The sequence below is a fragment of the Orcinus orca genome, chromosome 18 (assembly GCF_937001465.1).
Source record: "Orcinus orca chromosome 18, mOrcOrc1.1, whole genome shotgun sequence".
NCBI lineage: Eukaryota > Metazoa > Chordata > Mammalia > Artiodactyla > Delphinidae > Orcinus > Orcinus orca.
In genome coordinates this window covers 50,818,441-50,890,529 of record NC_064576.1, presented here as the reverse complement: position 1 = coordinate 50,890,529, position 72,089 = coordinate 50,818,441, and positions in this window count along the sequence as shown.

The window sequence follows — 72,089 nt, the reverse complement described above, 5'->3', positions numbered from 1 at the left end:
CTTTGGCTAATTGGGGTCTTTTGTGTCTCCATATAAATTTTAAGATTTTTTTTCTAGTTATGTAAAAAATGAAATTGGTAATTTGATAGGCATTGCACTGATACTGTACATTGCTTTAGGTAGTATTGTCATTTTCACAATGTTGATTCTTCCAATCCAAGAACGTGGTATATCTTCTTTAATTTCTTTCATCAGTGTCTTATAGTTTTTTGCATACAAGATTTTTGTCTCTTTAGGTAGGTTTATTCCTAGGTATTTTATTCTTTTTGATGCAATGGTAAGTGGAAGTGTTTCCTTAATTTCTCTTTCAGATTTTCACCATTAGTGTATAGGAACGCAAGAGATTTCTGTGCATTAATTTTGTATCCTGCTACTTTGCAAAATCATTGATTAGCTCTAGTAGTTTTCTGGTAGCATCTTTAGGATTCTCTATGTATAGTATCAGGTCATCTGCAAACAGTGACAGCTTTACTTCTTTTCCAATTTAGATTACTTTTATTTCTTTTTCTTCTCTGATTGCTGTGGCTAAAACTTCCAAAAGTATTTTGAATAATAGTGTGAGAGTGGACTCCCTTGTCTTGTTCCTGATCTTAGAAGAAATGGTTTCAGTTTTTCACCATTGAGGATGTTGTTTGCTGTGCATTTGTCATATATGTCCTTTATTAAGTTATGGTAAGTTCCCTCTATGCTTACTTTCTGGAGGGTTTTTGTCATAAATGGGTGTTGAATTTTGTCAAAAGCTTTTATGCATCTACTGAGATGCTCATATGTTTTTTCTCCTTCAGTTTGTTAATATGGTGTATCATGTTGATTGATTTGCATTTATTAAAGAATCCTTGCATTCCTGGTATAAACCCCACTTGATCCTTTTAATGTACTTTTGGATTCTGTTTGCTAGTATTTTGTTGAGGATTATTGCATCTATGTTCATCAGTAATATTGGCCTGTAGTTTTCTTTCTTTGTGACATCTTTCTCTGGTTTTGGTATCAGGGTGATGTTGGCTTCATAGAATGAGTTTGGGAGTGTTCCTCCTTCTGTTATATTTTGGAAGAGTTTGAGGAGGATAGGTGTTAGCTTTTCTCTCTATGTTTGATAGAATTAGCCTGTGAAACCATCTGGTCCTGGGTTTTGTTTGTTGGAAGATTTTTAATCACAGTCTGAATTTCAGTGCTTGTGGTTGTTTTCTTTATATATTCTATTTAATCCTGGTTCAGTCTTGGAAAGTTTTGCTTTTCTAAAAATTTGTCCATTTCTTCCTGGTTGCTCATTTTATTGGCATATAGTAGCTTGTAGTAATCTCTCATGATCCTTTGTATTTCTGCAGTGTCATTTGTTACTTCCCCTTTTTCATTTCTAGTTCTACTGCTGTGAGTCTTCCATCTTTTTTTTCTTGATGAGTCTGGCTAATGGTTTATCAATTTTGTTTATCTTCTCAAAGAACCAGCTTTGATTTTATTGATCTTTGCTATCCTTACTTTCATTTCTTTTTCATTTATTTCTGATTTGATATTTGTGATTTCTTTCCTTCTGCTAACTTTGGGGGGGGGGTTCTTCTTTTTTATCTAATTGCTTTAGGTGTAAGGTTAGGTTGTTTATTTGAGATGTTTCTTTTTTCTTGAGGTAGGATTGTATTGCTGTAAACTTCCCTCTTAGACCTGCTTTTGATGCATCCCATAGGATTTGGGTCATTGTGTATGCATTCTCATTTGTTTCTAGGTATCTTTTGATTTCCTCTTTGATTTCTTCAGTTAGCTCTTGGTTATTAAGCAGTGTATTGTTTAGCCTCCATGTTTTTGTATTTTTTACAGATTTTTCCTGTAATTGATATCTACTCTCATAACACTGTGGTCATAAAAGATACTTGATATAATTTCAATTTTCTTAAATTTACCAAGGCTTGATTAGTGACCCAAGATATGATCTACCCTGGAGAATGTTCCATGAGCACTTGAGAAGAAAGTGTATTCTGTTGCTTTTGGATGGAATGTCCTATTAATATCATTTAAGTCCATCTTGTTTAATGCATCATTTAATGCTTGTGTTTCCTTAATTTTTTTCATTTTGGATGATCTGTCTATTGCTGAAAGTGGGGTGTTAAAGTGCCCTACTATGTTTGTGATACTGTGGATTTTCCCTTTTATGGCTATTAGTATTTGCCTTATGTATTGAGGTCCTGCTATGTTGGGTGCATAAATATTTACATGTTATATCTTCTTCTTGGATAGATCCCTTGATCATTATGTAGTGTCCTTCTTTGTCTCTTGTAATAGTCTTTATTTTAAAGTCTATTTTGTCTGATATGAGTATTGCTACTCCAGCTTTCTTTTGATTTTCATTTGCATGGAATATATTTTTCCATCCTCTCACTTTCAGTCTCTATGTGTCCCTAGGTCTGAAGTGGAACTCTTGTAGACAGCATATATATGGGTCTTGTTTTGTATACATTCAGCCAGTCTACGTCTCTTGGTGGGAGCATTTAATGCATTTATATTTAAGGTAATTTTCGATATGTATGTTCCTATTACCATTTTCTTAATTGTTTTGGGTTTGTTATTGTAGGTCTTTTCTTCTCTTGTGTTTCCTGCCTAAAGAATTTCATTTAGCATTAGTTGTAAAGCTGGTTTGGAGGTGCTGAATTCTCTTAGCTTTTGCTTGTCAGTAAAGGTTTAATTTCTCTGTCGAATCTGAATGATATCCTTGGTAGGTAGAGTAGTCTGGGTTTTAGTTTATTCCCTTTCATCACGTTAAATATGTCTTGCCACTCCCTTCTGCCTTGCAGAGTTTCTGCTGAAAGATCAGCTGTTAACCTTATGGGGATTCCCTTGTGTGTTATTTGTTGTTTTTCCCTTGCTGCTTTTAATATGTTTTCTTTGTATTTAATTTTTGACAGTTTGATTAATATGTGTCTTGGGGTGTTTATGCTTTATGGGACTCTCTGTGCTTCCTGGACTTGATTGACTACTTCCTTTCCCATGTTAAGAAATTTTTCAACTATAATCTCTTCAAATATTTTCTCAGTTCCTTTCTTTTACTCTTCTTCTTCTGGGACCCCTATAATTCAAATGCTGCTGTGTTTAATGTTGTCCCAGACGTCTCTAAGACTGTCCTCAATTCTTTTTTTCTTTATTCTGCTCTGCAGCAGTTATTTCCACTATTTTATCTTCCCAGTCATTTATCTGCTCTTCTGCCTCAGTTATTCTGCTATTGATGCCTTCTAGAGAATTTTTAATTTAATTTATTTTGTTGTTCATTATTGTTTCTTTACTCTTTAGTTCTTCTAGGTCTTTGTTAAACATTTCTTGTATTTTCTCCATTCTATTTCCAAGATTTTGTATCATCTTTTGTATTGTTATTCTGAATTCTTTCTCAGGTACATTGCCTATTTCCTTTTCATTTGTTTATTCTGGTGGGTTTTTTACCTTGCTCCTTCATCTGCTGCATATTTCTCTGCCTTCTCATTTTGTTTAACTTAGTGGGCTTGGGTCTCCTTTTCACAGGCTGTAGGTCCCTTTGTTTTTGGTGTCTGCCCCCAATGGTTGATGTTGGTTCACTGGGTTTTTCAGGCTTCCTGGTGGAGGGGACTATTGCCTGTGTTCTAGTGGATGAAGCTGGATCTTGTATTTCTGGTGGGCAGGACCACGTCTGGTGGTGTATTTTGGGGTGTCTGTGACCTTATTATGATTTTAGGCAGCCTCTCTACCAATGGGTGGGGTTGTGTTCCTGTCTTGTTAGTTGTTTGTCATAGTGTATCAAGCACTCTAGCTTGCTGGTTGTTCAGCGGAACTGGGTCTTAGCATTAAGATGGAGATCTCTGGGAGAGCTTCATCATTTGATATTATGTGGAGCTGGGTGGTCTCTTGTGGACCAATATCTTGAACTAGGCTCTCCCACTTCCAAGGCACAGGCCTGACAGCTGTGCCTCAGAGTTCAGCCACATGGCTCAGAAGAAAAGGGAGAAAAAAAAGAAAGAAAGAAGAAAAAAATAAAATAAATAAAGTTATTAAAATAAAAAATGTTTAAATATTAAATATTAGGAAGTAATACAAACAAAAAGAAAAAAGGAAGAAAGAAGAGAACAACCAGACCAAAAAAGAAATCCACCAATGATAAATAAATAAATACAAACAGAACCCTAGGACAGATGGTAAAAGTAAAGCTATATAGACAAAATCACACAAAGGAGCATACACATACACACTCTCAAAGAGAGAAAAAGGAAAAAAAAAAAAAAAATATATATATATATATATATATATATATATATAAAGGAAAAGGAAGAGAGCAACCAAATCAATAAACAAATCTACCAATGATAATAAATTCTAAATACTAAACTAGGATAAACATAAAACCAGGAACCAGTCAGTCACATACAGCAAACCCCAAGTTTACATTTGCTCCCCAAGTCCACCGCCTCAATTTTGGGATGATTCGTTGTCTATTCAGGTATTCCACATATGCAGGGTACATCAAGTTGATTGTGGAGATTTAATCTGCTGCTCCTGAGGCTGCTGGGAGATATTTCCCTTTTTCTTCTTTGTTTCACACAGCTCCTGGGTTTCAAATTTGGATCTGGCCCTGCCCCTGCGTGTAGGTGGCCTGAGGGCGTCTGCTCCCACCCAGACAGGATGGGGTTAAAGGAGCAGCTGACTAGGGCCTCTGCCTCCCTCAGGCCAGGAAGAGGGAGGGGTATGGATATGGGGCGAGCCTGCAGCAGCAGAGGCCAGCGTAATGTTGCAACAGTTTGAGGAGTGCTGTGTGTTCTCCTAGGGACGTTGTCCCTACCTCACGGGACCCTGGCAGTGGCAGGCTGCACAGGCTCCCTGGAGGGGAGTTGTGGATTGTGACCCATGCATGCACAACAGGCTTCTTGGTGGCTGTAGCAACAGCCTTAACGTTTCATGCCCTTGTCTGTTGTCAGGATGATAGCCATGGCTCACGCCCATCTCTGGATCTCATTTAGGCAGTGCTCTGAATCCCCTCTCCTTGCACACCCTGAAACAGTGGTCTCTTGACTCTTCGGCAGTTCCAGACTTTTCCCCGGACTCCCTCCCGGCTAGCGGTGGCACACTAGCCCCCTTCAGGCTGTGTTCATGCAGCCAACCCCAGTCCTCTCCCTGGGATCTGACCTCCGAAGCCAGAGCCTCCGGCCCCAACCCCCACCTGTCCCAGAAGGTGAGCAGACAAACCTCTCAGGGTGGTGAGTGCTGGTCAGCACCAATCCTCTTAGTGGGAATCTCTCTGCTTTGCCCTCTGCACCCCTGTTTCTGCATTCTCCTCCGTGGCTCTGAAGCTTCCCCACCCACCGCCACCCCCTGTCTCCAGCGGTGAAGGGGCTTCCTAGTGTGTGGAAACTTTTCCTCCTTCACAGCTCCCTCACCGAGGTACAGGTTCCATACCTCTTCTTTTGTCTCTTTTTTCTCTTTTATTTTGCCCTACCCAGGTACGTGGGGAGTTTCTTACATTTTGGGAAGTCTGAGGTCTTCTGCCAGTGTTCAGTAGATGTTCTGTAGGAGTTGTTCCACATGTAGATGTATTTCTGATGTATTTGTGGGGAGGAAGGTGATCACATCTTACTACTCCGCCATCTTGAAGGTCTCCCCTATTTCCCATTTTTAAAAAAGATTCTTCACTTCAAGGACATAGTGTGCTCCTAGTTTGTTTCCTACCTCACTGGTCTCATTCTTAGTTTTCTCATATATTCCTACAGCTCTCTCCTGCCAAGGCTTTGTGCTTAGATATTCTCAGTTCACTAGGAGAAGGAACAAAAATAGTCATCTATCACCACAGAAAAGAATTTCTTGCTGCATCACTGTTAAATGCTTAAATTGTTTGGTACACATGTAGTTTGTGTCTTACTGAATCTTTTGAGGGACACAATATTCTAAAGATAGTTTTGTTAATGGACTACTACAGAGATCATGCATTTATACTGCAATAAATCTACTAAGTTATTGTAATCAATATGTATTTTGTATCAACAGCAAAAATACTTAACAGAACCTTTGGAAAACTTCAACAGGATTGTCTGATTTCAATATCATCAGCATCAGGATATGGTTAACAGAAAGCTGGAATAGCAAAAGAGGCAAATAGAGAAGCAAGTGGCATCTATAGCAAGCACTGATGGTGAATAAGCAAGACACTTTCTGGTGTTTCAGAGAGCCCATAGTGACACATTTGATCTGAAGACAAGAATTCTTCCCAACACCACATATATTATTTATTTATATATAACATTTTATGAAGATGCCCAGAATGTATCCACTGGAATCCTGTGGATTAGATTCAAAATGTCTGACATTTAGAATAGCAAATCAAAATAGAATTCTGATAATGCAAATTCTTGATCAGCACTCTTGATTTTTACACTGAAGATTGCTACATGTGAAGTTCTGCAATGTTGATTTCTTGATCTAAAATCTTCCAAAGGCTAATAAAAATAGAGTATGAATGGAGAATGCTTGAAGATAAACTAGGACTGTCTGTGGATACCTATCACATGCTGCTACAAAACATGGGTGGATTAGTTATAATAGCAGAGAGAACGAAATACTTTACACAATCAGATGGTAAAATGGCAATAATGATCAGTGCACATAATCAAAGTAGAGTGTGGGGTAGACAGAATTCTGGCAGTCAAAAACCAAAGAAAGAGCTAGAGTAATTCTGTCATTGGAAGCTTCCCAATTAATATGGTTGGGACATTACAATGTTCAACTGGGAACAGCATGCTCTATATTCCATTGGAAAGTTAGAGTTTAGAGATGTGGTTGTTCCTTTTATTTTCAACTAACTCTGGTATTTGTTGGCAAGTCAAATATTATGCTAGAATTTGTAAAAATAAAATAATAATAAATTCACGTGTAGGCTTTTCTATGCCTGCATAGAAGAGTATAACTTAAGAAATGAGAAATGCAAAAAGAGACATATAAACTGAAGAACAATGAATGGATTTAAGATACTTGACAACTTTGGGAAAAATTAACGTTTTAATGGCATAATCAAAAGAAATAAATATAGTTATTAGTGAGGGGGGAAATGCAAGATGCTTTATATTTCTAAGAGAAGTATACACAGACATATTTAAATCAATCAACAAGGATTACAGAGATTTCTAAGAACATGAAGATAATATATACATTAACACATATACATACACATAGAGAAAAGACCATTTTAAAAACTAAGGTACATATAGGAATTAAATTTCTTTTAGCTTCTAAAATCACTTGTAAATAAATTATCCATAGATTTATACTTTATGTCAGGCATATCCATAAACACACAGATATATATTTATATTTATATATATAACCAAAAGAACATGAGGTTATTAAAGATGTTTGCCAGACACAAAAATGCCCATGAGGATATTTGAATAAATTAGATATAACCCTAGGAATCAGAAACAATGAATAATTGGTTATGAAAAGTACTTGTGATCACAGGGATAGAAAAAAATTAGCTTTTCTTTCTGATAGCAGCTTCAAATAACCAAGTCACTTCAAATAACATGATTTCTAATAAATAAAGAAAAAAGAGAAAAAATGACTTCATGTTTCACTATTAAAAGAATATAAGAATTAGCTAAAACAGCAATTTGTTAAACATCATCTTAAGGGAATTATCTTAAGGGAAATATATGATTAAAAATAAATTCAAGTGGTTGAAATAGTTGAACTTGTGTCCGAAGCTTTGCAGGTTCTCCTAACAAATGGAAAAATGTTCATTTTTAAAATGGATTTTTATTTAACTTTTAAAGAACTAAGATGTTTAAAGTGTGAGGAGACAGGTTTAGACAGTTGGTCCTGAAGGACCTGAACAAAGAGCCCTTGAAGAATTTCATATCTACAATTCATTAAAGGGAGTAGAGCATAGATGCTCAAATCATAGTGGAATAATTATTCAAAATAATTCATTACAAATAGAGGTGGCATAGGTAAATTTGGGAGGTGAATGTAGAGGCAAGTGTGTTTTCAGAGCCAGGCACATAAGATATAGGATTAGAGGGAAACAAAAGAGATGAAACTGATGGCAGTCTGGAAGACCTCCAGTTACTATGGTCAATACTCATCATGGGATTTTCACAACCATACCAGATTTGCAAAGGATATGAGTTTATTTATCGGGACCATGATCACACAGACTTGCCACACATGCCTTCTCCGAGGTGGGCAGATCCACGACTCACCTTCAATATTCTCCCTTTAGTACAGTGGTTTTCTGAATATTTTTAGTCATGGGAACCCCTGCATCATCACGTAGACACAAAGTTTCTTACTTGAATCCTGGGAGCGGAATTACCCTCGTTGAAGAGAGGGAAGTAATCTCATTTACTAATAGTAAATGTGATTCACATGTACAAAATACCTTCATAGCAGCAATTAGACTGGTGTTTGACTAAATAACTGGGCATCATAATCTAGCCAAGTGTGACCTCTTATCACAGGGTGATTTCTTCTATCTTTTGTCTTAGGACCCTATTGAAGTATTGATACACTTTGTTGAAAAGATCCAGCAAATTGCAACACTGTAGTTAAAAGACTTAAGTGTAGAACATCTAAGACAAACACAGAAACACATAACACATGCCAGGGAAGGTATGGTACCTATAGTTGGGAATTTGCTCTTATCCATTTGCTATGTGCTGAATGATTAAAACCTCATACAAATGCTCTGTACCAAGAAAATTGCATTTGAAGGGGGCAACAGAGACTGAAGTCCACCTTCCTGAGAAATTATCTGAGCAAGATATTTTCAGGTAGATATGATAGGCTAAATACTGTAAGCTACATGGAGATATCTAAACACATGAGCACTGGATAAAACTCAGACTTGTCTATAGAAGAGTGATCATGAATGGAGGACTGAACAGAAGGACCTTCTCTCCTAGAGCCAAAAGCTTCAGGTCTTAGAGAAGCACATACCCAAATGGTATAATGTCAGCATAGTGTCCTGTATCAATACCTCTGTTAAATCTATCTGCCCTGTCATGATAATTTTCTAAAAGTAAAGAATCTGTCATAAAAACTGCATTTCTTTTGTTACCTTGACACTGCAACCATTAATGCCTTGTTCATCAAAAATACCTTCTTACTCCGGTTCTAAGGAGTTTGTTATGCAGATTTGTCAAGATGGTATTACATCCTCTGATACTTTGAAATGTCTATCTTTTGACTTTGTAAAGAGAAGAGCTTAACCTAATTCACATTTTTTTCTTCAGAATGTTCTAGATATGGTTCCACACTTTAGGGACATTAAATGACATCCCGTGAAACCAGCTCGATTTTTCCCTTTGTGTGTAGATTTTTGTCTTGAATCTACATTAAGCTATCCCAGTCTCTCGAGTTTTGATGTGCATAGGTACTATGGAAGTCTGTTTCTAATTGTTAGAGCCATTGCATAATTATGGCTAGGTGATTAAAAAAAAAATCCCAAGGTAAAGGACAGGCGGCCTATAGCTTTGATTCAAATTTGTGATTTTAAACATTTTTTGCAAATCTGTGAGATTGCCCTGGAATATTTTCCACTCAGTTTTTTTAGCACTTTTGACATTGTAGTAGCATACTCTAATTCCATTATATAAAAGGTTGTTAGTAGTATTATGTGCTGTTTGCTGCTTTCTATTCTTCACTCTATTTTATTATTTGTCACTTTTCTCTGTCAGAAGCATGCACTATAGATACTGAAAATAAGTTATCTTCTTCAATTTCACTATCTTTTCCATTTAATGGGATCAAACAATGTATCTACAAGGACACTCTCTCTATTATCACAGATCTTCCATGCTGCTAGATTTACTTTAATGACAAGACCCATCCAGCACTGTGTAGCTTACTTTCAAGGAAATAGAGAGTCTTCTTGATGTCTTAGAGGGTATGTATTAGCTCTCAAGATTAGTTCTGTCTTTAGTCCCAAATTCAAAACATTTGCCAAACAAGCTTCTTAGGATCTCCTTTATTTGTTTGTTTGTTTATGCATAATCTATCTCTTTATATAGACTATAAATTCCAGGAGAATGGAATATTATTTTATTCCTTGCTCTGCACCTGGCAACCACCATTACATTTTCTATATTTGAGGCATCCAATGAATATTATTGCAAGGTTAAAATAGATGTTGGCTTTATATTATATCTCTGAAACTACTTTATTATATATTTCCTCAGTAGATATAAGAACACAATCGAACAATTTACCTTATGGATTATAGTAAAAATATCTATGTTTAAAATATCTTGAGATTTCTAAATCATAATTATGTATAAAATTAATCAAGTAGAATTTAACTACAATAAAAATATGGACAAGCAATGGGAACTTGAAAATAGAGAAAAAACTTTATGAAACAGTGGATACCTTATTTTTTTTACTATGTTGTATAGATCTAACATTCTGCCTAAATGTCTTTTCCCTAAGAATGCACATATTGAAGAGGGTAAGAAGGACAGTTTTACTTTACTTGCATTATCCTTCCCCTAAAGCAGCACAGCTCAGTGCCAAGGGAGACCTCCTCAGCCCCTGATTTCTCCCATAGAAAAGTAAAAGTGTAGTGAGCTCTCAGCTTTGCCATTTGTTTGGGATGCAATAACACACTCATGAACAACGAATGGGTCAAAAGGAAATTTAAACATATATTGAGACAAACAAAAATGGAAATGCAGCACACCTTATCTTACAGTGTGGAACAAAAGTAATTCTAAGAGGAGAGTTTATAAGGATAACTGCCTACATTAAGAAAAAAAGAAGGACTTTAAATAAGCAACTTAAACTTACATATCAAGAAACTAGAGAAAAAATGAAAAATCAAAGTCCAATGTTAGCAGAAGAGAGAAAATAATAAAGATTACTGCATAAATAAGTGAAATAGAGAATGGAAAAACAATAGAAAAGATCAGTTGATCTAAGAGCTGATCTAAGTTTTTAACAAAACTTGAGCTAGAATAAGTATTAAAAGGAGACAAATAAAATTATTAAGATTATATAAAGTATAATTATAAAAATTATGAAAGAAGAGACATTAATACAAAGGATTATAATAGATTACTATGAACAATTGTATACCAAAAAAATTAATAACCTAGTAGAAGTGTACAAATTCCTGGAAACATACAACCTACCAATTTAAATCATGAAGAAAAGAAAATCTGAATGGGCCAATGATAAGAAAGAAGATTTAATCAATAATGAAAACCATCCAACAAGGTAAAATCAAGGACCAGATAGCATTATAGGTGAATTATACCAAACGTCAAAAAATATGAACACCAATCCTCATAGTCTTCTAAAAAATAGAAGAGGAGGACACAATTCTAAACTTATTTTATAAGACCAGCATTACTCTGATATCAAGGCCAGACAAGGACACTACTAGAAATCACAGGCCATTATCCCTGAGGAATATAGATGCAAAATTTCTTAACAACATATTAGCAAATAGAATTTAACAACACATTAAAAGGATCATACTGTATGATCAAGTAAGATTTATCCCTGGGATGTAAGGATGGTATAAAAAAATGCAAATAAGTAAATGTGATACACTACCGAATGAAGGATGCAGCTCATGTGATCATCTCAGTAGATGCAGATAAAACATTTGACAAAATTCAGTGTCGCTTCATGACAAAGACTCTCAACAAATTAGGTATAGACAGAATGTACCTCAACATAATGAAGGCCATATAGGAAAAACCTACAGCTAAAATCATACTTAATGTTGATAAGCTGAAAGCTTGTCTTATAAGAGCAGAACAAGACAGTAATGCCTCTTCTTACCACTTCTGTTCAACATAGTATTAGAAGTCCTTGCCAGAGCAATCAGGCAAGAAAAATAAATAAAAGACATCTAAATCAAAAAGGAAGATGTAAAATTATCTTTGTTTTCAGATGATATAATGTCATATGTGGGGAACCCTAAATACTCCACCAAAAAAACTTTTAGAACTAGTAAACAAATTCATCAAATTTTTAGGATTTAAAATGAATATACAAAACTCAGTGGTGTTTCTATATGCTAAAAACAAAACTATATGAAAAAGAAATTAAGAAAACAATTTCATTTACAATAGCATCAGAACAGTTAAATGCTTAGGAATAAATTTAACCAAGCTAGTGACTGTTCTGTACACTGGAAACTATAAATAAAACAAAACAAAACAAAACAAAAACTGATGAAAGAAACTTAAAAAGACACAAATAAAGGGAAAGGTATCCTGTGTTCATGGATTGGAAGAATTAATATTGTTAAAATGTCCATACTATTCAAAGCGATGTACAGATTCAATGCAATCTCTATCAAAATTCAAATGAAATTGTCCACAGAAATAGGAAAAAAATCCTAAAGTTCATATGGAAGTGCAAAAGACCCCAAATAGTCTAAGTATTCTTGAGCAAGACACAGAGATGGAGGCATCACACTGCCTGATTTTGAAATATACCACAAAGCTATAGTAACCAAAACAGTATAGTAGTGATGTAAGAACAGCCACACAGACCAATGGAAGAGAAGAGAGAGCCCTAACATACGTTGACACAGTTACAATCAAGTGATTTCTACAAGGGTGCCAGGAGTACACAATGGGAATGGGATGGTCTCTTCAATAAATGATATTGGGGAAATTGGATATCCATATGAAGAATTAACTTGAACTCTTATCTCACACCATGTACAAAAATCAACTCAAAACAGATTAAAGACTTAAGCATAAGACCTAAAACTCTAAAACTACTAGAGGAACACAGGAAAAAATCTTGACATTGGTCTGCATAAAGATTTTTGAGTATGACCCTCAAAATACAGACAACAAAAGCATATATAGACAAATGGAATTTCTTCAAACTAAAAGCTTCTGCATAGCAGAAGAAAATTCAACAGAGTGAAGAGACAATTTATGGAATGAGAGAAAATATTTGCACCATATATCTGATAATGGGTTGGTAAATATCCAAAATATATAAGGGATTTAACTAAATAGGAAAAACAAACAAACCCCCCAAATGAATAATATGATTAAAAATGGACAAAGGACATGAATTGACATTTCTCATAAGAAGATATACAAATGGCTAACAAATATATAATAAACTGCTTAACATCACTAATTCTCAGGAAAATGCAAATCAAAACCACAGTGAGATATTACTTCACACCTATTAGAATGGACATTATCACAAAACAAAAGATAATATATATTGGTGCAGATGTGGAGAAAAGTCTGCTCTTGTACACTGTAAGTGGGAATGTAAATTGGTATTGTCATTATAGGAAGTAATATGGAGTTTCCTCAAAAAATTAATTGTACTTGTGTTTTTATACTTTGAGTGTTCCAGTAGTGTCTGCTCTGATTTCTTACATCCTCTGACTGTCAGGAGTGTCTTGAGGAAGAAAGAATTGAAATAGTAAAAGTTTAGTTCTCTCTCTTTTACCATCTAGCTGTGTGACCTTTTGCAATTCACTTAACTTCTCTGGTACTTTAAAGTCTAGTCAAATGAGAAAAATAATGCTGGGTTTGTCTCTTACAACTACTGCTGTATTTTTATGTCATTTGACTATAGTTGTTAAAGTTCTTGATAAAGCTCTTGGCAAAAGCACAAATATAAAACTCAAATGTGTGTTTCTTCTCTGCCATGAATTCTCATCTCTCCAATGAAGTACTATTTTTAAAACCCATTTTAAAATCCCACCTCATGTTTTATAGCTTTCCCAAAGGCCTAAAAGTGAACTGGCTGTTTGATTTATTTTCTTCTCCTTTGAAAGCATTTTGTCCTTTACTCTCCTTTAACACATACCCTGTTGCATTGTAATTTATCTGTTCATAAGGCATTTCCCGCCTGAAAATGTTAGCTGCATCATATCAGGGATAGGGTCACATGATACAATTACCATGAATTTCTGAAATTCTAACACTGTGTCGAATGGATTAGATGTTCAATTAAAAGATGAATAGGGGGGCTTCCCTGGTGGTGCAGTGGTTGAGAGTCCTCCTGCCGATGCAGGGGACACGGGTTCGTGCCCCGGTCCGGGAAGATCCCACATGCCGCAGAGTGGCTGGGCCTGTGAGCCATGGCCACTGAGCCTGCGTGTCCAGAGCGTGTGCTCCGCAATGGGAGAGGCCACAACAGTGAGAGGCCCGTGTACCGCAAAAAAAAAAAAAAAAAAATGATGAATAGGTGAATAAATGAAAGTAAATTAAATATACATAATTCTATGATTTAAAATTGGGATTTATAAGGAAACTATCCAAAAAGATAATAGGTATTCATAAGTATGTGATATTAAAAGTCATATTGTTCAAAGATTTGTTTAAGAAGTTAATATTATGACTCTTATGCAGATATAAAAAATAAACACTTTAATAATTTTAACTCTTTAATCAATGAGGAAATCATGCAGATTTTAGAACCATTTCAAAAGCAAATCCAAAGAACAGATTATATTTATAGACCATGGATATTAGAATGAATGTACAAGTGCCAGAAATATCAGTTTTTTCCACAGGGAAGGATGGTTATTCCTCCACAAGACAGAATCCATTTGCATATCTATATAGAATAATTTTTACATCTTTATCAGTATGTATATTTTACAGAATTGTAAAACAGCTCCCATATAATCAATACATTGTTTTCCATTGAGCCACTTATTCTTCCCTACAAAATCAAAGCCATAAAACTTTCAGAGAGTAGCTGAACTTTTTTCTCCCTGCAGCAAAAGATTGGTGAATTTTAGCTGAAGGAAGATTAAACATCCCTAGATTTGTTGATAGACAGCTTTTTGTGTATAATGCATTGGAATAATTATTTGAGAAAAATTTGTGTGAGATGATTTTGCAGGAAATGCCAGCAAGGTCAATGTCAGCTTAGATTAACTATGGTTTGCTATCTGTCTGCCAAATTAGTACTGCCTAGGAGGAAAGTTTAACCTGAGCATTCAACTCTTCAGGAAGGTTTTCCTTCATGAATCAGCAATTCTCTCCACCCCTCTTTCTTCTTGGCAAGGTCAAAAGGGTTTTACTATCTCTATGGTCCTACTTTCTTGCCAATTGATTTATACCCTTTGCAGCTGACAAGTAACTTGTTGCCTACTGAATCTGATAGACTACTAATGAATTAGAATTCAATGGAATATATAAGGAAGCATCATTTTTTGCATATTCTGTGTGTGGGCACCTCCAAAATAAAATTTCAACATATGTAGGACATAGGTCCTTTTGGAATACACCATTTTTATCATACTGAAATATGTGTAATGTTTTATTAAAAGGTAACTTAGAATGGATCTCTGTTGAATAGTGACCTGATCACAGAATCCATAGTTTAAGGATATCATGCAGGTGAAGGAGAAAACTAAGCAGATGTGTGTTCACAGAGTTCTGACAGCCTTTCCTTAGATGTTGAGAAAAGATGGACATTTAAGAACACTTAAAAAATCTGCCATGCTTCCAAAGTATTCTATAAAACAGAAAGGTTTTTGTCTGTCAGTGATCATATTGGGGGGGCTATTAAATAATAATAACATGAATTCTACTTGTAATTGCTGGTTTCTTTCTATATGTAAGTGGCAACCATGTAAGGTGCATCCCATTTCTCAAGGTAGAACTTTCTGCAAGCAGTGTAGTTACCTGGAATGCTCTAGCTGAAGTACCCTCAGGATCCACTGCAGCCTTTTAGCTGAGGTCTTTCAGGGCAGCCTCAGCCCTACTGTGGTCTGTCTATTTCTTTCCAAGGTAGGAATCTCTGCACAGCAGCACCCCTTTCTATTGTCCGGGATGTTCTCAGAGCTAAACTACAATCTAAGGCCCTTCGTATCCAAACCACCTTCCTCTGCCTCTCCTTTTATGTTTGTCAGCCTTGAAGAGTAGTGCTTAGACGTTCCATGCCTAATTCCTGCTCTCTCTCTTTTCACTGTATGTTTTCCACTTCCAATTCAGTCAAACATATACAGTAGACTATCTACAAATATAAGGTAGTGTTCATATAATTACCACACATACAGAGACAAATACACACATATATGTGTGTGTATATATATATATATTTTTTTTACATATTTTTATTTAAACTTTTGTAAAGTCACATGATGTAGATATAAAGTCACATGATGTAGATGTAGATGTGGCTATCTCCATTTTACAGATGAAAATATTTTACACTAAAGAATGTATGGACAATTGTCTGTGTTTGCAAGGTAAAGGATAAGTGACTATATATTTCATACTCAATCACTGCATGTTATTAATGTTTTGCAATATATTTTTTGAATTTTATTTTATTTTTTTAATACAGCAGGTTCTTATTAGTTATCTACTTTATATATATTAGTGTATGTATGTCAATCCCAATCTCCTAACTCACCCCACCACCAGTACACCTCCTCACTTTCCCCCCTTAGTGTCCATAAGTTTGTTCTCTACATCTGTGTCCCTATTTCTGCCTTGAAAACCGGTTCATCTGTAACATTTTTCTAGATTCCACATACATGCATTATTGTATGAGATTTGTTTTCTTCTTTCTGACATACTTCACTCTGTATGACAGTCTCTAGGTTCTTCCACGTCTCTACAAATGACCCACTTTCATTCCTTTTTATGGCCGAATAACATTCCATTGTATATACGTACCACATCTTCTTTATCCATTCGTTTGTTGATGGGCATTTACGTTGCTTCCATGACCTGGCTATTGTAAATAGTGCTGCAATGAAAATGGGTTGCATGTGTCTTTTTGAATTATGGTTTACTCTGGGTATATGACAAGTAGTGGGATTGCTGGGTCATATGGTAATTCTATTTTTAGTTTTTTAAGGACCCTCCATACTGTTCTCCACAGTGGCTGTATCAATTTACATTCCCACCAAGAGTGCAAGAGGGTTCCCTTTTCTCCACATCCTCACCAGCATTTATTGTTTGTAGATTTTTGATGATGGCCATTCTGAATGGTGTGAGGTGATACCTCATTGCAGTTTGATTTGCATTTCTCTGATGATTAGTGATATTGAGCATCCTTTCTTGTGTTTGTTAGCAATATGTATATCTTCTTTGGAGAAATGTAGATTTAGGTTTTCTGCCCATTTTTGGATTGTGTTGTTTGTTTTTTTAATATTGAGCTGCATGAGCTATTTATATATTTTGGAGATTAATCTTTTGTCCGTTGATTGGTTTGCAAATATTTCCTCCCACTCTGAGGGTTGTCTTTTCATCTTGTTTACAGTTTATTTTGCTGTGCAAAAGCTTTTGTTTCATTAGGTCCCATTTGTTTATTTTTGTTTTTATTTCCATTACTCCAGGAGGTGGGTCAAAAAAGATCTTGCTGCAATTTATGTCAAAGAGTGTTCTTCCAAAGTTTTCCTCAAAGGGTTTTATAGTGTCTACTCTTACATTTAGGTCTTTAATCCATATTGAGTTTATTTTTGTGCATGGTGTTTGGAAGTGTTCTAATTTCATTATTTTACCTCTAGCTGTCCAGTTTTCCCAACACCACTTATTGAAGAGACCGTCTTTCCTCCATTGTATATCCTTGCTTCCTTTGTCATAGGTTAGTGGACCATAGGTGTGTGGGTTTATCTCTGGGCTTTCTATCCAGTTCCATTGATCTATATTTCTGTTTTTGTGCCAGTACCATATTGTCTTGATTACTGTAGCTTTGTAGTATAGTGTGAAGTCAGGGAGCCTGATTCCTCCAGCTCCGTTTCTCTCCCTCAAGATTGCTTTGGTTATTCAGGATCTTTTGTGTCTCCATACAAAATCTAAGATTTTTTGTTCCAGTTCTGTAGAAAATGACATTGGTAATTTATTTGGGATTACATTGAATCTGTAGATTGCTTTGGGTAGAATAGTCTTGGTGTATCTCTCAATCTGTTTGTGTCATCTTTGATTTCTTTCATCAGTGTCTTATAGTTTTCTGAGTACAGGTCTTTTACCTCCTTAGGTAGGTTTATTCCTAGGTATTTTATTCTTTTCATTGCAATGGTGAATGGGATTGTTTCCTTAATTTCTATTTCTGATCTTTTGTTGTTAGTGTATAAGAACACAAGATATTTCTGTGTATTAATTTTGTATCCTGCAACTTCACAAAATTCATTGATTAGCTTTAGTAGTTTTCTGGTTGCATCTTTAGGATTATCTATGTATAGTGTTATATCATCTTCAAACAATGACACTTTTATATCTTCTTTTCCAATTTGTATTCCTTTTATTTCTTTTTTCTTTGCTGATTGCCATGTCTAGGACTTCCAGAACTATGTTGAATAATAGTGGCAAGTGTAGACCTCCTTGTCTTGTTCATGATCTTAGAGGAAATGCTTTCAGGTTTTCACCATTGAGAATGATGTTGGCTGTGGGTTTGTCATATATGGCCTTTATAATGTTGAGGTAGTTTCCCTCTATGCCCACTGCCTGGAGAGTTTTTATCATAAATGGGTGTTAAATTTTGTCAAATCTTTTTCTGCATCTATTGAGATGATCATATGGTTTTTATTCTTCCATTTGTTAATATGGTGTATCACATTGATTGATTTGCATATATTGAAGAATCCTGGCATCCCTGGGATAAATCCCATTTGATCATGGTGTTTGTTCCTTTTAATGTATTGTTAGATTACCTTTGCTAGTATTTTATTGAGGATTTTTGCATCTATATTCGTCAGTAATATTGGTCTCTAATTTTCTTTGTTTGTAGTATCTTTGTCTGGTTTTGGTATCAGGGTGATGGTGGCCTCACAGAATGAGTTTGGGAGTGTTCCTTCCTCTGTAGTTTTCTGGAAGAGTTTGAGAAAGATGGGTGTTAGCTCTTCTCTAAATGTTTGATAGAATTCACCTGTGAAGCCAACTGGTCCTGGACTTTTGTTTTTTTGGAAGATTTTTTTTTTTTTTTTTTTTTTTGTGGTATGCAGACCTCTCACTGTTGTGGCCTCTCCTGTTGCGGAGCACAGGCTCCGGAGGCGCAGGCTCAGTGACCATGGCTTACAGGCCCAGCCACTCCACGGCATGTGGGATCTTCCCAGACCGGGTCACGAACCCATGTCCCCTGATCGGCAGGCGGACTCTCAACCACTGCGCCACCAGAGAAGCCCTTTTTGGAAGATTTTTAATCACAGTTTCAATTTTATTACTTGTGATTGATCTGTTCATATTTTCTATTACTTCCTGGTTCAATCTTGGAAGGTTATATCTTTTTAAGAATTTGTCCATTTCTTTCAGGTTGTTGATTTTTTTGGTATAGAGTTGCTTGTAGTAGTCTCTTATGATGCTTTGCATTTCTGTTGTGTCTGTTGTAACTTCTCCTGCTTCATTTCTAATTTTTTTTTTCAACTAAAATCCTGATGTAATTATTTCCATACATGCTTGAGATTATAGGATATTTTATCAGAAATTTTTTGTTTAACATCTTTATTGGAGTATAATTGTTTTACAATGGTGTGTTAGTTTCTGCTTTATAACAAAGTAAATTAGCTATACATATACATATATCCCCATATCTCCTCCTTCCTGTGTCTCCCTCCCACACTACCTATCCCATCCCTCTAGGTAGTCACAAAGAACCAAGCTGATCTCCCTGTGTTATGCGGCTGCTTCCCACTAGCTATCTATTTTACTTTCGTAGTATATGTAAGTCCATGACACTCTCTCACTTCGTCCCAGCTTACCCTTCCCCCTCCCTGTGTCCTCAAGTCCATTCTCTACCTTTGAATCTGTATTCCTGTCCTGGCCGTAGGTTCTTCGTAACCATTGATTTGAGTTCTCTCCCTTTTTTTTTCTTGAGGAGTCTTACTAATGGTTTATCAATTTTGTTTATCTTCTTAAAGAACCAGCTTTTATTTTTATTGATCTTTGCTATATTTTTTTCTATTTCATTTATTTCTGCTCTGATCTTTGTGATTTCTTTCCTTCTACTAACTTTGGGTATTGTTTGTTCTTCTTTCTCTAGTTCATTTAGGTGTAAGGTTAGATTGTGTATTTGTGATGTTTCTTGTTTCTTGAGGTAGGATTGTATTGCTATAAACTTCCCTCTTAGAACTGCTTTTGCTGCATCCCATAGGTGTTGGATCATCGTGTTTTCTTTGTCATTTGTCTCTAGGTATCTTTTGATTCCCTCCTTGATTTCTTCAGTGGTCTCTTGGTTATGTAGTAACATATTATTTAGCCTCCTTGTGTTTTTGTTTTTTACATTATTTATTCCTATAATTGATTTCTAATCACATAGCATTGTGGTCGGAAAAGATGCTTGATATGATTTGAATTTTCTTAAATTTACTGAGGGTTGATTTGTGACCCAAGATATTATCTGTCCTGGAGAATGTTCCATGTGCACTTGAGAAGAAAGTGTAATCTGCTGTTTTCAGATGGAATGTCCTATAGATATCAATTAAATCAATCTGCTCTATTGTGTCATTTAAAGCTTGTGTTTCCTTATTAATTTTCCATCTGGATGATCTGTCCATTGGTGTAAGTGAGGGTTAAAATCCCCTTCAATTATTGTGTTACTGTTGATTTCCTCTTTTATAGCTGTTAGCACTTGCCTTATGTATTGAGGTGCTCCTGTGTTGGGTGCATATATATTTATGATTGTTATATCTTCTTCTGGGATTGATCCCTTGATTGTTATGTAGTGTCCTTCCTTGTCTCTTGTAATATTCTTTATTTATGTTTTACATCTTTATTGGAGTATAATTGCTTTATGATGGTGTGATAGTTTCTGCTTTATAACAAAGTGAATCAGCTATACATATACATATATCCCCATATCCCCTTCCTCTTGTGTCTCCCTTCCATCTTCCCTATCCCACCCCTCTATGTGGTCACAAAGCACAAAGCTGATCTCTCTGTGCTACATTCTTTATTTTAAATCTATTTTATCTGATATGAGTATTGCTTCTCCAGCTTTCTTTTGATTTCCATTTGCATGGATTACCTTTTTCCATCTCCTCCCTTTCAGTCTATATGTGTCTCTAGGACAGAAGTGGGTCTTTTGTAGACAGCATATATATGGGTCTTCTTTTTGTATCTCTCTTTTGATTGGAGTACTTAATCCATTCACATTTAAGGTAATTATCGATATATATGTTCCTATTATCATTTTCTTAATTGTTTTGGATTTGTTTTTGTAGGTCCTTTTCTTCTCTTGTGTTTCCCATTTAGAGAAGTTCCTTTAGCATTTGTTGTAGAGCTGGTTTGGTGGTGCTGAACTCTCTTAGCTTTTGCTTATCTGTAAATCTTTTGATTTCTCCATCGAATCTGAATGAGATCTTTGCCAGGTAGAGTAATCTTGTTTTTAGGTTCTTCCCTTTCATCACTTTAAATATATCATGCTACGTCCTTCTGGCTTGTAGAGTTTCTTTTGAGAAATCAGCTATTAACCTTATGGTAGTTCCCTTGTATGTTATTTGTCATTTTTCCCTGGTTGCTTTTAATAATTTTTCTTTGTCTTTAATTTTTGTCAATTTAATACTTTGTGTCTCAGCATGTTTTCCCTTGGGTTGTCCTGTATGGGATTCTCTGTACTTTTTGACTTGTGTGCCTATTTCCTTTCCTATGTTTGGGAAGTTTTCAGCTATAATCTCTTCAAATATTTTCTTGGGTCCTTTGTCTCTCTCTTCTTCTGAGACCCCTATAAGATGAATGTTGGTGTGTTTAATGTTGTCCCAGAGGTCTCTTAGGCTGTCTTCATTTCTTTTCATTCTTTCTCCTTTATTCGTTCCACAGCAGTGAATTCCACCATTCTGTCTTCCAGGTTACTTATCCGTTCTTCTGTCTCAGTTATTCCACTATTGATTCCTTCTAGTGTAGTTTTCATTTCAGTTATTGTATTGTTCATCTCTGTTTGTTCTTTAATTTGTCTAGGTGTTTGCTCTTCAATTCTTCTAGGTCTTTGTTAAACATTTCTTGTATCTTCTCGATCTTTGCCTCCATTCTTTTTCTGAGATCCTGGATCATCTTCACTATCATGATTCTGAATTCTTTTTCTGGAAGTTTGCCTATCTCCACTTCATTTAGTTGTTTTTCTGGTGTTTTATCTTGTTCCTTCATCTGGTACATAGTCCTTTGTCTTTTCATTTTGTCTATCTTTCTGTGAATGTGGTTTTCATTCCACAGGCTGCAGGATTGTTGTTCTTCTTGCTTCTGCTGTCTGTCCTCTGGTGGATGAGGCTATCTAAGAGGCTTGTGAAAGCTTCATGATGGGAGCGACTGGTGGTGGATAGAGCTGGATGTTGCTCTGGTGGGAAAAGGTCAGTATAACTTTAATCTGCTTATCTGCTGATGGGTGGAGCTGAGCTCCCTCCCTGTTGGTTTTTGGCCTGAGGTGACCCAGCACTGGAGGCTACACGTCTTTGGTGAGGCTAATGGTGGACTATGGGAGGGCTCATGCCAAGGCATACTTCCCATAACTTCTGCTGCCAGTTTCCTTGTCCCTATGGTGAGCTACAGTCACCCCCCACCTCTTCAGTAAACCCTCCAACACTAGCAGGTAAGTCTGGTTCATTTTCCTATGGGGTCCCTGCTCATTCCCCCTGGGTCCTGATGCACATGTTACTTTGTGTGTGCCCTCCAAGAGTGGAGTCCCTGCTTCCCCCAGTCCTGTTACTGAGTCCATCTTATTGCTGCTTCTCCTTTGTCTCTGGATGTGGGGTATCTTTTTTGGTGAGTTCCAGTGTCTTCCTGTCGATGACTGTTCAGCAGTTAGTTGTGATTCTGGTGTCCTCACAAGTGGGAGTGAGTGCACATCCTTCTACTCCACCATCTTGAACCATTCTGTTTTGGAGAATTTTAATAGGTTCTAACCAACACAAAGTTTCTTTGCTTTTTAAATGAAAAGGAAAATAGATGACATTATAATATTCAATCAGTCTCCCAATAAAAAACACATACATGATTAATGAATTAAGAGTGGATGAAGACAATGGCGAACAGAGAGGAGCCAGAGATGACAGTGGTTTTCTGTAAGAAAGAGCACAGTCACAGAGAATGAGGGGAAGCAGAGTACAGCCCTGCACAGTCTGGAGGTTGTGGATAGATAAAGACTTGAATTGTCCTTTCAATTACTCTTTGTAATCAGGTTTATTTTATTTGACTGCCAATTAGAGCAGAGACTAGAAAACAAAGATTATCTTGAGAGAATACCACTTCAGCCCTGTTCCATTTGTGCCTTCTTATCCTGTTGTGGAAATACAGAAAGAGTAGAAAATAGCTGAAACATTTACACCTTAAGTGTTTACAAAGATCCTATAGTGAAACAATTACTTTGTACTTTTCCTACTTTTGGAATGTTCTATAGCTTGGAAGTTGTATAAACAGGTTGTCATACCATATTTTTGGCCTTGAGTTGCACAGCTTCAATTTTCTTTGTATACGATGTGTTCAAGAGCCCATGCAAGAGTGAAGACCATTGTTCCCTAATTAAGGTGGGAGAGGATTGCAAAATGAATTTTTTAAATCTTCTGGAATAATTGGATAACATGAAATGTTAATAAAAATTATGGAGGAGAAAATTCCTTTCCACCAGTTCTCATTCTGCTTTTCTACATGAATCTTCTTCAGGGTTTTGCTCATACTTCCCCACTTAATTTGTCTGCTGCTATTCTTACTATCCACACAGAAGATCTCCTTACCTGAATGTCCTTCCATGCTTCATCTACCTAGTGAATTTCATCGTTATGGTCTAATCCTCATGCCCCTTCCTAATACCCTCTTTCTCCTACAAGAGTTTACTCTTATTTTTCCATATGATCTTCTCTTTCATTAGACTAAAAATATTCAAAGACATGTTTTTTTCATCTTGTTTCTCCAATATGTGACATGTAACAGTCAGCAAATTCTCACATTAGCATTTAATTACTTTATAGACTGTCACCATTCCACATTTCCAACCTAAACATTCAGTTATCTGTCATGCAGACTCTGATTCATTCAGACTAGTCCATTTACCATGCAAAATGTATCTGAATATAATTATTTAAAAGCACAGCCTAGTTCAAAATAATCAAGCGATCAAAATGCTTACACTCTTTTCTCCAAGACTACCCTTTTTATTCCTTCCTCACCTCTTCATATGATTTTTTTCAGTGGTAAAGGTAACTTTCATCTGCCTTATGAACTGCTGCTTTCTAGTCCAGATCATATTGATTACCTTTTTTCTCTTGACCTCACAGTCCTCATTGTTTATATAAGGTCTTATTTTTGTCATGCTTGGTATTACTTTTGTTGTGGTCTTTGTCTCGATAGTAGCATGTTTTTGATTTGTGTGTGTGACAACTAAATCATATACTGTAAACCAGAATGATATGTAAGACATTTTGTTCAAGGATGCTGACTTAATTTAAGGGTAGTGGTTAGTGGGGATCAGGAGGGGAAGGACACTTGTTCCTTGTGAAGAGACTCCATAGGCAGGCCAACAACAGAGGGCAAAGGATGAAGAGAGCATTTGAGCTTTGGCTGGGGAAACCAAGAGTGTGTGGAGAAAAGCTTGGCAGTGGAAGAATCATCAAAGCTTCTTGTGTAGTTTAACTCCATGTGAGCAATTTACAATAAAGTATGAGAAGGGGAGAGGAGAAATGGCTAGCCGAGGGTCCATGAGAGAGCACATACAAGCCAGCAGCATGAATTCTTTTGCCAAAGAAAATGCTTCTCTTTTGTAGAAAGTCAGTACTGACAGCAACAATAACACTGACGGTAAAAGTGAAATGCTCCACCTTGTCACTTGGAATCTTTAGGCAGCAAGTCAGAAGGAGACTGCAATGAATACTTTCTTTAACATGCACAGTGGAAAGCACACATAAAATTTAGAGCAACTCAGGCCACTTCACAATGATGGATTTCTAAGTGGTATATGAGAACATTGGGGATATGGCATTGTGGGCCAATCCCAAGAAGTTATTTTTGTTTAATTATGTAGTTTGTATATGCTCAGGTTAGTGTCACCCAAAGAAATGCTTGAAAAGTTTTGGAAATGTTTGAAAAAAATTATTAAACTTAAACTAATTTTCTGTAAGGGTATTAGCTCTCCAACTGTATTGTAAGTTATATTGTCATTTGTTGTTGTTCTTGGTTTTGTTCTTATTTTAGTGAATATGTAGTAGAAAAGTAAAGACCAGAGTTTTTGTTTGTTTGTTTGTTTTTTGTGGGGGGAGGGTGGTGTTGTTTTTGTTGTAGTTTTGTTTCTTGCCCCAGCTCTATTACTACCTAAAGATGTGATTTTGGATAATTTACAATGAAAACGTGATTAAAAATATTCTCTGCATCCATTAGGTTATTTTTTAGTAAAATGAGACAATTTATATAGAAATACTTTGAAACAAATTACAAGAATCTCAGAATTTTCTGTTTCTCACAAAAACTAGTATAGTCTCATTTATATCGTAGGTGATGAGGCAAAGATTATTGAATAAAGGACAAGAAATAGAGAGGTAAATGTGCTAGCCAAAAGATGCATAACAGTTGGAGACAAACATTTTTATTTTGTTGTGCCGGGTCTTAGTTGTGGCATGCAGGCTCCATAATTGTGGCATGCTAACTCTTAGTTGCAGCATACATGTAGGATCTAGTTCCCTGACCAGGGATCAAACCCGGGACCCCTGCATTGGGAGCGCAGAGTCTTATCCACTGAGCCACCAGGGAAGTCCCAGATAGCCTGTAATTTTTGTTTGTTGTTTTGCATCATCACAAGGCCTATCAAATCTAATGGCAGCATATCTCAATTTGATTTCAAGTAGCTGCTGGCCTCTTCAGCAGAATGTGTGATGCCATCCAACCTGCTAGAAAAGGCCATGATATCCATGGTCAATCAATCACATATTACGCTAAAGTATATCAGTTTTATTCACAGATGATTGGCATTTCCTCATCCATTCTGAAATTCTGAAGGGCTTTGTAGTTATAGGGCCTATATCTTCCTGAGGTTGTGAGAATTGCATGAGCTTGGAGCATACAACTTCCTATATTTTCAAAAAGTGTATAATTTGTTGACTGACAATACATGTTATCAGCATTTCTGGATTGCTATTTGTCACACAGATATTTGACTTTCTGAAGTGATCTGTTTTAACAAAATTTATAATTGCGTATTTTCTTCTGTTGCTGCCAAGTATAGAAACTCTGGGATGCAACATTATCAAAATCCTACATCTTATTTTACCAGCAATTTTCATCCTAAGTTACTGACAAGTCTTGATAATGGATAAACATATGCAGTCATTCACTGAGCACATAACAGGGCATGAGCTAGATCAGATATGGAAGGTTACTTTCCACTTTTAAAATTTATAAATTTACTAATAGTATTTACCATAGTCTAGACAAATTAGAATTCCCAAGGAAGGGGAAAAAGGGAGAAAGAAAGAAATCTCTCTGACATTGCAAGATAAGGTTACTTGGGGTGACAGAGTTAGACATATCTTGCAGAAGAAACCTAATTTTCCCTCCCTGAATCTTTATCTCAAAGACATGACCACAATCCACTTAGATGATCAATTAAGGATTTTCAGCCAGGAGTCCCAACACATCACTGAAATAGAATTCATTTGTGTGAAGTTTTCTCTTACATATTATTTTTTCCTTTTGCCACCATTTGTTTAAAATGCAAGCAGTTCATTGGGGTTTTAGGTAAGAGATGGTCAAATATTTAACTTTCTATTCAGTTCTGCCTATTAGTAAAAAGTTGCTTAACTGCTTAGAACTTTCATTAACAGTGTCAAAAATAGCAGTCTGAATAGATACATATTATATTTCATATGCATAATAGAAATTCCAATGGATGGAGATGACAATTCTTTCATGAAATAAAAGATAAAATAGGCAAAATAAAGAATATATGCTTAAATAAATAAACCATTTAGTTAGTGAGGGTGGTTACCAAATTAGAAACGATTCAAGTCATTAAATTGAACTATTTCATGATGCTATTGAAAATTATACTTGCTTGGATATTAAAAGATGATTAGACATGGATTAAATGTTTTATGATGTTCCCTGCCATTCATCCAGAATTTGCATCAGGTGCAAGTTCATGAAAAATATGCAAACTTGTTAAAGTTCTAGTATATGCAAAGATTTGTCTCTGTTTTGATTATGTAAGTACTTTAAGACTTAAACACATCATCTCAGTTCTGAAAAATAAAATTAAGTGTTGATTGTTCATTAAATTCAGAGAAACCTAAGTATGTATTTTAATTAATAGTCACCAAATTAAGGTTAGTACACTTACACTTTTTCAACATATGACAATGATAATGGCAGTTAAAAAAATCTTCAGACTTAAAAAAGAGTACGCACTTTGTTCAAAGTCATACAACTTATGATTGATAGTCATATATTTCTACTACATATGCAAATGTATATATTTCTATATGTCCATTAATTCCAATTTTATTTTAAATAATGTTTTTCAATGTATACATTGGCCACCTTACATAACCTTTTTCTATCTTATCTCTGTCTCTCTTCCTCTTTTCTTCCCTGCCTGCTTTGACTATTGTTCTTTCTCTGACCAAGTCTGATTTATTCCTGATTCACATCTTTGGATGTCATGCTTTTGACACTTCAGTGCTAACTGTGGACATTCCCAATCTCCAGGAGCAATGTTTAAAAACCTTGCTTCTGAATCCCAGCTGTTTTACCTGTGGCTATTTTGTAGGTGTAGTTCTACCCAGAACAAAACTTTGGGTAAGGGTGTTATATTGTAAGTATTTAATGCCCTGTACATATAGAATATACTGATAAAATTATAATCTTTGCCATCATCCATCTCCCAATATTCTTTACCAAGGCTGTGTGTGTATATATATATATAGTACTCTTGCTTCTGTGCCATTAGAGAGGCTGCTGTACCAAGGAGGCCAGCCTCTCCTCCTCTTGGCTATATTCATGTTGTTCAGATTATATTTTAAATGAAAAAATCGTCTTACCACACACACAAAAAAGACAATGTGCCCTGGTAAAGATTCAATTTGTCAGGTTCCTTTATAATTAGGGGTGGGTTCCCTGACTCTCTGTTCCATACAATGAAATTTATAAAACTTTACTAGATGGAGATTAGAGAAAAAACTATTGTTCCTCTAGTTAAAAGTTAAAGTTCTTAATTGGCAAAAACTTTTTGACCTTCATTATTTTTCCCTCCTGCCTAAGACATGCATGTGAGGTCTGTGGTACAGCAGCCAAAATGTAAGCATGAGGGTAAAAGCCATAGCTTGAAGAAGGCAGAGTGAAAAGAAAGCAGGAAGGCTTCCCTGGTGGCGCAGTGGTTGGGAGTCTACCTGCCAATGCAGGAGCCAGGGGTTCGTGCCCCGGTCCGGGAAGATCCCACATGCCACGGAGCAGCTGGGCCTGTGAGCCAGGGCCGCTGAGCCTGCGCGTCCGGAACCTGTGCTCCGCAGCGTGAGAGGCCACAGTGGTGAGAGGCCCGTGTACAGAAAAACAACAACAACAAACAACAACAACAAAAAAAACCCGCAGGAAACTGCTATCATGGAACAACTATATAAGTCTAACCCACACCATTATGAAGTCTAATTCCATTGTTGAGTAAATCATTGACTCTGCTAATATCTAAAAAAAGTGACTAATCTCTTCCCAATTGTACCTTGGACAACAATTTAACTGAGTATCCACTTTGTTGAATAGTGTGCTGAGACTAGCAGAAGGAAGAGCAATGAGGTTATGAATTAAGTACTATGAGGTTATGAATTAAGTACTAATGGTGGGTCCTGACGTTAAGATTCTAAGGCATTTTTAGAATTTTAAAATTCTAAGGCATTTTCCTTGTGAAAGCAAGGAAGTATTCTTTTTCCACCTGAAAGACATCAAACACAGCACATCAAAGCCCTCTTGAAAAAATGGAGTTGTAACAGCTTTGTATTTATTTCCTTTCAGATTTTTTTGGAATTTAATAGATAAATCTAACCACAGACCCTAAGAGTTTTCTAATATGTAAGTCCTCTCACTCTCATACAATATAGCTTTCCTTATGTGGAAAACTTTCATTCATACCACAAATGTCCATTAAATGGACAGTAACTTTCCTGTGTCCTGGGAATATAAGGAAGGTCAAGAACAATTTTTTTCATTCAGAAAGTTTACAGAGTAATAGAGGCAGAAAGTAGAGGAAAATGTTTTTATTACCTCCTGCACCAACCTCATCTTATTATAAAGCAAGCAAACTGTTACCACATTTGTAAAGATTCATAATGATTCTCAGCATTAGAACATCAACATCAATAGAGGTATGCACTGATGCTTGTTTTTATAAGTAGCAGAATTTAAAATTTGTTCAATTAAATCAGCCTCAGACAATAAAGGTTAAAATGTTCCTGGGTATACATAGAACTATGTGACAGACCACGTAAAATAAACTGGTCATCAAAACATAACCCCAGCATTCACATAAGAAATCATCACTATAAAAAAATGTAAATAGAAGTATTTTGGATATTTTGAAAGAAAAAATATACCTGGGAATGTTAACTATTCACAGGGATGACTCCTTTATAGTATAAAGCCCTCTTGAAAAGTGCTTAAAGTATAATGAAATATACAGTTTATAATTTTAATAGTAATACTTATTACCCAGACCTAATTCTTCATGATATGGAAACACAGTTAATATCCTCAGTGCATCCAAGAACCAGAGTTAGGTCTTCACTCAAAGCACATGGACTGAAAACCGGGAGAGAGTGTTCCCCAGAAGAAATTACAGGGTAACTTCACTCAAATTTGGTTATTACAAATAACAGAATACACACAAATGCATCTTTAAAAAAAAACTATTTTTCACATTTGTGCATATTAACCATTATTAACCCTAAAGAATCCTGCAGATTTTTTTTAAAAAAACCTACAGAGACAGTATATTCCTGGACAATAGGTACATCTTTTCATAATCTTTACAAAATGTTCCAATAACCTATGCTCTCTATAGCTCCATGTTTCTATTCCTTTCAGATGTAATTCTGGGCTGGTCAAATCCAAGAGGAAATCAAACATCAGCAACTAGTCACTAATGGATAGAAGCACTGGTGGAAATCCTAATTAGAGCTAAGCACTTAATTTTCTTTTTGTTCCTCTCATTCCTAGTATTATCACATTTCTCAAATGACTTGCATTTTTTTGAAATAACTAAAACTAGCTACCCATAAAAAATGAGTTTAGCCCCAAATCTGGATTCTGGACTAAATATATTATAATGGTTTGTTTTATAGGAGAGAGACCCATCTTTATAAATAAGTGATACTCTGTGCTCTGCACTGTAATTTCAATGAAAATGTTACTAATCTTAAAGGATCTCACTAGCTTGAAAACCAGTTTACACTGATTTTTTCAGATGTACTGAATTCAGTGAAAATGCCTCCAGAAACTACTATAAACGTCCCACATTCTAGCCTTAGAAAATATCATACAGCAATAATAAACTTTAAAAATATCTTCTTTAGACTTCTATGGTATTTACATTTTAGCATATTGTACTGTTTCCTAACCCAGTGTTTTTTTTGTTTGTCTGTTTTTTCCCAAACTCCAACATTATTGTATTTTTTTTAAAACATCAGTATGTATGCCTTTTTCTGTCACTGTACTGGTCAGCCTGGACTAGCTACCTATTTTATTTAGTACAGACTGCTTTCCTCAAACAGCTTTTGAGGTGAATGTATGTTTTTTGGCTTTAAGTTTGAAAGAAATAGAGAGACAATCAGATTTCTTCAGGTGACAGGTTATTATTGTAAAGATACCCAGAAAAGCAAGAAAGCATAGGAAATTGGCTCAGTCAGTTGCAAAATCAGGATATAGTAAGATTACTTTTATTCAGGCTACAGTAAAAATCTCAAATATCCAACAACAGTTCTGCTTCTCTGTTATTCTGTTACTGATTCACATTCCCTTTTCTCTGCCCCTCTGCTATTTCTTCTGTTGCTTCAGACTGAAGCTGGGGTTTCTGCTGGTTGCAGATTCTATGGTATTTATCTTGGTTTATGCTCTTCCTGTTGGCTTTATTGATATTTGTGTGTCACGTTGACACACCCCAAGTGTGAAAAATGGATTATATATTTTAGTTATTGTAGAGTATCTTTATTAATCCAAGAACTGGCACCTGACCGCATCATAAACCTCTACTTCAGCCAACAGTTTGCCTTTGGTTCTTGTGGCTGTCTTTCTCCATTGTTGGTGAACCTTGTGAATAGTTGATCAAAAGTTCAATCATGTCTGTGAAATAAGCTCCATCCAGCAGATTCATGTACAAAGGGAAGGTAGCTGATAAATCCTCTGCAGCTTTCTGATATTTTTTTCAGGGGGAGTTTCTCTTAAATTTAAAAAAATATTGTTCATTTTTATGGATGTTGGCATGGGATGGACAACCTAAGACATTATTGGTAAAATTACAGGTATTTCTGAAGAAATGTCAAAATACTCCGAAGGTCTATTAGTAATAACACTGTTGATTCATACATCATCTGAAATTCCCTGAGTGCTTTGCATGGGGGATTATTTAATAGGGTTAATTTTTATAATATGCCCAGTGAATGTGCACCACTTAACTCTCCAATAAGTATTGACAGAAACAAAAATAAATGTAAATTGTGAATGTCAAAGATATAAAAGAAAAAAATGTTAAAAGATGGAAATATGGAAATATTTTCATTGTAGAATATAGGTCTAAACTCCATTCTATTAACCCAATTATTTACTGTTTTATAAAACTTTATTAATGTTCTAAATTCTCTTATATTTAGAGTTTGATAATTTTATTGATAGTAAAATGAAAAAAAATAAATTTGTTAATAGCCAATTCCACAGAAAGATACATTGACAGAATTTTATTAAACTGAGCTAATTATTTTAATAGAAAGCAATTATGAACATCAAAATAATAAAAATTGAAACTTGTTATTTTAAATAATCTGATTTTTAAATGGGAAGACAAAGCCAATGTCAGAAGTTTTATTTCAACAAAGCAACTCTGATGCTATTATCTTTTGAAAAAATGCATATGGAACCAAGACAAACCAGAAAGAATGAAATTTTAAGAGTTAATTTTTACCAATCTTTATTTCAGAAATTTTCCCATATTGCAATGCTAACTAGATTTTTTCAAGAAAAAGAAATGTTTGGGGAAAGTATGTTGAAAAATACTGACTCTATAAGCACATACAGTACAGTGAAATACAACAATCTATACAGAAACTCAATTACTCAATGGAGCTGTAGATGAGTGTCTTAACACAGGTAACTGGGTGTATTTGTAATATCTCTTTGACTAATAAATAAAACCATTTCTTAAGTTCCTTTGGGGTATCTTTGTATCTATCTCTCAGAAAATTATAATACTAGTGAATTTTTCTAACAGCTTAAAAAAATAAGGATAATTTATTTAAGTTATAGGAAACTGCTAAGCAGATTATAAAAAAAAAATAATGTATTTTCAGGTTCCCATTATTTTACATAAAATACCTCCCAAAAGTATACTTTTGCTAAATAAAGTTAGTACTTCATTTTATGGTTTTAATAAGAATATAATTTCTCTTCCCACTATTATTGAGGCCCAAATTTTTATCAGAGATACCTCACAATGAACAGTGCAAACAAATAAATGAGTGAATGAAAAAAATAAACAAATACACTAGAAATCAACAAAAGTCACATAAACAACTGTATTTCATTTGTGTCTGAGAGCTACTTAAGGTCAGTGAGTCTAATTCATGTTCATGTCCCCAGAGACCAGCACAGACTTGGCAAATTGTAGGCAATTAATATGTACTTAAAATGATAAAGGAATAGGTAACAACACAATTTCTACACTATTAATATTTTTACTCTCAATAAAATTAGAATTTTAAATAAAGTGGGTTAAGAAAGGAAACTTAACATATCAAGTGTTCATTGAATTCATTTACCATTGCACAAGCATTAGATTTTAAAATGTAATTATGTTTACCTACAGATTAAGAAGCAAGTGTTGGTTTTAATTTACTGTAAGTTTACTATCTTTCACATTGCAAACGAGATAACTGTCTTTCAACTTTAATTGAATATGATTGATTATTCTTTATCAAGTGAAATCACTTTTTTCAGAGTGATGTCATTATTTTTGTATGACAAGATAGATAATAATCTGCCATGTTTTCATTCAATCGGTGATGGCTAAGCTGGCAAAAGTCCGTTTTCGCAAAACTTTAAAAGAGACGAGTGGGATTTTTCTTGCTATTAGGATGATAAAAAAGAAATCTTTAGTTCCAAGTATGTTGTCTAGCTTAAGAAGTGAATTAATATTATTAATATTTCAAATTTATCAACTAAAATATAACATGAAAGCAAAACCATAAATTTCTATAAAAATATTATTTATTATTTTAGTTTTGCTCAAAATTATTTGAAAAAATTAAATTCCTATTATTCAGAAACATGAATTGGCTTTGACTAACCTATTAAAAAGGAATATATATATATATATATATATATAATTGAATCATTTTGCTGTACACCAGAAACTAACACAACATTGTAAATCAACTATACTTCAATAGAAAAGATTATCCTGAATTAAAAAAAAATAATAAAATAAGTTTTCACAGAAGTGAAGTAACTATTTTTATCTTTCCACTTTTTCTCTTAAATTGTTGAAGTATATATTTGTCACTTATTAATATTTATATTTTGACAGATTTGCTTTCTCCTCAATACAAAGGCACACACAGACATCTGATAATGTTATTATTTGCTCAATGATTTGAAGTAATCTGCAGACACCACAGTCCTGCACCTCTGCATCTAATAGGATTCATGAGAAATTTCAACACTGATAAAATACTATTATTTAATATAAAATCCATATTAAAATATTGCCAATTCTCACAATGATTTGTGGGATTTTTATTTGGTCAAGTTTTACAAACAGGTTGCACAATAATTAATTTTTATTTAATAAGATATTTTGCCTAGAGAAAGAAGTTGAATTCTCTGAATTTTACAAAAAGTTTCCAAACTTTGGAATACAGCTATATGCTTATTTTATTCAATGGTGCCCTGCATCACTAAACCCCCATGTAGTTCCCAATGACTTAGGGCCTCTGAAGTTTCCGAGTCTCTTGAAACTATATATGCAGGTGCCTTGTCTTCTGTGTGTGTAACCTGGAAGTACTTGACCTGGGAAGACCTAAAGATGGGAAGATTATGGATCTAACATGGGTTGAGAACTTGCTAATCCTTTTGGGAGAGTTTCTCTCCTAGTGAAGAACAAGAAAGCTCATTCCAGTGCCCACATGTTTGTAACTAATAGAGAAAACTATCCTTTAAATTCCTTTGAGATTTCTTTCTACCTTCTGTTCCTAGAAAATTATATTAGTAAAATTTTCTAACAGTGTTAAAATAAGCAGGTATAGTATCCATGTTGAGATTGTCATAGTTTCCATGTTTATTAATAATTGAGAATAAGAGGAATAAAACCCACTGCATACACTGCCTAGTCTACATCTTCATAGGAAAGAAAAATGGGGGCATTGTGAAACTCTTTTAGAATCTCCAAGAGTTCAAAACTTTTCTGAAAACGTTCCACAGTATATTAATATTTTCATAGTATTTTCATTCTTCATTTTTCTCCATCCATTTTGATTTTTCTATTTCTTACATTTCTGATAATCAATTTAAAGTTTTAATTGGCTTTTAAAAACATAACTACACTTGCATACACTATGTGTATTGACTTGAAACTATTTATGGTGGATTAAGTGATGTATAATACATTAAGCAATGTATAATGTTATATCTAGGTGTGATATCTAATTTACAGTATGTTTTAATAATAGATGCTATTAGACTATTTGCTCTTTATTTGGAAGTATATATTTTTTTCAAAATGTGGCATGGATGCAAAAGCAGATTCACTTAGATTATTAAAGTGCATTTTTATTATTTGTGTTGATTTTTGTAAAACAAAAAGAAAAAATACTTTGTTATTCAGGCCTAAGACAAAAATGCTTTCTCCTTTAATAGTAAAAAACACAGGTAGAAAAATAGGAATGATATTTTATCATGCTCTAGCTACATCTAATATGATTTTCTGTCAACACAGAAACTATGAGTTGTATGTTTTAAAGATTGCAGTCAAATTGTTTTCTTCAGTAAATAGAAGCTGGATTCCCAGTGTGTCAAAATGATGCTCTCTGAGAAACCATGAAATTTTGCCTCAAAACAACATAACAATTACCAACCATTAGACACATTCTGATAGCTTACTTCAAATTCCAAAAAAGCAACATTGAAATGCAGGGTATAAGCCTACACTCTGTAAATATGGAAATGCTGTATTGCTCTTGTAGGAATAGAGGCTTAAATCAGGACAGGACTTTTACCTGCAGGATAGTCAGAGTTAACTCTATATCATTACAGATGGCATGCTCAAAATATATTTAAAAAATGAAACTTGTAAAATAATATTTTAGAAACACACATAACGTTCAGGCTGTCAGATACAGAGAACAGGCGGGTGGTTGCCAGAGGAATGGGGTAGGGAGAAATGGGTGAAGGGGTTCAAAAGGAACATAAAATAAATAAGTCATGAAGATGTAATGTACAACATTGTGACTATAATTAATACTGAATTGTATATTTGAAAGTTGCTAAGATCTTAAAAATTCTCATCTCAAGAAAGAAAATTGTAACTATACGTGATGATGGATGTTAGTTAGACTTACTGTGGTGATCATTTCACAATATATACATATATGGAATAATTATGTTGTACACCTGAAATTAATTGTTATATGTCAAAAAGAAAATAAAGCTCAGGATCTCAGAGATCCTGTATAATTAAGTAATATTTGAGAACGCTAACTACCATGGGATTTAAATTGATCTTATTGAGCTGGATGACATAAAATCATAGAGTACCTAGCAACGTTTCCTGAATTTGATCAACTACTTTCTTAGGGAAAATAAATGAAGAAATTGCTTTTCAAAAATATTCCCAGGAAGGTCAATGATTTGAACTTATTCTGACAGCCTATCTTTGATCTTCTTTGGCATATTATGATTACTATGCATGCCCTTTAAAGATCTGTTTAAATGAATGAATTTACACATTCCTTTGAGAAATGCTATTGATTTTTCCAAAACAAAACAAAACACAATAAACAAAAAAAGAATTAACATTCACAAACAATTAAACTTAGAGTGTGTGGTTTTCATACAATCTGTATCCTTTCTGAATGAAAACATTCACCTAAAGAAATTCTGAAATTGTCCTCAAGTAGAGTCCTCTTACAGAGGATAGCAAAATCTAATTACATTCCTGTTTAGAATGCTTCAGGATTGCACATTACATTTAGCCTAGATTTTCAAGTTGTTTTCCCAGCTAAATGATATCACTTAACTCCAGTTACTCTTTAAACGTTTATAAAAATGGGACTATTACAGAAGCTGTGAGATACTACATACAAAGCAAGATACATGTGATGGCATTTTTTAACAAAGTAATAGAAACATAGATATTTGGTTTATATGAGTATCTGACATGTAAGACCCTAACAAACAAAACAGACTTTCACTAATAGAAAAGGGAAAAAAAAATTCCTGCAACACATATCATATAGAAATTGCTAATTTATGGAATCATGATCTCTAAGAAAGTATTAGGAAACAAAAAGTGTACATTCAAATCAGTCAGTAGATACTGTCTTTTTGAGTAATAGCTGCCTTTAATATGTCATGTGTAGTTAGTAGAAATAAAATATTTAAAAGATGCCAATAAATTTTTTACTTACGTACAAACTCTTAAATTAAAAAGTTGAATTCAAGTCACTTATTAGCAAAGGGCAACAATTAGTTATTTTCAATATAACATTTTATTGACTTCAAGTTTTATTATTTAATCAGTAATTATGGGTGGATGTTATTCATTACAGAGTGCTAGAAAAGAGCTCTGTTTAGTAGTACAACATTAAATAAAGTAGGTTACCCTAGGAATTAAAGATCACAGCCAGTCAAGCATAGATTATTTTTAGAATTGATTTCTAACTTTCTACATTAAAAAATATCAATATACAGGTGACAAATCGTACATCAAATAATCCATCACTCAAATCATCCTCTGCCCTCCTTCTAGAGTATAAAATAATAATATTTGTATTTAATAACAACATATAACTTAATTATTAATGCCAGAAAACAAGTCAAGTTACATAAAGTACAATGAAATCAGAAGCAAGATAACAGCTTGCCCATTACCTCAGGCAACTTACAACCAGCAGATGATGTATGGCTGTTGACATGCACTTTGTGATCTTTTTTCCTCTTTCACAGCATCTATGTTTAAAAAATACAAACTATCATAAACGGTTTTGTCCAGAGTACAACGATTCAAAGAATTTTGATTAAATGTAGGTTTTAATCACAGACAGATGATTCCTAACTGATAGCAGAGGAGCTGAAGTAATTGTTATTTTATATTTCAACTTTTGTTCTTGCCAAAGGTCTTCTCTAGGAAGCTCAAATTTTTAGCAAGAACTGCTAAAACTGATTTTCCACAAATTTTGATTTTTCTGGACTAACCAGTAGAGTGTAAGATCCGCTTTATTGTGCTCTATTTGCTGATATGGAAGAGTCAATCAGAGTACTGATAATATTTAATGTTCTCTTGCATCTGGAATCTTAAATCCACTGCAGTTCCTGCCAGGCATCACAGACTAGTGTGTTAGACCACTGTGTGACCTTAACCAAGCTGCTTAGGGTCTCTGTATTTCAGTTTTCTTACCTATTAAAAAAACAAAACAAAACAAAAAAGAGAAAATGAAGAAAAGTATTCAATTAACGGGCCATATGAGACAGTGGTTAAGAGCATGAGCACTCAAGAAAAAGTGTGTATTTTATGTCCCCCATCCTGCCACTCACAAATTGCTTAATCTTGGATAATTTATTATCTTCCAAGGCCTGATTTTCATGCTGAAGTAATTATGAGAATTAAAGAATCCCGTGCTTATAAAGCACTTAGGATATTCCCTGTCTCGTTGTGAGCACTCAATAAATGGGAGAGCCCACATAATCATTAGAATTAACAAAAGCATCTGGTATAATCTTTACTACAGTAAATATTGGGTGTTGCTATTCCCGTTTCTTACCTAATAATTCTATTGCATTTACGAATAGTGCTATTTTTCTCTTCATTTGACAAATAATGAAAGCAGTAAACAAAATTTTGAAATCAAATTGATCTCTTTCACTTTTTATCTCACTTTCTTCAGCTGAAAAATGAAAAAAAATAATTGTAACTAAATTATTTTATGAAAATTAAATGGGCTTATCATTTAAAGCTTTCAGCAAAGAGCTTGGCATCATTCAGGACTCAATAAATATTAGCTGTTATTATTATTGGCATCATTATTACTATTATTATTCATATTATGCACTGACATTTCTGGAAGGACATGAAAACAATGCATTCTTACTAGAAAACCAAAAACATAATCTAGAAAGTGGTACCAAATAATGTGCACACACACACACACACACACACACACACACACACACACACACACACACACACATTTCATGTGAGGTCACCTACTTGTCTATGTAAAGTCTTCTTCTGAATCTACTCCTATTATAACAGCCTAATAGTTGAGGATTTCTTCTAGGCTTCCTTCAGATGTTTCATAGTGAAATAACTATAAGAAAAAAAATATTTCTCCTGATAATTTTGCTCTTCTTTCTATGTATAATTTTGATGTAGGCATGATAATCTGAGTGAGGGAAACAGGATAGAAAGGGACAGAAAACTGCATTCTGCTGCATTATGAATATTATTTCTAATATTGTTTTCATGATTGTCATAGTAGCATCATCATAATTATTTTATCCTTTTCTCTAAATCAGTTAAATGTTGGGACCTGGGACCTTTTTCCTTTGTGTATTTTTTCCCATTCAGTGATATCATTCTGTCTCATGGATATAAATATTATCTATATGCCAATGAATCCAAAATTGTAGCATTTTCTTAGGCATTTTTAACCAAGTGTCAAAGTAGAATGTTATATCTATCAAGTATCTTCATGGTTAGCAACAGAAACTCATATTTGAAAAGCAGATATATTTTGTATGCCTTTTCTCTTGGAAGTCTAATAATCTCAAAATCTGAAACATAATATGTCCTAAACAGATTTCTGAATTCCCATGCTATCACTAATGCCTTCCACTATTGGTTTTATACCCAACTGTTAAAGTAATAATTCTAAGAGTCATTCATGATTCTATTCTTTACTTAACACTCCACATAATCATCATTTTACTACCATATATTAACTTTGAGTCATAGTTTATGATTAACAGTTTCTTCACACTTTTCTTTACAATTTCTGCTACCATTGAAGTACAACCTGCTATCATGTTTCTTATACTAATCCAAAGGCTTCCTAACTTATCTCCTTTACTTTGTCTTTCCCACAGCAGCCACAGTAATTCTTTAAAAACAAGTCAGTCTAGGTCCCTCTTCTGCTTAATTTCCTCTATTTAATTCCCATCTCATTTAGAATAAAATGTAAAATTTTACCAAGATCTACAAGACATTGCATAAATATTTCCATCATTCTCCCTTTCACTCACTCTGCTCCATCACCTCAAAGTCATGTATACTACTCCTGCTTCAGAGCCATTGTACTTGCTGTTCCCTTTGCCTGAAATAATCTTCTCCAGATATCCTTATGGTTTTATTCCATCTAGGCATTCACAACTCTGCTCAAATATCACCTTCATGCATAGGTGCACAATCTATCTTGAATAGAATTCCCCACCCATTTTCTATATCCCACTTTATTTTTCTCCATTGGACCTACTATTTTGTATTATATTATATTATATTTTACACTGTTGTCTATTTATTCTCTGTGTTCTCCCAATAGAATGAAAGCTCCATGAGGGAAGAGGATTTCTTTATTTTGCTAAATTCTATATAACAAGTGCCCAGAATAATTGTTGAAACATTATACATTCTTAATAAATATTTTAATTTAATTAAATTCTGCCACTTTCATTTTGTCAACCAACGATGTTGAACTATACTGAAGCTCTATGATCCTGGGAAACAGAGAGAGTAAAGAAATCCCCTCACCTTTTTATGTTCCATGAAACAGCCAATGCAAAGGACGCTCCTTCCCCATATGACTTATATAGGAGACTCAGGGATGTCTTTTTGTTTACCTATGACAAGGCCAGACACAGACCCTCCCCATTCTTTGCTTCATAATGATCATCTGAACCGTTTGTCACCACTAATCAATTGGAATAAAATGCCTATCAAACTGACTTGCTTCCTTCTTTCCACAGACAAACTTTGACCCACCCTCAGCCTGAGCCATACTAATTGGCCTTACGACCTCTCAGTAAGCAACCTCTCCTTATTGGCCTCTCTGGAGGATACTCTAGCATCAGGGTAAAACATTCTATGATCTACTGTCCAATCACATCACCTCTTTCATTCTACTTTCATTCTACTTCTTTCATTCTATGCTTTCATTCTACTTCTCCACACCCCGTCCCATTTCCCCACTCATAGTTCTCTCTGGCTTTGTTTACTCTTCCCTATAAAATAAAATCCCTTTTCTGCCTGACTTTGGAGGCACTTGCAGATATTACAGTCAAAGTATACTTTTTTTTTTTTTTTTTGCTGTACGCGGGCCTCTCACTGTGGCCTCTCCCGTTGCGGAGCTCCGGACACGCAGGCTCAGTGGCCATGGCTCACGGGTCCAGCCACTCCACGGCATGTGGAATCTTCCTGGACTGGGGCATGAACTCGTGTTCCCTGCATCGGCAGGCAGACTCTCAACCACTGCGTCACAAGGGAAGCCCAAAGTATAATTATTTTGAGCAAAGTCTCTCCTTACCTAAATCCAGATTTTTTTCTTTTTTTTTTGACATGGCATGCCATCATTTCATGGCTGGGCCACTCTGCATGTCTCTCCAGAATTCATTTCACACACAGCAATGTGTGTAAATTAACATAAATTTTCCAAATTAATATAAATTAAGTCATATAATTCCCCTATTGAAAGCTTTCCAATGACTTCCATTGAATCCAAAACTTTTGGATTCTATATAAAGTTCTAAATCACCTACTTCCCTCTGTCTCTCTGATCTCATCCTATAGAGCTCTTCCTTGTTTCCCATCCTTCAGCCATAATGGTTTCTTAATCTTTGTGGTAATGTTTGAACACATAACCACATTAATATTTTTTGAATTTTTTTTTTTTATTTCATTGGGTATTGGGATTGGGAGATGAGTTATTTGTGGCTTCTCAATTTATTATAATATTCAAATACAGGTGCAATGTCGGCTTAAATACGTTGTCTGAGTAGGGTAGAAAAACTGCTTTCAAAAATCCTTTTTGCAAGCAAGCAGTTATAAAATACAAGTGAATATTTAAACCTGTAATAATAGTTATCAAATGCTGTGCTAATTACTCTTCACAATTTTCCATTTATTTATCACAACAACCTATAATTTAGATACTATTGTTTTCATCATTTTATAAGTGGAAAAACCAAGGCTCAAGAAGATTAAGTAAGCTAAACATAGGCATAAAGCAAGGATAGGGACTTTATTATATTAATGGGTGCACTTCAGTCTTCAGAAAATTATTTTTTTTCCCAATACATCAGATAACCTAAACAATTAAGAAAATTAAGAGCAAGGTAATAATTGGCACAAATTTAATTATAATATATATATTTTTAATATTTATTAAAGGTGTTAGGTTGTTTTGGGCATTTGAGCAGGTTAGTTGTCATGGCTATTATTTCCTTGAATTCTTAAAGTTTTTTTGAGATGAAAGTAAAATTATCAGTGTTATTCTTTGGGGGCATTAATTTTGCAGTGTTTTGAGACATGTTGTCAGTACAAAACAATGAATTTTCATGGGATGACTCATGAGGCTTCAGGCAATATTTATGTTTCTAATAGCAATTTCAAGTGAAGTAAATAAATATAAAATGAAATTTAATTCTACAGAGCTATAATTATAAAAACTCATTTTTAAGAGAAGTTTCATGAGTCATGTAAAACATTTTTTAAATAAAATATAATAATTTTATAGTAATTTTTCTATAATTTATATAACAAATATGATGTGAAAATTTTAAATGCAAATAACTATCAGAAATGCCTATTATGTCAGAACTTGTAATTAGACTTACAAGAATTTTGACATTATAATGTAACTAGGTGCAAATTTTGTTTACTTAAAATATGTAAAGAAATCTTATAATGTACCTTTCAGTTAATTACATAGACTATGTGCTTTAAAATGTAAAGTCCACAAATGTTTACTAGAAAATGCGATACAGTATTGAAGATCTGCATCAACCAAAGTGTTCGAATATGGGCTACTAAATAAATTATGAATATTTTCTGGCTATTGAAAAGGATAGTTTAACAGTGCATTTATTGGCATTGGAAATACGCTAACTAAATATTCTCAAGGAAAAAAGGAAATTGATGCACAACGACCACATTTGTGTTATACATACATTATATGTGATGTCCATATTCCTGTTGCTTATGAAAAGTTAATTAATAATTATGATTATATTCCTATCATAGTAAATACTACTCTCTGTTGAGAACATGGTCACTTTTATTTTCTGATCTACAGAAATGAGGCTTATCCACATTTGTATTATTTTCTACAAAGATCATAAATTGTGTGAAGAATACTGACTGTAAAATTAAGAAGAATACTTAAATAAACTTTATTAGGCAACAAACTTGATCATTAAAATGGAAATAGTTGTGGTAACCTAAATGTCCAAAGACAGATGAAATGACAAAAAAGATGTGGTACATATATACAATGGAATATTACTCAGCCATAAAAGGAATGAAATTGGGTCATTTGTAGAGGTGTAGATGGACCTAGAGTCTGTCATACAGAGTGAAGTAAGCCAGAAAGAGAAAAACAAATATCATATATTAATGCATATATGTGGAATCTAGAAAAATGGTACAGATGAACCTCTTTGCAGGGTGAGAATATGTAGACATAGAGAACAGACATGTGGACACAGAGGGGGAAGGGGAGGGTGGGATGAATTGGGAGATTAGGATTGACATATATTCACTACCAAGCGTAACATAGCTAGCTAGCAGGAAAGTGCTATAAAGCACAGGAAGCTCAGCTCGGTGCTCTGTGACGATCTAGATGGATGGGCTGGGGGGGCAGGAGGGAGGTCTAAGAGGGAGGGGATATACGTATGTGTATGGCTGATTCACTTCATTGTACAGCAGAAGCTAGCACAGCATTGTAAAGCAATTATACTCCAATAAAAAAAAATAGCAATGGGAAATGACTGATTTTCTCTAATATTTAAGAATGCAACTACTGATAGTAATATGTATTGAATCAAGGCTATATATATATATTCTAAGCAAAGAACACTTAATCAAAAAAGTTTTAGACCTTATAGTTTTGTTTTATTTTTTATAAGAGCCAGAAGTGATGCTTATTTGTCATTTTCCTGAGAAAGACCCATAGTTTGGTGTGCTTCGATTACTCCCATTGTGCTTACTGCCCATTCCACATCAGAATCTTGGGAGGTGGCAGTGTCTTTAGGGAAATTTTTGGATAACTTTTTATTCTGCTTTTAATTTTTCATTATGAATTACTGACAACAAACAGAAAAAAATAAACAATATAACAGAAACACACATTCAACTACTACTAATTCTATCAAATTATACTATATAGTTAATTCCTTAACTTTTAAGAAATAGATATACAATTACCACAATTGACGTTTTTCTGTCTTTTTACAATCCTACTGGTGATTTGTTTTTTGCTTTTTTTTAAATCAATCAAAAGTTTACTCATCTCTTCAAAAACCATCCATGCTCAGTCAAAAATAGCTGCTATATTACCTTGTGTATACCATGCAAAGAGAACATGCATTATTATATTATTACCTTGATTGTTCTATGAAACATTAACATTTTTCTGATTCAGAGGTTAGAACTAAAATAATCCTGTGGCGAAAAAAAAAAGGGGAAATTTAGGCACCAGATCTGTTGACCAGACACCAGCTCTGTGTTACAACACAGAGCTGATTCTGCTAAATATTAACAAGGATCATGCTTCTTATAATATATCAAGGAATGAATTGAATCATGACAACAAAAACGTGTTCATCTTAGCTCTTAGATACTCTGATTTGAAAGTAGTTTCAAATTGTCTTGTGATTTCTTTGAAGACTTTAATGAAATTACAGAAAATATAAAACAAAAAATTTTTGCTATCTTGTCAAATGTTGCTTTTGTTCAATTTTTTTCTTGGAATCCAATCCAGATTATGTTAAACTCTTTAACTCTGTCCAACACTTCTATTTTGTTTTTAAGTTTTGTTTTACCCAAAATCTTTTAAAGTTTTCATTTGTATATATATATATATGTATATATTTTTATTTTTGGTGATTTATATTTGTCTAGAAAAACATTTCTTTCTTCTTTTTGTTTCAGTTTCCTCCCATCCCCACTCTCCACCCCTGTATCAGTAGTTTTGGAAGTCAGGTTGCTATTTTAGTTTTTGGAAACCTAATATCTAGCTTTTAAATTTTTGTGTATTTTAATTAATAATTTTGGGTTTTGTTTTCTATTATGTTAATTAGTGATCTTTCTTTGTTATATTATTTCTTTTATGCTAGTATTCCTCTAATGTCCTTTTTTGAGCTTAGACATTTGCACTTATAGATTATATAAAACAACATGATTTTAGGGATATAAATTTACTTGTAATTTCACTTTTTACTGATTCCATAGTTTTTCATTGTGATTTATTTTCAAGTACTTTGTCATTTTATTGTGCTTTTCATGTGTTATGCAGAATTGAGTTGTATATTTCAAAGCTAAAATTTTTAAACTGCTTTAAATTAATACTACTTTATAATTCATTATCAGTTTTGGAATTCTTCAAGGTGTCCTATGGAATTTATTTGTAGTCCATTCTGAAAACATCCCTTGTACATCTGAAAAAAATATATATATATGTATGTATATATAATCCAGTATTTTCTTGTTCACTAATCAAGGTCATTTTATTTATTTAAAAATGTAAAAGTATATAAAATATATAGAGAGAGAAAATCTTGCTTCTATCTTTATAGCATCCACCCCATCCCCTTGCCTTCTTCGTATAATTTTTATTATTTTATGCATATTTTCCAGTATTTCTTTATACATATTTTTGAAAATATATTCTTATTTACCTGTTTCTTACACAGAAGTAATATTATATACATTTTGCTTTTATTGCTTCTTGGTTTTAATTCATAATTCGAATGCTTTTCTCTTCTCTCAGTTTTAAGGGGATTCACTATGGTTTCTTCTAGTATCTGTAATGTTTCATTTTGTACATTTATCTTATAATAATTTGCAATTTACCCTAGTGGATGATATGAGGAATTATCCTAATTTGTCTTTTTTTTCCCCCAAATAGGTAATATATAGTCTTTCCTTATGTATTAAACAGTAATTATTCCCACTAGTTTGAGAAACCAACATATGCAAAAATTCTGAGTTATTTGGATTTATTTCTGTCCTTATGTTCTGTGCCATTGATCTATCTATATATTTATGCACCAACGTCATGCCTTTTAATACCTTTTAGTTTTTAATGCTACTTTTTAAAATTACAGAAGCAATTACCCCTTCATTGTTTCCATTCTTCAAAATGTTGCTAATATTACTTGTTTTTGGTTTGTGTGTTTGTGTATGTGTGTGTTTGGGGTTGTTTCCATATAAAGTTTAGGATCAGAATGATTGAAGGAAGTGATCCACAGAGAGTTACAACATTGACTACATTCAGGAAATTAGAAAGACACGTTCCCAAGTGTTGACATTAGGATCATGTTAGCTCAGCCATATAAAAAGATAAAGAAGTAAAACTAACTTTGGTTCCAGGAATAAACACCTTGTTTTTTTATCCAAGGCTACGGTAGCCACCATGAGAATTGATGGTCCAGAGCCATACTGCACCCACTACAGCCCACATTATCAAGATTGACAATCCCTGTACTGCCTCTCCAACTGACTCAGTCCTGACTCTTCTGTACAAATGTATCTGATTAGCAAAACATACTTTCCCTCTGTAACTCCAACCCCAAAGGAATCTAGGTATAGTTAACATTTTTCTATCTCTGAAATAGAGGAAGGTATACTGTCAGGAGGATTACCAAAATAGTAAATCAACTCTATCTCACAACCTTGTCTGCACAGTCATCTCTTTGAGCATGCTTATTTTAAAGCCTTTGTTAGACAGATTCATAAAGATAACTTCATTCAAATAAGATACTAGTTCTGATTGTTCACTTGCTATCTTTCTTGACATTAGCTTTTTTATATATGTTCTTTAGTTTTTGGAAACAGTGCAATTTTGAGTGGGTAACTTTCTTTTTAATAAATTTATTTATTTTATTTTTGGCGGCGTTGGGTCTTCATTGCTGAACAAGGACTCCCTCTAGTTGAGGTGAGCGGGGCCCACCCCTCGTCATGGTGTGCTGGTCCCCCATTGCAGTGGCACCTTCCATTGAGGAGCACGGGCTCTAGGTGCGTGGGCTTCAGTAGTTGTGGCGTGAGGGCAGAGCAGTTGTGGCTCATGGGCCCAAGAGAACAGGCTCAGCAGCTGTTGTACACAGGCTTAGCTGCTCTGTGGTGTGAGGGATCCTCCCAGACCAGGGCTCGAACCCCTGTCACCTGCATTGACAGGTGGACTCCCACCCACTGCACCACCAGGGAAGCCCCAGAATGGGTAACTTTTTTATATCACTTTTTCTTTTTTTCTCTCTCCCATTGGAGCAGTTCCCTTATGTTTTGCATATCTACTCTTAGTTTCCAAAAACTCATACAACGTTGCATATTTTACATGCTTTTATTGAGCTGTTACCCTCAGTTGATGTTGAGGATCTCAGAAATGCAGTTACCAATGGAAAGGACACTGGCTGGGTGTCTCTGCATTTCCTTCTGTTTCCTCACCTACAGCTTCCCAAGAACCTGTAACTCCAGCAGGTTGTCAGTGATGTACTTCAGGTTCTTTAATGAGTCTTAACCACCAGCTTCGAGAAGTGAGTTTTGGAGCCCCATATAACTTAGAGGAAATTCAGTCCATATTAACATGTTCCATTTGAACTTCTGTTCCTCATTTTCTCTCTGGACTGAGAGCTCATCTGGTACACAGTGAACAAAGCTTACTGCTCTGTGTTTCTGTGAGCTTTCTAGTACTCAGAAATATTCCTTTTTTAAAGGATGTCTATGCATTTTTGTTGTCTCTATATTTTATTTATTATTGTGATTTGTTTAGAGCAGAGAGCCTGTATATGTGGAAATATGAACTCAGTATACCAACATTAGTCCAAAGAGCTAGATGTGAGATAATAATATTTCAATGCAATGCAAACTTAATACTAACTTTTTACTATCCCACCTGTGCAACCTACTAGGTTTTGAAGCTCTTTGAAATCGTCTTTGGTGCCCTTCTGATTTTATAAAGGAAATGTTTTTTGTCTGTAAAGGTTACTGTACAATAACTTTCCAAACTGATACCCAGCTCTGTGAATAATCTGAACAAGTAATAAAGTTGATACCATCTATTCTTTTCTAAGACATTTTGTAGATCTGGTGATGTTGGTGGATATTACTGTTTGGAATAGTTATTTGCCTTGTTTATATAGCCACAGCATTACAAGCTGAGATGTTCATCTGATAATAACAGAGAAAGGTTGCAGAGATTTAAGGACATTCTTGAAATGAATGAAACAGTCAAAATGCAAAAAAACCATGCCTATATCCTCTGAAATAAAAAACAAGCCAGTAATTTCTGACCAATTTTAAATCTCAATTTCAGTCATGTTAAACTAGCTCCTCTTTCTTGCTTAACCAAATTGAACTTAATTTTTATTTTTTTTCATTTATAGAGCAGGCCTAGAGAGTTCTATTAAGCAGGGGAAAAACACCTGCTAAATAAATACAGCAGCTCTTCCTCCTCTAGGAGCAACCAGGGATTTGACTTGTTTAAGCTTAAATGATAAAACAAATAGTTGCCAAATCAAACAAGAACCTTGTGTTGTAACAGAGTTTCCCCTAAAGTATTTCTTACTACAAACCTAAATAGCCCATATTTTATGGAACTTTTCTATTAACTTTTCCCTCTGACAACCCTCCATGTAATTACAGATGCCTGAAAAATTCTAATTCTATATATATATATATATATATATATATATATATACATATATATATATATTTCAATATATATTTTTTAATCCATTACATTGTTTTTGAGAAAAATGTAACATTTCTTTCTTTTTTCACACACACAAACTGTATTTTATTTTTACAAGAGATAAACTGACACCAAGCATTGTAAATGGATGACCACAACAAAAGCAATAATGATTGCAATTACCAAACACGAAACACACTCATACTATGTCATAATATTGACATCCAGTCCAGTAATCCTCCACTGTAACAGTTCCTTTACTTTACAGTGAAAATTGATTTGTATATATTTTTTTTGCCTCTTAGTCCTTGTGGGATTTTTTTTTATTCAAACAGAAAGTCACTAAAATTGTAATCATCCTCATCAGTTCACTCAGTTCCATGTAATTATTTTTTTTTATCTTGATCTTTTGTTATCATTTTTATGAATTCATCAGCTTTCCAATAGAGTTCTGAAAATGCTTATTCATTCAGTTCAACAGTATAGTCAGTTACCAGAAACCTGTACTTGTCAGAGTCTTTTCCATGAATTCCTTGAAGATGAAACCCTTTTATAGGAACATATTTGCAAAAGCATCAGAGTACACCCAGAACTGTCTGTAAATGAAAAAAGACTTAATAATGACCATGGTTAAAGATTTGATGAAAGTTCATAATAATGCAATTGACAAGGAAATTTAGTTATTTCTGATATACATTTTAAAGTAAAAACTAGAATTATGACTTATAACATTATACCAGAACATATAAGATTTTAAGAAATTTCATGTAATGTCTAAAACATTTATGTTAACATATTTCCATACAAATAACCCAAAGAAAGTTTAGTATTAGTTGTTTTTGTTTGTTTTTTTGTTTATACTGCAGGTTCTTCTTAATCATCAGTTTTATACACATCAGTGTATACATGTCAATACCAATTGCCCAATTCAGCACACCACAATCCCCATCCCACTGCGGTGTTCCCCCTTGGTGTCCATACGTTTGTTCTCTACATCAGTGTCTCAACTTCTGCCCTTCAAACTGGTTCATCCATACCATTTTTCTAGGTTCCACATACATGCGTTAATATACGATATTTGTTTTTCTCTTTCTGACTTACTTCACTCGGTATGACAGTCTCTAGATCCATCCACATCTCAACAAATGACTCAATTTCGTTCCTTTTTATGGATGAGTAATATTCCATTGTATATATGTACCACAACTTTTTTTTTTTTTAACATCTTTATTGGGGTATAATTGATTTACAATGGTGTGTTAGTTTCTGCTTTACAACAAAGTGAATCAGTTATACATATACATATGTTCCCATATGTCTTCCCTCTTGCGTCTCCCTCCCTCCCACCCTCCCTATCCCACCACTCCAGGCTGTCACAAAGCACCGAGCCAATATCCCTGTGCCATGTGGCTGCTGCCCACTAGCTATCTACCTTACTACGTTTGTTAGTGTGTATATGTCCATGACTCTCTCTTGCCCTGTCACAGCTCACCCTTCCCCCTCCCCATAACCTCAAGTCCATTCTCCAGTAGGTCTGCATCTTTATTCCTGTCTTACCCCTAGGTTCTTCACGACATTTTTTTTTCTTAAATTCCATATATATGTGTTAGCATATGGTATTTGTCTTTTTCTTTCTGACTTACTTCACTCTGTATGACAGACTCTAGGTCTATCCATCTCATTAAAAATAGCTCAATTTCGTTTCTTTTTAAGGCTGAGTAATATTCCATTGTAGATATGTGCCACATCTTCTTTATCCATTCATCCGATGATGGGCACTTAGGTTGTTTCCATCTCCGGGCTATTGTAAATAGAACAATGAACATTTTGGTACATGACTCTTTTTGAATTTTGGTTTTCTCAGGGTATATGCACAGTAGTGAGATTGCTGGGTCATATGGTAATTCTATTTGTAGTTTTTTAAGGAACCTCCATACTGTTCTCCATAGTGGCTGAACCAATTCACATTCCCACCAGCAGTGCAAGAGTGTTCCCTTTTCTCCAAACCCTCTCCAGCATTTATTGTTTCTAGATTTTTTGATGATGGCCATTCTGACTGGTGTGAGATGATATCTCATTGTAGTTTTGATTTGCATTTCTCTAATGATTAATGATGTTGAGCATTCTTTCATGTGTTTGTTGGAATTCTGTATATCTTCTTTGGAGAAATGTCTATTTAGATCTTCTGCCCATTTTTGGATTGGGTTGTTTGTTTTTTTGTTATTGAGCTGCATGAGCTGTTTGTAAATTTTGGAGATTAATCCTTTGTCAGTTGCTTCACTTGCAAATATTTTCTCCCATTCTGATGGTTGTCTTTTGGTCTTGTTTATGGTTTCCTTTGCTGTGCAAAAGCTTTGAAGTTTCATTAGGTCCCATTTGTTTATTGTTGTTTTTATTTCCATTACTCTAGGAGCTGGGTCAGAAAGGATCTTGCTGTGATTTATGTCATAGAGTGTTCTGCCTATGTTTTCCTCTAAGAGTTTGATAGTTTCTGGCATTACATTTAGGTCTTTAATCCATTTTGAGCTTACTTTTGTGTATGGTGTTAGGGAGTGATCTAATCTCATACTTTTACATGTACCTGTCCAGTTTTCCCAGCACCATTTATTGAAGAGGCTGTCCTTTCTCCACTGTACATTCCTGCCACCTTTATCAAAGATAAGGTGTCCATATGTGTGTGGGTTTATCTCTGGGCTTTCTATCCTGTTCCATTGATCTATCTTTCTGTTTTTGTGCCAGTACCATACTGTCTTGATTACTCTAGCGTTGTAGTATAGTCTGAAGTCAGGGAGCCTGATTCCTCCAGCTCCTTTTTTCGTTCTCAAGATTGTTTTGGCTATTCGGGGTCTTTCGTGTTTCCATACAAACTGCGAAATTTTTTGTTCTAGTTCTGTGAAAAATGCCAGTGGTAGTTTGATAGGGATTGCATTGAATCTATAGATTGCTTTGGGTAGTAGAGTCATTTTCACAATGTTGATTCTTCCAATCCAACAACATGATATATCTCTCCATCTATTTGTATCATCTTTAATTTTTTTCATCAGTGTCTTATAATTTTCTGCATACAGGTCTTTTGTCTCCTTACGTAGGTTTATTTCTAGATATTTTATTCTTTTTGTTGCAATGGTAAATGGGAGTGTTTTCTTGATTTCACTTTCAGATTTTTCATCATTAGTATATAGGAATGCCAGAGATTTCTGTGCATTAATTTTGTATCCTGCTACTTTACCAAATTCATCGATTAGCTCTAGTAGTATTCTGGTAGCATCTTTAGGATTCTCTATGTATAGTATCATGTCATCTGCAAACAGTGACAGCTTTACTTCTTCTTTTCCGATTTGGATTCCTTTTATTTCCTTTTCTTCTCTGATTGCTGTGGCTAAAACTTCCAAAACTATGTTGAATAAGAGTGGTGAGAGTGGGCAACCTTGTCTTGTTCCTGATCTTAGTGGGAATGCTTTCAGTTTTTCACCATTAAGGATGATGTTTGCTGTGGGCTTGTCATATATGGCCTTTATTATGTTGAGGAAAGTTCCCTCTATGCCTACTTTCTACAGGGTTTTTATCATAAATGGGTGCTGAATTTTGTCGAAAGCTTTCTCTGCATCTATTGAGATGATCATATGCTTTTTCTCCTTCAATTTATTATTATGGTTTATCACATTGATAGATTTGCGTATACTGAAGAATCCTTGCATTCCTGGAATAAACCCCACTTGATCATGGTGTATGATCCTTTTAATGTGCTGTTGGATTCTGTTTGCTAGTATTTTGTTGAGGATTTTTGCATCTATGTTCATCAGTGCTATTCGCCTGTAGTTTTCTTTCTTTGTGACATACTTGTCTGGTTTTGGTATCAAGGTGATGGTGGCCTCGTAGAAGGAATTTGGGAGTGTTCCTCCCTCTGCTATATTTTGGAAGAGTTTGAGAAGGATAGGTGTTAGCTCTTCTCTAAATGTTTGATAGAATTCACGTGTGAAGCCATCTGGTCCTGGGCTTTTGTTTGTTGGAAGATTTTTAATCATTGTTTCAATTTCAGTGCTTGTGATTGGTCTGTTCATATTTTCTATTTCTTCCTGATTCAGTCTTGGCAGGTTGTGCATTTCCAAGAATTTGTCCATTTCTTCCAGATTGTCCATTTTATTGGCATAGAGTTGCTTGTAGTAATCTCTCATGATCTTTTTTATTTCTGCAGTGGCAGTTGTTACTTCTCCTTTTTCATTTCTAATTCTATTGATTTGAGTCTTCTCCCTTTTTTTCTTGATGAGTCTGGCTAGTGGTTTATCTATTTTGTTTATCTTCTCAAAGAACCAGCTTTTAGTTTTATTGATCTTTGCTATTGTTTCCTTCATTTCTTTTTCATTTATTTCTGATCTGATTTTTATGATTTCTTTCCTTTTGCTAGCTTTGGGGTTTTTTTGTTCTTCTTTCTCTAATTGCTTGAGGTGCAAGGTTAGGTTGTTTATTCGAGATGTTTTCTGCTTCTTAAGGTGGGCTTGTATTGCTATAAACTTCCCCCTTAGAACTGCTTTTGCTGCATCCCATAGGTTTTGGGTCATTGTGTCTCCACTGTCATTTGTTTCTAGGTATTTTTTTTTTATTTCGTCTTTGATTTCTTCAGTGATCACTTCATTATTAAGTAGTGTATTATCTAGCCTCCATGTGTTTGTGTTTTTTACAGATCTTTTCCTGTAATTGATATCTAGTCTCATGGCGTTGTGGTCTGAAAAGATACTTGATACAATTTCAATTTTCTTAAATTTACCAAGGCTTGATTTGTGACCCAAGATATGATCTATCCTGGAGAATGTTCCATGAGCACTTGAGAAAAATGTGTATTCTGTTGTTTTTGGATGGAGTGTCCTATAAATATCAATTAAGTCCATCTTGTTTAATGTATCATTTAAAGCCTGTGTTTCCTTATTTATTTTCATTTTGGATGATCTGTCCATGGGTGAAAGTGAGGTGTTAAAGTCCCCTACTATGAATGTGTATTGTCGATTTCCCCTTTTATGGCTGTTATTATTTGCCTTATGTATTGAGGTGCTCCTATGTTGGGTGCATAAATATTTACAATTGTTATATTTTCTTCTTGGATCAATCCCTTGACCATTATGTAGTGTCCTTCTTTGTCTCTTTTAATAGTCCTTATTTTAAAGTTTATTTTGTATGATATGAGAATTGCTACTCCAGCTTTCTTTTGGTTTCCATTTGCATGGAATATCTTTTTTCATCCCCTCACTTTCAGTCTGTATGTGTCTCTAGGTCTGAAGTGGGTCTCTTGTAGACAGCATATATAAGGGTCTTGTTTTTGTATCCATTCAGCCAATCTCTGTCTTTTGGTGGGAGCATTTAGTCCATTTACATTTAAGGTAATTATCGATATGTATGTTCCTATTCCCATTTTCTAAATTGTTTTGGGTTTGTTATTATAGGTCTTTTCCTTCTCTTGTGTTTCTTGTCTACAGAAGTTCCTTTAGCATTTGTTGTAAAGCTGGTTTGGTGGTGCTGAACTCTCTCAGCTTTTGCTTGTCTGTAAAGGTTTTAATTTCTCCATCAAATCTGAATGAGATCCTTGCTGTAGTCTTGGTTGCAGGTTTTTCTCCTTCATCACTTTCAGTATGTCCTGCTACTCCCTTCTGGCTTGTAGGGTTTCTGCTGAGAGATCAGCTGTTAACCTTATGGGGATTCCCTTGTGTGTTATTTGTTGTTTTTCCCTTGCTGCTTTTAATATGCTTTATTTGTATTTAATTTTTGACAGTTTGATTAATATGTGTCTTGGCGTATTTCTCCTTGTATTTATCCTGTATGGGACTCTCTGTCCTTCCTGGACTTGATTAACTATTTCCTTTCCCATATTAGGGAAGTTTTCAACTATTATCTCTTCAAATATTTTCTCAGTCCCTTTCTTTTTCTCTTCTTCTTCTGGAACCCCTATAATTCGAATGTTGGTGCGTTTAATGTTGTCCCAGAGGTCTCTGAGACTGTCCTCAGTTCTTTTCATTCTTTTTTCTTTATTCTGCTCTGCAGTAGTTATTTCCACTATTTTATCTTCCAGGTCACCTATCCATTCTTCTGCCTCAGTTATTCTGCTATTGATCCCATCTAGAGTACTTTTACTTTCATTTATTGTGTTGTTCATTGTTGCTTGTTTCATCTTTCTTTCTTCTAGGTCCTTGTTAACTGTTTCTTGCATTTTGTCCATTCTATTTCCAAGATTTCGGATCATCCTTACTATCATTATTCTGAATTCTTTTTCAGGTAGACTGCCTATTTCCTCTTCATTTGTTAGGTCTGGTGCATTTTTATCTTGCTCCTTTATCTGCTGTGTGTTTTTCTGTCTTCTCATTTTGCGTATCTTAGTGTGTTTGGGGTCTCCTTTTTGCAGACTGCAGGTTCGTAGTTCCCGCTGTTTTTGATGTCTGTCTCCAGTGGCTAAGGTTGGTTCAGTGGGTTGTGTAGGCTTCCTGTTGGAGGGGACTAGTGCCTGTGTTGTGGTGGATGAGGCTGGATCTTGTCTCTCTAGTGGGCAGGTTCACATCTGGTGGTGTGTTTTGGGGTGTCTGTGGCCTTATTATGATTTTAGGCAGCCTCTCTGCTAATGGGTGGGGTTGTGTTCCTGTTTTGCTAGTTGTTTGGCATAGGTTGTCCAGCACTGTGGCTTGCTGGTCATTGAGTGAAGCTGGGTGCTGGTGTTAAGATGGAGGTCTCTGGGAGATTTTCACAGTTTAATATTATGTGGAGCTGGGAGGTCTCTTGTTGACCAGTGTCCTGAAGTTGGCTCTCCTACCTCAGAGGCAGAGCCCTGACTCCTGGCTGGAGCACCAAGAGCCTTTTATCCACACGGCTCAGAATAAAAGGGAGAAAAAGTAGAGAGAATTAGTAGAAGTATCAGGAAAGAAAGAAGGAAAGGAGGGAAGGAAGGAAGGAAGGAAGGAAGAAAGTAGCAAAGAAGGAAAGAAGGTAAGAAGGAAAGAAAGGAGGGAGGGAGGAAGGAAGGAAGGAGGGAAAGAAGGAAAAAAGACAGAAAGAAAGAAGATACAGTAAAAATAAAATAAAATATAATAAAGTTATTGAATTAAAAAATACTTATTTAGAAAAAAAGAAAAAAAAAGGGACGGATAGAACCTTAGGACAAATGTTGGAAGCAAAGCTATACAGAGAAAATCTTACACAGAAGCATATACATACACCCTCACAAAAAGAGGTAAAGGGGGAAAAATCATAAATCTTGCTCTCAGAGACCACCTCCTCAATTTGGGGTGATTCGCTGTCTAAAGAAGGGAAGGAAGGAAGAAAGGAAGGAAGGAAAGAAAGAAAGAAAGAAAGAAAGAAAGAAAGAAAGAAAGAAAGAAAGAAAGAAAGAAAGAAAGAAAGAAAGGTAAAGTATAATAAAGTTATTAAAATTAAAATTAATTATTAAGAAAAACAAATTTAAAAAAACCATGGACGGATAGAACCCTAGGACAAATGGTGGAAGCAAGACTATACAGACAAGATCTCACACAGAAGCATACACATACACATTCACAAAAAGAGGAAAAGGGAAAAAAATCATAGATCTCGCTCCTAAAGTCCACCTCCTCAATTTGGGATTATTCCTTGTCTATTCAGGTATTCCACAGATGCAGGGTATATCAAGTTGATTGTGGAGCTTTAATCCGCTGCTTCTGAGGCTGCTGGGAGAGATTTCCCTTTCTCTTCTTTGTTCTCACAGCTCACAGGAGCTCAGCTTTGGATTTGGCCCTGCCTCTGCGTAGGTCGCTGGAGGGCGTCTGTTTTTTGCTCAGGCAGGACGGGATTAAAGGAGCCGCTGATTCGGGGGCTCTGGCGCACTCAGGCCGGGGTGGGGGGGGGAGGAGGGAGGGGCACTGCATGCGGGGCGGGCCTGCGGAGGCAGAGGCCGGCGTGACGTTGCTGCAGCCTGAGACCCGCCGTGCGTTTTCCCGGGGAAGTTGTCCCTGGATCTCGGGAACCTGGCAGTAGCGGGCTGCACAGGCTCCACGGAAGAGGGTTGTGGAGAGTGACCTGTGCTCGCACACACGCCCCTTGGTGGCGGCAGCAGCAGCCTTAGCATCTCCCACCCGTCTCTGGGGTTCACGCTTTTAGCCGCGGCTCGCGCCCGTCTCTGGAGTTCCTTTAAGCAGCGCTCTTAAACCCCTCTCCTCGCGCACCAGGAAACAAAGAGGGAAGAAAGTCTCTTGCCTCTTCGGCAGGTGCAGACTTTTCCCCGGACTCCCTCCCGGCTAGCCATGGTGCACTAACCCCTTCAGGCTATGTTCAAGCTGCCAACCCCAGTCCTCTCCCTGCGCTCCGTCCGAAACCGAAACCCAGCCTCAGCTCGCAGCCCCGCCCGCCCCGGCGGGTGAGCAGACAAGCCTCTCGGGCCGGTGAGTGCCGGTCAGCACCGATCCTCTGTGCGGGAATCTCCCCGCTTTGCCCTCCGCACCCGTTGCTGTGCACTCCTCCGCGGCTTCGAAGCTCCCCCCTCCGCCTCCCGCAGTCTCCGCCCACGAAGGGGCTTCCTAGTGTGTGGAAACTTTTCCTCCCTCACAGCTCCCTCCCACTGGTGCAGGTGCCTTCCCTATTCTTTTGTCTCTGTTTTTTCTTTTTTCTTTTGCCCTACCCAGGTACGTGGGGAGTTTCTTGCCTTTTGGGAGGTCTGAGGTCTTCTGCCAGCCTTCAGTAGGTGTTCTGTAGGAGTTGTTCCACGTGTAGATGTATTTCTGGTGTATCTGTGGGGAGGAAGGTGATCTCCGCGTCTTACTCTTCCACCATCTTCAAGGTCCGCCCTGTACCACGACTTCTTTATCCATTCATCTGTCGATGGGCATGTAGGTTGCTTCCATGGCCTGGCTATTGTAAGTAGTACTGCAATGCACATTGGGGTGCATGTGTCTTTTTGAATTATGGTTTTCTCTGGGTATATGCCCAGTAGTGAGATTGCTGGGTCAGGTGGTAATTCGATTTTTAGTTTTTTAAGAAACCTCCATACTGTTCTCCATAGTGGCTGTATCAATTTACATTCCCACCAACACTGCAAGAGGGTTCCCTTTTCTCCACACCCTCTCCAGCATTTGTTGTTTGTAAATTATCTGATGATGCCCATTCTAACTGGTGTGAGGTGATACCTCACTGTAGTTTTGATTTGCATTTCTCTAATAATTAATGATGCTGACCACCTTTTCATGTGCTTCTTGGCCATCTTTATGTCTTCTTTAGAGAAATTTCTATTTAGGTCTTCTGCCCACTTTTGGATTGGAATGTTTGTTTCTTTAATATTGAGCTGTTTATATATTTTGGAGATTAATCCTTTGTCAGTTGCTTCATTTGCAAATATTTTCTGCCATTCTGAGGGTTGTCTTTTTCTCTTTTTTATGGTTTCCTTTGCTGTGCAAAAGCTTTGAAGTTTCATTAGGTCCCATTTGTTTATTTTTGGTTTTATTTCCATTACTCTAGGAGGTGGATCAAAAAGGTCTTGCTGTGGGGCTTCCCTGGTGGTGCCGTGGTTGAGAATCTGCCTGCTAATGCAGGGGACATGGGTTTGAGCCCTGGTCTGGGAGGATCCCACATGCCGCAGAGCGGCTGGGCCCATGAGCCACAACTACTGAGCCTGCGCGTCTGGAGCCTGTGTTCCGCAACAACAGAGGCCACAATAGTGAGAGGCCCAGGCACTGCGATGAAGAGTGGCCCTCGCTTGCCACAATTAGAGAAAGCCCTCACACTGAAACGAAGACCCAACACAGCAAAAGTAAATTAATTAATTAATAAATTCTTAAAGAAAAAAAAAAAGGTCTTGCTGTAATTTATATCAAAGAGTGTTCTTCCAACGTTTTCCTCTAAGAGATTTATAGTGCTCAGTCTTACACTTAGGTCTCAAAACCATTTTGAGTTTATTTTTGTGTATGGTGTTAGGGAGTGTTCTAATTTCATTATTTTACATATAGCTGTCCAGTTTTCCCAGCACCACTTATTGAAGAGACTGCCTTTTCTCCATTGTATATCTTTGCCTCCTTTGTCATAGATTAGTTGACCATAGGTGTGTGGGTTTATCTCTGGGCTTTCTATATTGTTGCATTGATCTATGTTTCTGTTTTTGTGCCAGTACCATATTGTCTTGATTACTGTAGCTTTGTAGTATAGTCTGAAGTCAGGGAGTCTGATTCTTGCAGCTCCATTTTTTTCCTTCAAGACTGCTTGGCTATTTGGGGTCTTTTGTGTGTCCATACAAATTTTAAGATGATTTGTTCTAGTTCTGTAAAAAAATGCCATTGGTATTTTGATAGGGATTGCATTGAATCTGTAGATTGCTTTGGGTAGTATAGTCATTTTCACAATATTGAATCTTCCAATCCAAGAACATGTGTATCTCTCCATCTGTTGGTGTCATCTTTAATTTCTTTCATCAGTGTCTTATAGTTTTCTGCATACAGGTCTTTTTTCTCCTTAGGTAGGTTTGTACCTAGGTATTTTATTCTTTTTGTTGCAATGGTAAATGGGAGTGTTTCCATAATTTCTCTTTCAGATTTTTCATCATTGGTGTATAGGAATGCAAGAGATTTCTGTGCATTAATTTTGTATCCTGCTACTTTACCAAATTCATTGATTAGCTCCAGTAGTTTTCTGGTGGGATTTTTAGGATTCTCTATGTATAGTATCATATAATCTGCAAACAGTGACAGTTTTAATTCTTCTTTTCCAATTTGTATTCCTTTTATTTCTTTTTCTTCTCATTGCTGTGGCTAAGACTTCCAAAACTATGTTGAATAATAGTGGTGAGAGTGGACATCCTTGTCTCATTCCTGATCTTAGAGGAAATGCTTTCAGTTTTTTACCATTGGGAATGATGTTTCCTGTGGCTTTGTCGTATATGGCCTTTATTATGTTGAGGTACATTCCCTCTATGCCCACTTTCTGGAGAGTTTTCATCATAAATGTGTGTTGAATTTTGTCTAAAGCTTTTCCTGCATCTATTGAGATGATCATATGGTTTTTATTCTTCAGTTTGTTAATTTGGTGTATCACATTGATTGATTTGCGTATATTGAAGTATCCTTGCATCCCTGGGATAAATCCCACTTGATCATTGTGTATGATCCTTTTAATGTGTTGTTGGATTCTGTTTGGTAGCATTTTGTTTAGGATTATTGCATCTATATTCATCAGTGATATTGGTCTGTAATTTTCTTTTTTTTTCAGTATCTTTTTCTCATTTTGGTATAAGGGTGATGGTGACCTCATAGAATGAGTTTGGGAGTGTTCCTTCCTCTGCAATTTTTTGGAAGAGTTTGAGAAGGATGGGTGTTAGTTCTTCTCTAACTGTTTGATAGAATTCACCTGTGAAGTCATCCGCTCCTGGACATTTGTTTGTTGGAAGACTTTTAATCACAGTTTCAATTTCAGTACTTGTGATTGGTCTGTTCATATTTTCTGTTTCTTTCTGGTTCAGTCTTGGAAGGTTATACATTTCTAAGAATTTGTCCATTTCTTCCAGTTTGTCTCTTTTATTGGCATAGAGTTGCTTGTAGTAGTCTGTTAGGATGCTTTGTATTTCTGCAGTGTCTGTTGTAACTTCTCCTTTTTCATTTCTAATTTTATTGATTTGAGTCCTGTCTCTCTTTTTCTTGATGAGTCTGGGCAATGGTTTATCAATTTTGTTTATCTTCTCAAAGAACCAGCTTTTAGTTTTATTGATCTTTGCTATTGCTTCCTTTGTTTCTATTTCATTTTTTTCTGCTCTGGTCTTTATGATATATTTCCTTTTGCTAACTTTGGGTTTTGTTTGTTCTTCTTTTCCTAGTTCCTTTAGGTGTAAAGTTATATTGTTTAATTGAGATTTTTCTTGTTTCTTGAGATAGGATTGTATAGCTATAAACTTCCCTCTTAGAACTGCTTTTGCTGCATCCCATAGGTTTTGGATCATCGTGTTTTCATTGTTATTTGTCTCTAGGCATTTTTTGATTTCCTCTCTGATTTCTTAGTGATCTCTTGGTTATTTAGTAACATAGTGTTTCTCCTCCATGTGTTTGTGTTTTTTACGTTTTTATCCCTGTAATTCATTTCTAATCTCATAGCATTGTGGTTAGAAAAGATGCTTGATATGATTTCAGTTATCTTAAATTTACGGAGGCTTGATTTGTGACCCAAGATGTGATCTATCCTGGAGAATGTTCCATGTGCACTTTTTTTTAAAATTTATTTTTAACATCTTTATTGGAGTATAATTGCTTTAAAATATTGTGTTAGTTTCTGCCATATAACAAAGTGAATCAGCTATATGCATACATAAAACCCGATAGACCCTCCATCTCGCATATCCCTCTAGTACTCCCTATCCAGCCCCTCTACATGGAGACAAAGCACCAAGCTGATCTCACTGTGCTATGTGGCTACTTCCCACTAGCTATCTATTTTACATTTGGTAGTGTATATATGTCTGTGACACTCTCTCACTTCGTCCCTGCTTACCCCTCCCCTTCCCCATGTCCTCAAGTCCATACTCTATGTCTGCATCTTTAATCCTGTCCTGCCCCTAGGTTCTTCAGAACCATTTTTTTTTTTTTAGATTCCATATATGTGTTAGCATACTGTATTTGCTTTTCTCATTCTGACTTACTTAACTCTGTATGACAGTGTCTATGTCCATCCACCCCACTACAAATAACTCAATTTCATTTCTTTTTATGGCTGAGTAATATACCATTGTATATATGTATCACATCTTCTTTATCCATTCATCTGTCGATGGACACTTAGGTTGCTTCCATGCCCTGGCTATTGTAAAAAGAGCTTCAATGAACATTGTAGTACATGCATCTTTTTGAATTATGGTTTATCAGGGTATATACCCAGTAGTGGGATTAATGGGTCATATGGTAGTTTTATTTGTAGTATTTTAAGGAATCTCCATACTGTTCTCCATTGTGGCTGTATTAATTTACATTCCCACCAACAGTGCAAGAGGGTTCCCTTTTCTCCACACCCTCTCCAGCACTTGTAGCTTGTAGAGTTTCTGAATATTTCCATTCTAACTTGTGTGAGGTAATACCTCATTGTAGTTTTGATCTGCATTTCTCTAATGATTAGTGATGTTGAGCATCCTTTCATGTGTTTGTTGACAATCTGTATATCTTCTTTGGAAAACAGAATATTTAGGTCTTCTGCCCATTTTTGGATCGAGTTGTTTGTTTTTTTGATATTGAGCTGCATGAGCTGCTTGTATATTTTGGAGATTAAACCTTTGTCAGTTTCTTCATTTGCAGATATTTTCTCCCATTCTGAGGGTTGTCTTTTGGTCTTGTTTATGGTTTCCTTTGCTGTTCAAAAGCTTTGAAATTTCACTAGGTCCCATTTGTTTATTTTTCTTTTTATTTCCGTTTCTCTAAGAGGTGGGTCAAAAAGGATTTTGCTGTGATTTATGTCATAGAGTGTTCTGCCTATGTTTTCCTCTAAGAGTTTGATAGTTTCTGGCCTTACATTTAGGTCTTTAATCCATTTTGATCTTATTTTTGTGTATGGTGTTAGGTAGTGTTCTAATCTCTTACTTTTACATGTATCTGTCCAGTTTTCCCAGCACCACTCATTGAAGAGGCTTTCCTTTCTCCAATATACATTCCTGCCTCCTTTATCAAAGATAAGGTCGCCATATGTGTGTGATTTTATCTCTGATCTTTCTATACTGTTCCATTGATCTATATTTCTGTCTTTGTGCCAGTACCATACTGTCTTGATTACTGTAGCTTTGTAGTATAGTCTGAAGTCAGGGAGCCTGATACCTTCAGCTCCGTTTTTCATTCTCAAGATTGCTTTGGCTATTCGGGTCTTTTGTGTTTCCATACAAATTGTGAAATTTTTTGCTCTAGTTCTGTGAAAAATGCCAGTGGTAGTTTGATAGAGATTGCTTTGAATCTATAGATTGCTTTGGGTACTAGAGTCATTTTCACAATATTGAATCTTCCAATCCAAATGCATGGTATATCTCTTCATCTATTTATATCATCTTTAATTTCTTTCATCAGTGTCTTATAATTTTCTGCATAGAGGTCTTTTCTCTCATTAGGTAGGTTTATTCCTAGATATTTTTTTCTTTTTGTTGCAATGGTAAATGGGAGTGTTTTCTTGATTTCACTTTCAGATTTTTCATCATTAGTGTATGGGAATGCCAGAGATTTCTGTGCATTAATTTTGTATCCTGCTAAATTACCAAATTCATTGATTAGCTCTAGTAGTTTCTGGTAGCATCTTTAGGATTCTCTATGTATAGTGTCATGTCATCTGCAAACAGTGACAACTTTACTTCTTCTTTTCCAATTTGGATTCCTTTTATTTCCTTTTCTTCTCTGATTGCTGTGGCTAAAACTTCCAAAACTATGTTGAATAAGAGTGGAGAGAGTGGGCAACCCTGTCTTCTTCCTCATCTTAGCGGAAATGCTTTCAGTTTTTCACCTTTGAGGACGATGTTGGCTGTGGGTTTGTCATATATGGCCTTTATTCTGTTGAGGAAAGTTCACTCTATGCCTACTTTCTGCAGGGTTTTTATCATAAATTGGTGTTGAATTTTTTCAAAAGCTTTCTCTGCATCTATTGAGATGACCATATGGTTTTTCTCCTTCAGTTTTTTAATATGGTGTATCACATTGTTTGATTGGCGTATATTGAAGAATGCTTGAATTCCTGGAATAAACCCCATTTGATCATGGTGTATGATCCTTTTAATGTGCTGTTGGAATCTGTTTGCTAATATTTTGTTGAGGATTTTTGCATCTATGTTCATCAGTGACATTGGCCTGTTTTCTTACTTTGTGACATCCCTGTCTGGTTTTGGAATCAGGGTGATGGTGGCCTCGTAGAATAAGTTTGGGAGTGTTCCTCCCCCTGCTATATTTTGGAAGACTTTGAGAAAGATAGATGTTAGCTCTTCTCTAAATGTTTGATAGAATTCACCTGTGAAGCCATCTGGTCCTGGGCTTTTTTTGTTGGAAGATTTTTAATCACAGTTTCAATTTCAGTGCTTGTGTTTGGTCTGTTCATATTTTCTACTTCTTCCTGATTCAGTATTGGCAGGTTGTTCATTTCTAAAAAATTGTCCATTTCTTCCAGGTTTTCCATTTTACTGGTATAGAGTTGCTTGTAGTAATCTCTCATGATCTTTTTTATTTCTGCAGTGTCAGTTGTTACTTCTCCTTTTTCATTTCTAATTCTATTGATTTGAGTCTTCTCCCTTTTTTTCTTGATGAGTCTTGCTAATGGTTTATCAATTTAGTTTATCTTCTCAAAGAACCAGCTTTTAGTTTTATTGATCTTTGCTATTGTTTCCTTCATTTTTTTTTCATTTATTTCTGATCTGATATTTATGATTCCTTTCCTTCTGCTAACTTTGGGGTTTTGTTGTTCTTCTTTCTCTAATTGCTTGAGGTGCAAGGTTAGATTCTTTATTCGAGATGTTTCATATTTCTTAAGGTAGGATTGTATTGCTATAAACTTCCCTGTTAGAACTGCTTTTTCTGCATCCCATAGGTTTTGGGTCTTCGTATCTCCATTGTCATTTTTTTCTAGGTAATTTTTAATTTCCTCCTTAATTTCTTCAATGATCACTTCGTTATTAAGTAGTGTATTGTTTAGCCTCCATGTGTTTGTATTTTTTAGAGATCTTTTCCTGTAATTGATATCTAGTCTTATAGCATTGTGGTCAGAAAAGATACTTCATACAATTTCAATTTTCTTAAATTTACCAAGGCTTGATTTGTGACCCAAGATGTAATCTATCCTGGAGAATGTTACATGAGCACTTGAGAAAAATGTGTATTCTGTTGTTTTTGGATGGAATGTTCTATAAATATCAATTAAGTCCATCTTGTTTAATGTATCATTTAAAGCTTGTGTTTCCTTATTTATTTTCATTTTGGATGATCTGCCCGTTCGTGAAAGTGGGGTGCTAAAGCCCCCTACTATGAATGTGTTACTGTCGATTTCCCCTTTTATGGCTGTTATTATTTGCCTTATGTATTGAGGTGCTCCTATGTTGGGTGCATAAATATTTACAATTGTGTCTTCTTCTTGGATCAATCTCTTGATCACTATGTAGTGTCCTTCTTTGTCTCTTCTAATAGCCTGTATTTTAAAGTCTATTTTGACTGATATGAGAATTGCTACTCCATTTTTCTTTTGGTTTCCATTTGCATGGAATATCTTTTTCCATCCCCTCACTTTCAGTCTGTATGTGTCTCTAGGTCTGAAGTGGGTCTCTTGTAGACAGCAGATATAAGGGTCTTGTTTTTGTATCCATTCAGCCAATCTGTGTCTTTTGGTGGGAGCATTTAATCCATTTACATTTAAGATAATTATCAATATGTATGTTCCTATTCCCATTTTCTTAATTGTTTTGGATTTGTTATTGTAGGTCTTTTCCTTCTCTTGTGTTTCTTGCCTAGAGAAGATCCTTTAGCACTTGTAAAGCTGGTTTTGTCGTGCTGAACTCTCTCACGTTTTGCTTGTCTGTAAAAGTTTTAATTACTCCATCAAATCTGAATGAGATCCTTGTTGTTTAGAGTAATCTTGGTTGCAGGTTCTTCCCTTCATCACTTTAAATATTTCCTGCCACTCCCTTCTGGCTTGCAGTGTTTCTGCTGAAAGATCAGCTGTTAACCTTATGGGGATTCCCTTGTGTGTTATTTGTTGTTTTTCCCTTGCTGCTTTTAATATGTTTTCTTTGTATTTAGTTTTTGACCGTTTGATTAATATGAGTCTTGGTGTGTTTCTCCTTGGGTTTATCCTGTATGGGACTCTCTGTGCTTCCTGGACTTGACGAACTATTTCCTTTCCTATATTAGGGAAATTTTCAACTATAATCACTTCAAAGGATTTCTCAGTCTCTTTCTTTTTTTCTTCTTCTTCTTTAACCACTATAATTCAAATGTTGGTGCGTTTAATGTTGTCCCAGAGGTCTCTGAGACTGTCCTCAGTTCTTTTCATTCTTTTTTCTTTATTCTGCTCTGCAGCAATTTCCACTTTTTTATCTTCCACGTCACTTATCCGTTCTTCTGCATCAGTTATTCTGCTATTGATCCCATGTAGAGTATTTTTAATTTCATTTTTTGTGTCGTTCATCGTTGCTTGTTTCATCTTTAGTTCTTCTAGGTCCTTGTGAAATGTTTCTTGCATTTTCTCTATTCTATTTCCAAGATTTTGGATCATCTTTACTATCATTATTCTGAATTCTTTTTCAGGTAGACTGCCTATTTCCTCTTCATTTGTTAGGTCTTATGGGGTTTTATCTTGCTCTTTCATCTGCTGTGTGTTTTTCTGTCTTCTCATTTTGCTTACCTTACTGTGTTTGGGGTCTCCCTTTTTCAGGCTGCAGGTTCGTATTTCCCATTGTTTTTGGTGTCTGTCCCCAATGGCTAAGGTTGGTTCAGTGGGTTGTGTAGGCTTCCTGGTGGAGGGGACTAGTACCTGTGTTCTGGTGGATGAGGTTGTATCTTGTATTTCTGGTGGGCAGGTCCATGTCTGGAGGTGTGTTGTGGGGTGTCTGTGGACTTATTATGATTTTATACAGCCTCTCTGCTAATGTGTATGGTAGTGTTCCTGTCTTGCTAGTTGTTTGCCATATGGTGTCCAGCACTGGAACTTTCTGGTCATTGAGTGAAGCTGGGTGTTGGTGTTGAGATGGAGATCTCTGGGAGATTTTCACCATTTGATATTACGTGGAGCTGGGAGGACTCTTGTGGACCAGTGTCCTGAAGTTGTCTCTGCTATGTCACAGACACAGCACTGACTCCTGGCTGCAGCACCAGGAGCCTTTCCTCCACAGGGCTCAGAATAAAAGGGAGAAAAATTGGAAAGAAAGAAAGAGGATAAAATAAAATAAAATAGGATAAAATAAAATAAATTTGTTAAAATAAAAAATAATTATTAGGAAAAAAATTTTTTTTAAAGTTAAAAAAAAAAAAAAAAGGACAGATAGAACCCTAGGACAAATGGTGAAAGCAAAGCTATACAGACAAAATCTGACACAGAAGCATAGACATACACACTCACAAAAAGAGGAAAAGGGGAAAAAATCATAAATCTTGCTCTCAAAGTCCACCTCCTCAATTTGGGATGATTTGGTGTCTATTCACATATTCTACAGATGCAGGTACATCAAGTTGATTGTGGATTTTTAATACGCTGCTCCTGAGGCTGCTGGGAGAGATTTCCCTTTCTCTTCTTTGTTCACACAGTTCCCGGGGCTCAGCTTGGGATTTGTTCCCGCCTCTGCGTGTAGGTTGGCCGAGGGTGTCTGTTCTTCGCTCAAATAGGACGGAGTTAAAGGAGCTGCTGATTCGGGGGCTCTGGCTCACACAGGCTGGGGGGAGGGAGGGGAACAGAGTGCAGGGCGAGCCTGCGGCGGCAGAGGCTGGCATGACATTGCACCAGCCTGAGGCATGCCATGCGTTCCCCCAGGGAAGTTGTCCCTGGTTCCCAGGACTCTGGCATTGCCGGGCTGCACAGGCTCCCAGGAGGGGCGGTGTGGATAGTGACCTGTGCTCACACACAGGCTTCTTGGTGGCAGCAGCAACAGCCTTAACATCTCATGCCCGTCCCTGTGGTCCGCACTGTTAGCCATGGATCGCCCCTGTCTCTGGAGCTCCTTTAAGCAGCGCTCTTAATCCCCTCTCCTCTCGCACCAGGAAACAAAGAGGAAAGAAAAAGTCTATTGCCTCTTCAGCAGGTCCAGACATTTCCCCGGAATCCCTCCTGGCTAGCTGTGGTGCACTAACCCCCTGCAGGCTGTGTTCATACCGCCAACCCCAGTCCTCTCCCTGTACTCCAACTGAAGCCAGAGCCTCAGCTCCCAGCCCTGCCCACCCCGGCGCTTGAGCAGACAAGCCTCTCGGGCTGGTGAGTGCTGGTCGGCACCGATCCTCTGTGCGGGAATCTTTCCACTTTGCCTTCTGCACCCCTGTTGTTGTGCTCTCCTCCATGGCTCTGAAGCTTCCCCCTCTGTCACCCGCAGTCTGTGCCCGCGAAGGGGCTTCCCAGTGTGTGGAAACCTTTCCTCCTTCACAGCTCCCTCCCACTGGTGCAGGTCCTGTCCCTACTCTTTTGTCTCTGTTTTTTTCTTTTTTCTTTTACCCTACCCAGGTACGTGAGGAGTTTCTTGCCTTTTGGGAGGTCTGAGGTCTTCTGCCAGTGTGCAGTAGATGTTCTGTAGGAGTTGTTCCATGTGTAGATGTACTTCTGATATATCTGTGGGGAGGAAGATTATCTCTGCGTCTTACCCTTCCACCATCTTCCCCCTCTCTCCCTTCCATGTACCCTTGAGAAGAAAGTGTATTCTGATATTTTTGGATGGAATGTTCTAGAAATATCAATGAAATCTCTCTGGTCCATTGTGTCATTTAAACCTTCTTTTTCCTTATTTATTTTAATTGTGGATGATCTGTCCATTGGTGTAAGTGAGGTGTTAAAGTCCCCCACTATTATTGTGTTACTATTTCCTCTTTTATAGCTGTTAGCAGTTGCCTTATGTATTGAGGTGCTCCTATGTTGGGTGCATATATATTTATAATTATATTTCTTCTTGGAGTGATCCCTTGATCATTATGTAGTGTCCTTTCTTGTCTCTTGTAACATTCTTTATTTTAAAGTTTATTTTATCTGATATGAGTATAGCTACTCCAGCTTTCTTTCGATTTCCATTTGCAGGGAATATCATTTTCCATCCCCTCACTTTCAGCCTGTATGTGTCTCCAGGTCTGAAGTGGGTCTCTTGTAGACAGCATTTATATGGGTCTTGTTTTTGTATCCATTCAGCAAGCCTGCTTCTTTTGGTTGGAGCATTTAATCCCTTCATGTTTAAGGTAATTATCAATATGTATATTCCTGTGACCATTTTCTAATTGTTTTGAGTTTGCTTTTGTAGGTCCTTTTCTTCTCTTGTGTTTCCCACTTAGGGAAGTTCCTTTACCATTTATTGTAGAGCTGGTTTAGTGGTGCTGAATTTTCTTAGCTTTTGATTTTCTGTAAAGCTTTTGATATCTCCATGGAATCTGAATGAGATCCTTGCTGGGTAGAGTAATCTTGGTTGTTGGTTCTTCCCTTTCATCACTTTAAGTATATCATGCCACTCCTTTCTGGGTTGTAGTTTCTGCTGAGAAGTCTGTTGTTAACAATATGGGAGTTCCTTGTATGTTATTTGTCATTTTTCCCTTGCTGCTTTCAATAATTTTTCTGTCTTTAATTTTTGCCAATTTGATTACAATGTGTCTCTGTGTGTTTCTCCTTGGTTTTATCCTGTATGAGACTCGCTGCCCTTCCTGGACTTGGGTGGCTATTTCCTTTCCCATGTTAGGGAAGTTTTCGACTATAATCTCTTCAAATATTTTCTCTGGTCCTTTCTCTCTCTCTTCTCCTTCTGGGACCCCTATAATGCAAATGTTGTTGTGTTTAATGTTGTCCCAGAGGTCTCTTAGGCTGTCTTCATTTCTTTTCATTCTTTTTTGTTTATTCTGTTCCACAGCAGTGAATTCCATTATTCTGTCTTCCAGGTCACTTTTCCATTCTTCTGCCTCAGTTATTGTGCTATTGATTCCTTCTAGTGTAGTTTTCATTTTAGATATTGTATTGTTCATCTCTGTTAGTTTGTTCGTTAATTCTTCTAGGTCTTTGTTAAACATTTCTTTCATATTCTCGATCTTTGCCTCCATTCTTTTTCTGAAGTCCTGGATCATCTTCCCTATCATTATTCTGAATTATTTTTCTGGAAGGTTGCCTATCTCCACTTCAAGTAGTTGTTTTTCTGGTGTTTAATCTTGTTCCTTCATCTGGTAAATAGCCCTCTGCCTTTTCATCTTGTCTATCTTTCTGTGAATGTGGTTTTCGTTCCACAGGCTGCAGTATTGTAGTTCTTCTTGCTTCTGCAGTCTTCCCTTTGGTGGATGAGACTATCTAAGAGGCTTGATGGGTGGGACTGGTAGTGGGTAGAGATGACTGTTGCTCTGGTGGGCTGAGCTCAATAAAAGTTTAATCCACTTGACTGTTGATGGGTGGGACTGGGTTCCCTCCCTGTTGGTTGTTTGTCCTGAGGCAACCCAACACTGGAGCCTACCTGGGCTCTTTTCTGGGGCTAATGGCAGACTCTGGGAGGGCTCACACCAAGGAATACTTCCTAGAACTTCTGGTTCCAGTGTCCTTGTCCCCACCGTGAGCCACAGCCATCCCTCGCCTCTGCAAAAGACCCTCCAACACTAGCAGTTAAGTCTGGTTCACTCTCCCCTGGTGTCACTGCTCCTTCCCCTGGGTCCCAATGTGCACACTACTTTGTGTGTGCCCTCCTAGAGTGGAGTCTCTGTTTCCCCCAGTCCTGTTGAAGTCCTGCAATCAATTGCCACTAGTCTTCAAAGTCTGATTCTCTATGAATTCCTCCTCCCATTGCTGCACCCCCAGGTTGGGAAGCTTGACGTGGGGCTCAGAACCTTCACTCCAGGGGGTGGGTTTCTGTGGTATAAGTGTTCTCAAGTCTGTGAGTCACCCACTCACCAGATATTGGATTTGATTTTACTGTGATTGCACAGCTCCTACTGTCTCATTGTGGCTTCTCCTTTGTCTTTGGATGTGGGGTATCTTTTTTGTTGACTTCCAGTGTCTTCCTCCTGATGATTGTCCATCAACTAGTTGTGATTCTTGTGTTCTCACAAGAGGGAGTGAGAGCACATCCTTCTACTCCGCCATCTTGGTTCCTCTCCTCTGAAAGGATCGTAACATTTCTTTATATACAATTTTTTCTATAGCTTCAAGAGAAATTAAAAATAAACATGAAAAATCATGTCATCACTATATTTGAAAAATTTATCTATTATCGTGAATGAATTGTTGATGTACATAAGACTATTTGAAGAGTGCAAGTCCTAGTATAAGAGTTAGTACTAGATTAGAATTCTTGCTCCAACACTTCTTTAGACTTTGTACGAATCACTCAACTCTAGGTCTTAATATTCTCACTTATCTAATTGGGTTAATAAGAACGTATTCATAAGGTTGTTGTGAGAATTAATGCAAAATATCTAGCAGTTTATAGCTAGGCTGCCCATATGTCCCAGTTTTCTCAGGAAAATCTGGATTATAACCTAAATGTTAAATTACTCTCAAAATGTCATTTGGACAATAAATTATAATATCAATATATGTTAGTTTCTCGAATGTTAGTAATCTTTTAAAAATAACTGGTGCACTTCTGTGAGCAATTTACTTTGTGCTTGGTTGTAAAAGAATTCATTTTCATCTTTGGATGTTTCTTTCTCTGGATTCAAACCTTAATTATGAAAACAGAAAAGACAAAGATCTTGACACAAAGATTCATAAATTTGAAAAATTCAGACCAAAGAGTGGTTTTGTTTTTATCATTGCTTTTACATTATGTTATTTTGGAGAACAAGAAATTAAAGAAATGTTGGAAACAATTTTAGCTCTGTAGTAAGGCAAAACGTGAAACAACTATGGAATGAAAGCTTCAGGATAGATAGGATCTTAATTAAAACCAGAATTCTGGAGTTAGCTTTGTTGCCATCATACCCTGGATTCAAATTTGAACAACACATAGGGTTGAACAGTTCATGGTCGATGTATCAGTAGCATCTGATTAACTTTTTTGAGTTAGTCAAGAAAGACTGCCTGCTGTAATATATTGTTTTCAAAATTTTGTAGGTGCTTCTGAATTTATATTCATGAAAATGGAGTTTCAATGGCTACTCATGAGCTGTGTTGCTGCAAATATCAGAAAAACTTTGCATTTGAAAAATCTTACCAGACCGTTCCTTATTCTTGAGACATCATTCATTTCTTATAAAAAAATATATGAGTTTGAGGTCTGATGTTCTTTGAAAATATCTGTCTATTGCCCTTACACTTAAATAGGAATTTAACTAAGTTTTAACTTTTTGGTCACGTTATGTTTCCTGAAAATCTTGCTGATATTTGCTTCAGTTATCCTGTTGTGGAGGATGTTACCATGGAGATGTCAGAAGTAAGCCTAGTTTATCCTTCTTGCTGTTGACTTAAAGATTTGCCTACCTGCCTTTCAGATTCTTTATCATCAAATGAATTAATTGCCCAGGCCATGTGTCAATATTTCTTGAGCTACATTTTTTTTCTTGAAATTTTAATCAAAAGATTTGTTCTTCTCTAATTGAGGTACATCATATTGAATTACACATTTGACTGCTTTGTTTCATTTGTTCTTTTGGGGGGATATGTTAAATATTCATATTTTGGATCATTTTTGATCTTCAGCATCTATATATTTCTTTCTAAATTTAATAAACTTCCTGTTCTTTATTAAAATTTGCTGAGTTTTCTACTGTCATGTATGTAACAATTTTTTGTTAAATCTGTACCTATTTTCTTTTTATATTCTTCTAACATGACCTTATTTTCTCTGACCTTAATTTCTCCTCCTTGCTTTGTCTCTATGTGCCCATTTATTCTTTTTCTTGTGTTACCATTTCTTTCTAGAAATTTTTCATTCTACACTTTTGTAATATAGGGGATACCTCTTTGTTAATACATTTAATTTTCTTTAGTAATATTTGTTTATATTTTTTGTTTCTTCTCTATGATAATCTTTCCAATATGCGTGTGTGCTTGTGTGTGCATGTGTGCATGCAAAAGTGTGTGTTTGTTCCTGTCTGATTTCATGGTTATTTAGTTTTTTTTTTAATATCTTGCTAACACATTTTAAATATTTCTGTGTGGTTACATTGCTTTTCATTCATTTGTTTGTTTATTTTAAATAAAGGTAAATCTTCTTGAGTCTTTTTATGTTTATAGGAATACACGAAGAAGGAGTTGGGGAGTGAGTGAAAATAATAGGAATTTTAAATAG